This window comes from Artibeus jamaicensis, unplaced genomic scaffold (genome assembly GCF_021234435.1).
Source record: "Artibeus jamaicensis isolate MK-2021 breed Jamaican fruit bat unplaced genomic scaffold, CSHL_Jam_final contig_76, whole genome shotgun sequence".
Lineage (NCBI taxonomy): Eukaryota > Metazoa > Chordata > Mammalia > Chiroptera > Phyllostomidae > Artibeus > Artibeus jamaicensis.
The window spans coordinates 529,314-601,402 of record NW_026521954.1 but is presented as its reverse complement, the minus strand read 5'-3'; positions in this window follow the sequence as shown (position 1 = coordinate 601,402).

Sequence of the window (72,089 nt, the reverse complement as noted above, 5' to 3'; positions counted from 1 at the left end):
GGAAACCACTGCAGAAAGTAGTAATTGTTTTTTAACTATAACATAATTTTCAGAACCATATTACAACAGAAACCAACATAAGAGAGAAATAATAACTTTATACAAATACCATGTAATTTTAAAAATGTGTTGTGTCTTCCTGCAAAGTTCTATTCCAGCATTAATTGAAAATCTAAATTCAGCTAATGGGTTTTCAATAGAAACCGTAGGGAGCTTCAGTTGAGAATATTATTAAACTTTATTTATTTATTCATTTATTTGCAAATGAATATATAAAGATGAGGATGGCTTTGCTGTTCATAACCTAAGCCATCTTCGAGAAATATTTAAAGTGGAGAATGAAGTAAAAAGATGATGGATTTAACTCAGATTTTCCTCCATTCCAAACAGAGTGATCTTCAATAAACAGAACACTGAAGCCCTAAAACAGCACCATTATCCACTTGAAATATAGACGCAGGAACCATCAGCAAACGAATATATATATCCCAGCCCCTAATTTGGGCACTATGTCACTTTTGTAATGCACCACAAACTAGAGCAAATTAATATTCTGTTGCCACTGAGGCCAATGTGTACAAAGAACAACTAGTGAAAAGATGAAAGCCTATACAACACACTGCAAGATAAATGTTTTCTGAGCTTCCAAAATGCTTAGATAGGTTTAGTGACTTTCCTATCTTCTGATACTGGATTTTCTATTCATGAAACCATCCAAACAATAGGATCTCTGGACAGGTTTAGTCGCATACTTGGCTAGAGATAATGAAGAGGAATGGGGACAGAGAGGTTCTGTTATTTATGGCCCCGGGGACAAACAGGTAACCTGAGTAATGGGAATCTTTAAACTCCTGAGGCTAATTTGAAACAATATGTTTCCCATCCATGTCCATCTTGTTTAAAGTCCGTGTATTTTATAAGTGATTCCAAATTAAACGATCAGCTTCCACAAAATTGCCCTGACTGAGCTCACCTTCTCGTGAAACTTAGTGAACAGTGAAATGGTACTAGTAAGAGTGGCAGAGTGAATAAAGAAGCTGATTGGGACAGAAGACCATATGCTGTTTGTTCTATTTGCCCTTTAAACCACACATCATTGACTCTGTCATATAAATACTAAGGCACAGAATGCATCTGGTTCTGTGTGTTTTTCATACAGCTTTCAACAATGTGTAAGACTTAGTAAGATTGCCTTGGCATATAATAATAACCCTTATACACCCCTGAAAATGAGACACGTTGTGCTATATGCTTTGCATGCATTGTCTTAGTCAATATTTAATTGTGGAACTGTGCAAGTAGGAAGGATAGAGTGAAATGTGACGATTATCAACTAATCCTAGAGACAGACACATAGGTTAAACTTCCAGGTCTTCCATATATTGGCCATTGGTTTTGAGTAGGTTAAATTGTCTTCTCAGTTTCTTCATTTTAAAAACAGGTAAAAATACTTCCTACATTGAGCAATTGTAGGATTAAATGAATTTTTACATAAAGAATGATGAAATGTAATAATATGTGATTATTATTACATAATATATAATAACCACATATTATTATGTAATTATAATGATATGTGATAATCATATTATTATTACATATGTAATAATATGTAATAATCTATCAGTAAATTATATATAGATGCCAAATTACTCAATTATAATTCTCATGTTTGTACAGGTAATTGGTGGTAGAAATATACCTAAAACCCACTTTCGATACAACGATGAAAGTTCACGTTGAATCAATGCCAGCCACTGTCATCCCCCTTCATGTAGTAGAGGACATATAATGATGCTTGACAGATATATGTGTTGAATGAATTTATAGAATAGTGTTTCAGAAGAAGTGAATGATTCAGCCACACCAATCAATAAATGTTATTTAAGCAAGGTGACCCCTAAAATTTTCTACATTTTCAATAATTCCAAGCCACCTGTTAACTCATAAGTGACAACTGTTTTCTTTTGCAATTTAGGTAGACTGCCGGTCAAGTAACTCATTATTATTATCTCATAAAGGCCAATTAATATCTTCTTGTTCATAGCCTGACAATGCTCCAACCAGGAGGAGAGCACTTAGGAAGAAATCTTGACCCTGTTGTGGGCACCAGGGCTTAGACGTCACTCTTCTACTAATCAAATAGGTGAAAGTGACTTTTCCCCCACTTTTTTATGTCACACAAAAGATTTTAACTATATTTCCCCTAAAATTTGTTGCAGTGTCTTTTATCTGCATTTGACTAGTTTAAGGGGACACAGGAGGGGAGATGATGGCAGAGCAGGTAGCCGTTCCGGCAGACGGCCCAGATCACACGTCTGACCTGACATGAACATCACGTAAGTGCCCATGGGTCATAGCAGGACAGCGAAGATGTGGTAAGTAGATTATCTGATATCTGTCTCAGGTAAGACATTGGTAACATGAGACAAGGCTTGTGTTCATAAAGACATCATATTTACAAATGTTTGCACTTAAAGTGTGTTTTAAATATTATATTTATAAATATTCCATAAAGTGGTGATTACTACCCTTTCTTTACAGAAAAGAAAACCAGAATTCTCAGGAATTTCACGATGTCTTTTCATAAGGGTTATAGGAATACTTGTACTCTTAGAATTGCTGTATAGTAATATATATAGCACTCTATAGTAATGCTATAACCCTATGTGTAAGGTTAGCATGTTTCTTCTCTGTAATGTTTTGTCTTGTTTATTAATTTTTTAAAAGCAGTACGAATCTGGTGTCTGTACATTCCTATTGCGTGAAACAACATGGCAATCCAGAAGTTCAAAATCAATTGGGAAAGAACATCCTGTGTTAGAGTGTAAGAATGGGCTCTGGTTCGGATGGTGTTTTACTCTTTTCTCAGTCAGGCCGTACCACTTACCTCCTCTGTTTCTTAATAACTGCTTCTGTGAAGCTCAGATCATATGCACGCCTCCCCTGCACAGGGCCGCGAGTCCTAACATTTAATGTCTAAAATGTACTCAGCATGTTACTAGCAATCCCTCAGTGAACGCTCGTTGATGTTATTATTGCTGCTATTGTTGTTTAAACACATCAAACCAAACTGTCCATGGTCAACTCGTTTATAGAAATTTCACCCTTGACCACATTATATTTCAAAGTGTTATATCACATAACCAAGCTTTAATACAAAATGGACAACCATATAAACAGCATTTACTCCCCACAAAATACCCTGATGTATCAAAGACAGGAAAACGATGTGGTTAGATATTATTTAATTTTAGAACCTTTTGATAGCAATATGTCATTTTCCTCATCTGTTATGTAAATAATTTAAAATGTTGAAAATCTTCTGACTAAAATAATTTTAAAGCCTTCATTTTTAAGAGACCTACTAAGTAGCATAATGCCTGTAGCTACCAATACTATATTTATACTTAAATTTTGCTAAGAGCATACATGGTGTTTTTACCACAACAACAGTACAATAGAAGGAGCTGAAGGAAACTTTGGGAGTTGATGCCCGTGCGTACAGGCTTCACAGTGGTGATGGTTTCACAGGTGTATGCCTATGCCCCAGCTCATCCAGCTGCATATATTAAATATGCACAGCTGCTTATGTGTAATCAGGCACCAGTGATAGTGTTGAAAATGTATATTACTGTATGAAGATTTCATTGATAATGAACTGGTTGGAAAATATGAACAGATTTTGAAATAGGCCACTGGGTAATTATGTTACCCTATTTCAGAGGTGAAATTATACTTCATGCGGAAACATGTGGTAAAACTTTGCCATGAATTAAAAACAACTGCGACAATTACAAAGACAATAGAAAAGAGCATCAAAGCATGTACAGGAGATTGAAAATTGGCTCATATGAAACCAGAAAAAACTGAGTCTTGTTTTCACATACAATTAGTCTTTCTAGTCTCCATTACCTATTGATTGAAGAAGCACAGACTGAGTTTGCTGCTCATCAAAGCTGGGTGACAGGAACATAGTGCCTGTAAAGGGACCCTGCCAATTGACCCCCCCCCAGTCTTTCTACTAACAGAGTAATGGGTGAGTGCAAAGAAATGCAACTGTCTGCATCTGATAGACCACTGGATACAACAGCATACAAAAAGTGAGTAGGTTGTGAGATGTGACTAGAGTTTCATCTGCCATGTGTGTAATCACACACTTTCTGTCTGAAGGTAAAAACTAAGAGCAAAGAGACATCATTGAGTCCATAAATACACACACACAGACACTCCATCAGGCAGATAGCACTCGGCTCATTGTGATGTTAGAAAAGTGTTTCCTACCACAATTTAAAACTAGAATCCTGTTTGAGTCTTCCCAAATAAAAATTAGATTCAACTCCTTACTTCTCCCAAAAGGTTTATTTTAGTGCCCACCAAGAAAACATTACAAAATGCTTATGTAACGTCCCAGAAATGGTTTCTTTTATGTGACTCATTCATATTTGAAAATGCATATGCCTTGGGGGATTAGAATAAATGAAAGATGTAAATCATTGCCGATTCTCATGAAAATCACTGCCAGCAGATATCCAAGTTTTTTCATACCCAGAGATAATATTAGTAAGTCTTCTCAATAATCATAAGGCGGGAAGAGATCTGTGGCTGTCCAGTCTATGCCGTGTCTTCAGGCATAGTCTCCTCTTGCGCTGACGAAAATGCAAGTGATCATGGCTGAGGCTGGATGTGTCCAGAGAAATTTATTTGGCTATAGGAGAGCGCTAGTTCAATGCTGCACAGAAACAACGGAGAGTTTCATAAATTAAGAAGGTTCTTAATTAACATTTAAGAAAGCAGCTGTTGTCACTTAAGTATGGTATGGCATACGTCTGCAGTGCAACATTACTTACCAGCTCTAACAATGTTAGGTACCAATCCTCTGCCAACCTTTTCAAATATCAATGTATAATGTTAATAAGAACGTAACTATGGCCCCATTAATTCTCTTATATATGGCTTGTATATAGAAGACAAAGATCAGTTTCTAAATACCAGAAAGCATTGCTCAGTGGTGATAAAACAGTAACATAAAACTATCTGTCATTTCTTCATGCCTCCATATTTAATAAAATAACTACAATATTTACAGAATTGCAAGCAATGCTAGCGGCTTAAGTGGCAGGTTATTTATTTCTGCGTTTGGGACTTGCTGGCTCAGGCATGTTTGGTGAAGAGTGACAGGAAGATTGTGATGTCTCCTTCGGGGAGTTATGAGCAAGACGAAGAGCACAGGTGAGTGTTGTTTGGTTTCTAACAGCATTCACCTGGCTTCAGTGAACATAGGCATTCAGAAGTCAGGGGCTTTTTTTACTTAATGAAGCTTTTACAATACAGTGTGCCACTCTGATGTCAACTTTGACTTTTAGTGGAAATAAAAGCCCAAGGGGAAAAAATGAAAAAGGCCTTGTGCATTCTGGTGCATTTGAAATTAGGGTACAGTGTTTCCTCTAAGGAGAGGAATCCTAAAACTAGAGCTGAGGTGTCCATACATATATTGTATTTATATTTGTACTAAATATGTCATTTGGGGGGAAGTCACTCATTTTTGCTCATGTTGAGTATGAATGCGCAGACACTTTACAATATATACCAGCTTATAGGAATACCTTCTGGGTATGAATGTTCGTCAGTCATCAATTAGAAATTTAGGTGTTTGACTTTGCAGAGAAATGCAAAGAACAGAAACAGCTACATACCACCTGGGGAGTGGAACCTCATTAGGAAGAGATGTGTTTACAGAGGGAGACAAGAGCAGGTTGGATCAAGTTCTGGTGCATTTGAAAAGGCAAATCCAAGTGAATGGTTATAGTAGAAGGTCAAATTTTTCTATGTTTAGCCCTTCTGGTCTGTGCTAATAAGAAATGTTCTGTAAATACACATTCTTAATTGCAAGTAAATTAAATATTCATTTGTAACATTTGCTCTAAAAATTGATTTCTTAATGAGTATGAAATGAATACCCTGTATTTTTAGTGCACGCAGAACTTTGTAAAAGGAGCCTGTGGAAACAGATTAAGTAAGTTTTGAACTTTATAAAGATACATGGTGGGCTGATGGTTCACATATGTGAAGGTTTGCAGATGTGGCTAAATATCCTCCTAAAACATACTCTAATAAAAATTAGAAACCCTTTTGTTTATAAATATTAACTAGGGTAAGTGGTTTCACTATGCATGCTAAATTTGATCAAACTTTCTATTTGATTGAAACAGACATAAATCAGTCATGGTGCCTGCGTCATTCACAACTACATTCAGGAAAACGTCCGTGTTCTCATTCTTGTCATTCTGATGAATACGACCACAGCCAACCGTCATATGTTTCCTGAAGAAAAATATTAATGAGCTGATTGCACTTCTTTGTTCAAATGGGTTTCTGCCCCTCCCCCCAAAAGAAAGAACAAAAGAAAGAAAGAAAAAGTAAACATCAAAGTCATTTCCATGCTCTAAAGCTCTGGCTACCTTTCAGGTCTCATTTTTTGTCATTTTCCTCCCGTTCTCTGCTAAACAATACTGCCGTCCTTGGCTGACCCTCAGATTTTCCAAGCATGTGCTTATAACCCAGAATACCTGGGATCCCATTCCCTCAGATAGTTGTATGACTTCCTCCAACTCACCCTGAAAGGCTCTTTCCAAATGTAATTTTATTAGAAAAATCTTCTCTTATTACCTTAACAATAGTGACAATTCTATCACTTTTTATATGTGTCCTACTTAAATTTTTTCCAGAAGACCTGTTACCTCCTGTAATATTGAATATTTATGTATCCATTTGTTTGCTGTGTGTCTCTTCCCTCTTAAATATAACATGAGAACAGGTTTTCCTCTGATGAGCACAGCTGTATCTCAGAGCTCAGAATGATGTCTGATACACTTAGTAGGCATTTAGTAAATAGTATTGGACAATGAATGGAATAAATAGACACAAACTCAACTTTACAAGTATCAGTTATTGGTCCTTTTCTCCCACTAAGTGCCCCCTCTCTAACCATCTTGCTTAGAGTACAAGCTACCTAATTCAGTGGCCACTGGTCCGTAAGACAGAGTCCTATAATGATATGTAATACAAAAAAATCTTCAAATAGTATAATCATATTTCCTCTAGCTCTTAAATGTCAAGACAATAAGACAACTAATTGGAAAGATGCTTTCAGAGGGTTGGAGTACAATGAGGACTGTGGTGTCATAGAGAGCCAGAGTTGTGAAGAAGCAGAAATTGTAAGCAGACCTGAGTATCAGCTAAAATGCCATGAGTGCCCCTCACAAATGAAAGGCAGGTGTATAAGCACCTAGTTTTTAGAATGCTTCCATTACTGATGTGTTTTCCATTCCATGCTCAATCCAATCAAACAAAAATTTTGGTATCCATAAACAATGCAATAAAAAATATATACTTTGTTCCAATTAACTCAATGACATGTTCCCACTCTGACTGAAAAAAAGCCTATAAATCAAGTTTTGTCAAAATTATTAGTACTACTGTATATAAATGCCAAATGAAACCTTGCTAGAGAGTTCATATGGAACACTCCACTGCTTATCCAAATGTGCTTCTTCAGAACATAGACCCAGCACTTTGGGATGCGAGGACTACAATATGGTTCAATTTCCTGCAGTGGGAAAAGAGAAGCAAGAACTGTTTCTGCGTTTTTAATGCCTTCATTCCTAACTCCGTCACAGACAGGAAATAAAAGAGAAATCTTATCTATGATTAACAGAATTATTGGAAACCAGTCTAAAAATAACTTAGTTGACCTTGTCCTCTCATAGCTAAAGTTGTTATCCATTTATCCAGGACTCTAACAACAACAAAAAAATGTAAAACCTTATCTAAAGGTTTATCTAAACCCTATCTAAACTGAAATTTAAAGAAATTTACAGTGTCTCAAAATAATTACAAAATAAATGTATTTATTAATTCTAAGTAGTTCGATATACAGTTTAATGGTTTGGGGATAGGAGTGAGGTGTAGAGCTTAAAACGTTTCACCTGTGAGAACAAACAGGTGAAAACGCTAAAAGGAATAAACTGCCAGTCTAATGCTGAAAATTCCCATTACCAAAAATGTTGTCCTTTCTTGGTTCAACTAATTGTTTTTCCTTTTCAAAGTTCAATTCTAGAGTAATCTTCAAAAAGCTTTCTCTAACCATTGCAATATGGTATGGATTTTTAACATCTTTGCATGCTTATACATGGTAGTTGCTGGCATATTTTCTCTGATAAAATTATCCACCATGTTACTAAATTCAGGTTAATTTTAATGTGGTGCTTTTCAAAATTCCCAGGGATAAAATAACCTTATTTCTACAAAATACAGTTATTTCTTATATTCCATTATTTATTACTCCTGATTTTATTTTCTGAGTTATTATCATTGATCAGACAAAAAATTCCAAACTGTACGACAGAAGCTGCTCTATTTCATGCAGTTATGTCCCAGTAAACCCATGTAAATTGACAACGCATTTAATACTACATTGTATGGTACGGGATGTTTGCCCTTGTGATTGAGTGGCTGGCTGGGAGCTGTGGTTCCCTGTAGCTGCCTTGTCTCACACAGAGTATTATATCATTTATATTTAGCCTAGGAAAAGATCAAAATTCAAAAAAACCAAATATGATTTCTACTGAATGAATATCACTTTTACATCAGTATAAAATAAAATAATTATAAGTTGAACCATTGTAGGTTGGTGAGAACTAAATAATAATGGAGAAGCAGAAATCATTTTTCTTGTACATAAAGAGAAATGTTTTTAAAAATTGATTTAAATACATTATCAAAAAGAATCAGGGGAGGCTGGGATGGGAGAAATAGACAAAAAACTGTACTTGAAAAATAACTAAATAAAATTAATTTAAAACAAAAGAATCATTCTACATTTTTATTAAATTTAATTAAAAAACTTGACATGAGTAATTTAAATTATCAGTATGGGCATATCCCAAATTTATACTATAATTTTTATATTTTAATAACTAAAATATTTCATTATGCCAACTTTGTGTGGCTAATGTTGAATCATGCTTAATTGTAGTTATTAGTACATTTTTATATTTTTGAACAAATTTTCATTAGTTATTATATGCTACTTTTTATAATTTTGTTATATCAATTTGTTATTTGAATTTTTAATAAAACAATATCAATTATGATTACAGTATTTATTATCAACTTTTACATCCTTTTTCTTTTAATTTGTATGGCCTTTTTCTCTCATTTTTGCCCCCAGAAACAGTTCTCAGATTTACCAATACTTGAATTATATGATGTTTTGTAAAACAGATAAAATTTGTAATAATTGATATGGGTAGAGAATGCTCACAAGTTTATTTAAGTTGACCATTCTTCCCATCAAAATTAAATCATTCCGCACTTTCAGTTGTCAACTTATGTTGAGGGACAATATAGCATGTTAGTGAACTGTGTAAATTCCAGGGTCAAAAATTTTGGCATGAAGCTCAGCTCTACCACTAACAAATGGTAGCAAATTAGTATACTCTGTGTGCTTCAACGATCTCATCCAAAAAATTGGATTTATACTAGGATTTCCGTCCTGGGCTGGTACTGAGTGTTAAATGCAGTGATTCACGTACGGCATATAGAAGACTATCTGGCACACAGTGAGTTCTTGATAAATACAAGTAACTGTGTTAATTTTTGTTCTACCTGATGGCATAATGATAGTACAAGTAAATATGATGTGTAAGGGGCATATGAATCTGACACTCTTGCTCCTTGTTGCATCTGCAAGTAAAAAAAAAGATCAGGGATCAAGTCTGAAAGAAATAAACTCTTCTAGATATTTGTTTTAATAGCTGGGTGTATGACCCATCATCATCTCTCTGAGCAACAGATAAGTGTGGTGTCTCGTCAGCATTTTTCTGCATACATGCACCAATATCCTGACAACAAAATGAAAATACCTGAAGTCAGAGAGTATATGTATAAATATCCATTCAAATAAATGAAATAACATAACACCTTATACACTGTCATCATAGGCTACAAGGGGAGCACTATAAACAACCATTTGTTGAAAATAAAGCACAGCTTTACGTGATTATAATGGAGCCCGATGCCTTTAGAATCAGCCACAAGTTATGAAGTTTATTGGATGTAACTATGTGCTTATTTCTTCTTTAACCCTACAGTAAGTACTTCTAAAACTAAGCAGATTTAATCTAGATGTTGAGTAGGATTCATTTTTTTTTTATGATCTGCAATGGTAGTTACTTCGTGCTGAAAGTGCTCTCAGGTTTTGATGATAATAGGTCAGCGACTTCACAGAGCCAGGGAAACCTTTTCAGAAAGGGCCAGATGGTAACGAGAAGTTGATGCTCCTGGGATGCAGTTCTGAGGCTTATCCAGGACAATGGTGACAAATGATTTCTCAGGTTCACCCATTAATTTCTCTTATTCTTCGCTTATTTCACTTGCAAGTATTTCCTGTCCCATTTACTTTCCAAATATTATTTGTACTTAAAGATGTTTAAAACTTCATTTGACATATAACTAATTATTTTAAGGGTACACTGAGTGGAGTGTGCCCAATAAGCTAGTAGAATTCACTGGGAACACTTGTCAATACCCTGATTTTCCCTGAGAGGTAGAAAAATATATTAAAAATATGTAACCAAGAGTGATATTTCAAAAAGCATATTCATAAAATTATACAACATATAAATTAATAATGTATATATATTGACATTTTATCAACAACTTAGTTTTTAAAGTAATTAACAAAATGACAGAATTTCAGAAGTGTGTGTCTCTTGGACAGTTTTTCATGGAAGGAGAATTTGCTGACTCAAGTTACTGTGTTAGTAATCTTCCAGTCATCAGTGGAACATGAAATTTGTGATGTACAGAAAGTGTCAGATTTAACTACATATATTACTTGCCTTATAAATAAGTGATTACTATTGATTTTTCTATTCTGTGCTATTTTCCCAGTGCTTTAAAAAGTCCTAGCCATTGTTGTTTCTCTTACCCTCTGAAAAATATAAATCCACTCGAAGGAAAATTTTAAGAGTGGATGTGATTTTTTCCAATAATTGGCTTTATTTTAGATGGGAGATGTCCTGCAGCTACCCAGCCTTCCCTCCACCACTTCTTTCCCTCTCCCGATTCATGTGTAAGTGGGAGAGTTATTGAACAATGGCTCAGCTTCTTGGTGATATACACATGACTTCAATGTCCATGTTAGCATAGGTAAATGCTGAAGTGAAAGTTTGCTGATCACTTTAAAAATAGCTGATACAGTACACAAAGACAGACAATATAATAACTTTTTATATCAAATACTGAGCTGATAAAGAGAAACCAAAATTTCAAAGTAGGTATCTGCAAACACTTCCTCTCTCAGTAATACATCTTGTTTCCATCAGAAGGGAAAGGCGACCTTGCCAATGAACTACCTGCAAATTCAGGGTTGTATGCACTGCACAGTGTGACATTCTAAAGAGGACCAGAGCATAGTTCCTGTCTTCAAGGAAGTTTTAGTTCATTGGAACAGTAAATAAATCTATTAAAATGCTTACAATGATTTGAAATCTATGTGGATACCAAATATCTTTATCTACAACCCATCTTGAAAGTCTCTAGATGATCCAGACATTGGCAATGCTCTTATCTCCAAAAATGTATATTTCTTTGATATAACTTGAGAATTTACTTCAAAAGTACTTTCTTTTAACTTCCAACTTTTCCAAATTCTTTAAAAAATAAAGTAATAAAAGCTATAGGTCTCATGAATCGAGGACTTACGATGCCCTAGTTACAGGTGCTCTATACAGTTTTCACTTACTGTTCAGGAAAAAAAAAATTCAAAAACATTATACATTTGGAACTGAGTACTAAGGTTCTTGGCCTGGGGACCAAGTAAGTAGCAAAGCTGGGTTCTGACCCAGGTCATTCTAGAACATGTGCTCTAAGCAGGACAAACACTATACTGCCTCAACTAAAGCACAAACTACAAATGATTAAATCACAACATAAATGGCTTTATCTATAAAATTGCTGTTTCTGTTCATGGAGAGAGACTGGGTGAAGTCTATGGTGTTTCTGAATTCTGAGAACTAGAGTTAATATAGCTTCAATCAAATAACAGGTTGTAATTTTTCCTTTCTCCTTTTCAATAATCAAAATTTTCACATCACACTTCCTTAGACTCGATGTATATAATTATTTAAGGTATTAAATATAATATCCATTAGTTAAGTAAAAATCTGAGTGTGTTTTTTTATATCCTGATGGTTCAAACTGAAGAAAATGTCAGGGTGTGTTTAGAAGAAAGTCAACTCCAGCTAATTAAGTGAATAAATAATATTCACTTTAACACAAGTCATATAATAGGTGTTACAATCCATTAGCTGTTAATGTCTATTATTTTTACTGCAAATTTTTGAAATTCATATTAAAGCAAAACTCAGTCTTAATGACATGAAAATGGCAGGAAGCATCATTTTTTCTTTTTTTTAATTTATTTATTTTTATTGATTATGCCATTACAGTTGTTCTATTCCCCCCTTCATTCCCCTCCACCCTACCCCCCCACCCCATTACCCCCCTTTAGTTTATGACCATGTGTCTCAAGTTCTTTAGATTCTATATTTCCCATACTATTCTTGCCCCCACATCTATTTTCTATCTACTGTCTATGCTACTTACTTTCTGTACCTTCTCCCCCCTTCTGCTTCTCCCACTCCCCTGTTGCTAACCCTCCTTGAGATCTTCATTTCTATGTTTCCACTCCTGATCTAGCTGTCCTTTTAGTTAGCTTTTGTTTTAGGTGTGGTTGTTAATAACTGTGAGTGCTGGCCTTTCACTGTTCATCTTTTTTATCTTCTTTTTCTTAGATAAGTTCCTTTAACATTTCATATAATAAGGGCTTGGTGATGATGAACTCCTTGAATTTGATCTTATCTGAGAAGCACTTTATCTGTCCTTCCATTCTAAATGAAAGTTTTGCTGGATAGAGCAATCCTGGTTGTAGGTCTTTGGATTTCATGATTTGGAATACTTCTTTCCAGCCCCTTCTTTCCTGTAAGGTCTCTTTTGAGGAGAGTCTTAGGAACCTCCAGGACATCTTTAAACACTCCAACATCCGAATTATAGGGGTACCAGAAGGGGGAAAGGAACAGCCACCAGTGGAACACTTATTTGAACAAATAATAAAGGAGAATTTCCCCAATCTGGCAAAGGAAATAGACTTCCAGGAAATCCAGGAAGCTCAAAGAGTCCCAAAGAAGTTGGACCCAAGAAGAAACACACCAAGGCACATCATAATTACATTAGCCAAGATTAAAATGAAGGAGAGAATCCTAGAAGCAGCAAGAGATAAGGGGACAATCACCTACAAAGGAATTCCCACCAGACTGTCAGCAGATTTCTCAAAACAAGCATCATTTTTAAACAGTTTTAGGAAAATGCTTGTACTGTGTCTTAGTACACATTTCTGAATATTACAAAGTTCTAGAGACAAAACTACTTATTCCCTAAACCCAACACAGGGACTACTTTAACACACAAATGGGTAAAGAAAATTACTTTAAAAAGTTATCAGGAAAATTAGGCAATCTGCAATTGTAATTTAACAATTATACTGCTGAAGGAACAATGTGCATGAATCATATGTAATATAATTGACAAATAGGATATACATGTATATTCATAGGAAAATCACATGATAAAATAGCTTTACAAGCCTGAGGGATGAGAACTTACGAAAGAGCCACAAAAATTTTTAAACATTGCCTTTTCAAAAGCATCTTCTATTGTGTGAAAATGAACATCAGGCTTGCACCAAGGAAATAATACATATTTAACTGCTGGAAGGGTTCTATAAGAATAGGCTTTTTTGGTTTTATTCATAAATCCATTAACTATTCAAGTGTTGGAGCCCAAGAGGCCTGTGAGGGGTCGAGGATAGGGTCTAGCACTGCAGGTGTGGTGACTGGGCCTGGTTTCCGGCCTCGGGGCTATCTTGGGTTGTAACAACAGTTCTCTGACCCCTTGAGAAACTAGCCGCCTCTCCCAGCAACTCATATCTTTGGCCTGTGCATCATGTACCCAGAAAGTATGTTAGCTTGGGAATGTCCGGACTCTAAGGGAAGAGATAGACTTTGTAGGTCAAGGAAGTGAGCTACATGCCAGAAGGCTTCTCCTTTGTTCTCCTTTGTATCCAAGATTGTATATAAGCCAGAAGACTGCTCAATAAACTTGCCGTATGCCAGCAGAGCATTTGGTCCTCTCCTTTATTTCAGTCCCTCGCTCAGCCTCACGACCACCCTTGCCGCAGCGGGCTGCGGCATTCAAGTTGCTAATTGTAGAAGAGATTTAGTCCTCAACCACACAATCTATTTCTCCTCTATTTCATCTTATCCAGGTGCACGTTAGCCCTTTAATCCAGATATTAGAGTGGAAAACTGTGGAACCACCCTGGATGCCTGACTTTTCATCTCCCCCCAGCCGTGCTAAGCTGCTCCCTCGCATTTCAGACACACCTGTTAAACAGTACGCTGGCACTCCCATGGACAGCTCTGATTTTTAAAACTGTAAAGTAGAAAAACACTGGCTGCACATTATGTACAATGCATGATTTTACTTGCTTGTGAAACAATGTCTTTCCTGCAAATCCATCTCACACACACACCCATACACGAATTTGAGGACTGCTGGTCTCATTTGTTAGCAAGTATCATCATTTCTACCTACTTACCATTTATTTCACTTACCCCCTCCTCTTAATCCTCATTACTGCTTTAGCCTGGGTATTCTTCATCTCTCTCTAGACCATAACAATTACTGCTACAGCGGCTTCTTTGCCTACAGTCTTTCCTCCCTCCAGTCCCTCCTCCTTCCCACCTATCTTCCTAAGACTCAACTCCCATTAAGTCACTCCCAAGTTTAAAACATTTATTGACTCACTGGTGATTTCTTTTCCACTAAATGGCTTACGCCTTCACAGCAGTGATTTACATGTATAAAATATAAAATGAAATTTATATCATATAACTATCCATTGTACTGCTTCAGTTTTCCTGTGAAAAATAATGCATTTTTTTATCAGTCAATATCTAAACTGACCAAGAAATCCATTGAGCTGTGCACAATGTGTGTTATTAATAAGTTGTCATTTACAGATATTATAAAAGAAGTATCCTCAGGGACATAATGTGATACCCTAAAGTGATGAAAACATTATAAGTCATAGTAGAAAATTGTTACTCATCAAAGGCTCTAGCAATAGAACGTGGAAAAACAAGAGTCAAAAGTAGGGATAAGTGTACTGACAGAAGGGCTTACAGCCAATATTTTGTGCTTGTGTACATTTTAAATTACCATAATCATATTTATTGCTTCAGTAATGCTCCAATTGACTGAAACTTCCTTGAACACAAGAACCATGTCCTATTGCTTTTAGAAGGTAATGCTGCATAATAGAAAAAGCATAGTATTTGCAACCAGGTAAATTTGATTTCAAATACAAAGTCAGCTATTCATTAGATGCAAGAACTCTGCAAATCACTTAACTACCTGAGCCAGTTTTCTCCTTCTTAGAGTGGAGATATTAATAACTCAAGATCGGTTTGAAGATCAAATTGAATAAAGAATGTCAAGTTCGTAGCACAAGGACTGCCTGAAATGGATGGATAGGTAATCAGTAAATGGTGGTGTTTTATATTGTTAGCAGTATGTAGTCAATTATTATCTGGTTGGATTTTTCTGAATAACATTTTGTGGAAAATATTTACCAGTTTGCATGTTTTCAAAAGATCTAGGAGAGGAAGGAAATATTCTATGTGATTTTGAAAAGGCACAAAGAAGATAAAAGTTAAATAATTAAGTATAATAGCTTGTGTACAAAAATGGAAAAGTTCTAGGCAAAGCCTGTGAAGATAGTCCTAAATAAACACATTTTTCCTCATGTGTTTTCAGTCCTAGGATTTGATCTTATTTGAGTCTTTCCCTCAGTCTAACCTGTCTTAACTTATAATAATTTGTTTTATCTTAACCTCTTGCCTCTGAAAATTCATAATAATATTTGCACAATGTTATGTAATCAAATTTATAGGAATTGTACTTAAAACCTTTCTTTCAAAAGCAGAAAGCTAAATTGAACAGGAAGACATATGGGAATTTCTTGGATGACTTTTGCATGCATGGGAATAGTAAAAGATTCTGGTCATTGTACATGTGCCATCCAGGACTTCAAAAATCACTTTGTCGTATCAATTATAAATACATGGTACTTTCAATCTCACATCCCTAGAGATACATGGCTGTAAATTGAATTTGGTACGCTCTGGTATAATTCTATGCTTCATTCTTCAGAGTAATGCTTTTATGCAGGTAACATCATGGTGTCAGCTTTGACCTAAATTGAATCAGAATTCAGTGAGTGTGGTGACCTTATGTCAAATAGTTAATGTTTTGCCTTTGAGAAAAGAATGTGATCATTTTCAGAGCATGTAATAGGAGACAGTAAATTATGGGAGTGTGTGGCAATACTGTGACCTTTTCAATATTCAGTAGTTGGAATAGCTGGTCTTTCTACTCACTTGATTAAAGCGCCACTAATCATCAAGAAAGTTAATACAAGATAAAACATTTCTTTTTAAATGGCACAGCATTAATTCTTTCATATGGCAGAGGTTGGAATGGGAACTGTGAGATATTTGTAAGAAGTTTCAATGTCTCTGCTGTAGTTGCAAATCTTTAGACAGCAGCCATTGACTTTGGATGATGAAATCCTGACCGGGTGAAACTTTGACACAGCACTTTTTAGAGTTATGGCATATTACTAATGTGCCTGTCACGCGGAGAGTGGACATCACCTTGGACATGGACATCTCCCTCTTCCATAGAACGTTGCAAATTAACTATCTCCTGAGAATCCTGTTTATAATGATATTCAATAATACCAATTTTACAATACCTTTCAGTAACCCACTGTGAAACAGACAGATCAATGAGAATTCTTACTGACGCTCAGTGAAGCAACTTACAACTGATGTAAATCGGTATTTTATGGATACGCAGTTTTTGCTGGTTATTCAATAAATATTTATTAGTTGAGCAGCAGCTAATGAAGAACAAAACTCTAATGTTTTAAATATACCAGGTTTTTACATGTAGGTGTTTTTTTAGGATCATAGAAATTATTTCGTTGGCCAGTTTAGTGTAAAATATTCAGTTACAGTAAGTTAATTTGTATTTTAACACATTGGAGAACACAGTCAATTGTAAATAAATATTCCCTCCTTCTTTCAGAATATACTAAGTATTTTAGTTAATTATCAATATGTAAGATTTGGGATTTTATTGCAAGATGGGGTTATATAGTCACCGTCTGCAGCACACTTTGCAATGACTGCCACAGAACAGGCACTCAGTGCATGTGGACAATAAGTGACTGAAAGATGGATGAGAACACAGAATAATTGTCTTGATGGTCCTACCAAGTTGGAATGAAATTGCTTTTGGCTGTGTTATAGATTTAGAAATTGGAAGGACTGGTATTTACTGTTAGGAGATTATGTTGTTATTTATAAGTAGAAACAACTACTAATGGGATAATGGCTATATCCATATAAACAGTTACTCATAAGAGAATTAGTTCATCAGTTAGTTAGTTAATGGGGAGATTGATAATTATCTGTGGTTTCTCTGAATGATTAGTTTAAAATGAAATGAATTGGAACTGGAGAGCATTATGCTAAGTGAAATAAGCCAGGCAGTGAGGGACAAATACTGCATGATCTCACCTTTACTGGAACATAATCAACAAAGGAAAAAGGCAAACAAATTATAACCAGAGACATTGAAATTAAGAACAATCTAACAACAACCAGAGGGAAGCGGGGAGGGGACAATGGGGGGAGGGGCTTTCAGGAACCACTGTGAGAGACACATGGACAAACCAAGGGGGAGGGTGGAAGCAAGGGAGGGACGTGGGCTTGGTGGGGGCAGCCCAGGTGGGAAGTGGTAGGGGGAAGATGCAGACAACTGTCATTGAATGGCAATTAAAACATTTTTTTTAAAAGAATAAAAAATAAAACTACAGCATAGAAGTTTAAAAAATAAAAAAATAAAAAGCTGAAAAAAACCCCAAAGTGAACCAGACTTCTTAGTTGAAACAGTTTTGTTTTCCTTATTTTAAAGTAGTCCTACCTTCTTAGTCCTTTCTTAATTGTTGGAAGTCAAAACGTTCTTATTTTGTGTGTGTGTGTAGGGGGTTGGGAGTTAGCGTTTAAAGTAGCAATGCTTTTATTATTCTCTCTTAAAGCACTCTGTAGTTAAATATGTGTATATATTTTATCTTGTTTACATTTTCTCAATTGAGTTGATTACTTGGAATAACAGGTTTGTGGGGAGTTTTTGTTTATTTATTTTGTTTTTTTGCCTGATCCCTATTGATTCTTAAATCAGAAATCAGAACACTAAGTATTGATAAAATAATTGTTGGTTTGGAGGGACGCTAAACCCATGTGTATCTCATTGTTTTCTGCATGTGTTTTACAAGATAACCAAATTCATGTTTTATAAGGCCGCTTTGCATCCAGTAGGTGCAAGTAAGTGTTTGAGCATGAATGCTTTATGTATCCATAATACAGTTACTTCATTATCCACTGTTTCAGTGAAAACTATTTATGAGGTGTCTAGTATGTGTCAAAGTGGCAGAAAGTGCTAGAGACATTTTGTTAAACAGAGAAGAAAAGTGACTTGTTAGTTTCTATGTCAGTTGACAAAAGTAGAATATCAAAAAACACAGAACTAACAAACGAGAAGATTTTAGCTGATAAAAATTTATGAAGGCAACAGATGTGGGTAATATACAAGAAAATAATCAGGTCTTCTACTCTATTTCTGTATTTCCATAACAAATTAAAAATAACTTTACTGCCCTGCCTGGTGTGGCTCTGTGGTTGAGTGAAAACCTACAAATCAAAGGGTCCCTGGTTAGATTTCCAGGCTATGGCACATGCCAGGGTTGCCTGCCAGGCCCCTGGTAGGGGGTGTGTAAGAGGCAACCACACATTGATGTTTTTCTCCCTCCATTTCTCCCTCTCTTCCCCTATTAAAAGATAAATAAAAAATCTAAATAAAAACAAAAACAAAAAGTGTTTTCTCCACCCCCTGAATTTATTTTAAAAAATAGTTTTACTCTCTTTATTCCATAGATCAGAAAAAATGCTCTGACAAGGTAAATTAGTAAGAGTTCGTCAAAATTGTTTACAATTGAATTTGCTAGCCTGTCCACAATGGTTCATATTATAAAATGGAATTTGGTGGTGCATCTTTATAAACATTACTTTATAGTAACACATAGTAATGCACTTTCTATTATAAATATTAAAAAACAAAATAATGACTTCTTTGTACAAAGGAGTTTAATAATTTTATATGGATAAATCAGCAATATTAGTTCAATCACCAAGTTTCTCTTAAATTTTATATGCTTTTCTCTTCTATTAATGTACCAATAGAAGTGACTCACCCGTTTTAAATCATTTAAGTATAGGTGAAAACACTAGCAACCTGGCCTACTCTACATATTTGTAATATAGAATCGGTTAATAATCGCTCAAGATTATGCTGTCTGAAAAATATAACTGAAAATCTTAAATTCTAAGTAAAAATAAATAAAAATAAAGAGTTTCACAAATGCGATAGTTATATGTGGGTTCATCCATTTAAACAGAAGACAATGGTTATATGTTAAGCAAAATTCAAACCCCTCAGTAGGGTTTTTCTCTGAGTATCAGATACGGTTCGTGTAAGGGAAGTCGCTAGAGCCCCAGGCATCCCTTTGTCCAGGGTTATGCAAGAGCTCCAATCAGTCAAAACAGGGCTCAGGAAAAACTGTGCTCTGTTGCTAAAGGATTTGTGCAGATTTAGGAAATTTTATAGATTAGGAAAAAATTGTTCCTATTTTACTAATGCCAAATCACACTCATTATGAGCATCAGCTCCCACGAGATAAACTATAAATCAGAGACAGGGCTCTGTCCATAATGTGAATACAAAAATAACTGAATCTGTGTCTTGGGATAATCTTCCTTTTTCAAAGGATTTTATTTATTTATTTTTAGAGAAAAGAGAGAGTGGGAGAAAGACAGGGAGAGAAACATCAATGTGTGGTTGCCTCTTGTGTGCCCCTTACCGGAGACCTGGCCCACAACTCAGGCATGTGTCCTGACTGGGAATCAAACCACAAAACGCCTGGCTGGTAGGCTGACATTCAGTCCACTGAGCCATATTAATCAGGATGAACAGAAAGGATTTTCTTTTAAAAAAAGATTTTATTGATTCATTTTTAGAGCGAGTACAAGGGAGGGAGAAAGAGGGCGAGAGAAACCAACCTGTGGTTGCCTCTTACGTTCCCCATACTGGGGACCTGGCCTGCAACCCAGGCACGTGCCCTGACTGGGAATTGAACCAGCAACCCTTTGCTTTGCAGGCCAGCACTTAATCCACTAAGCCACACCAGCCAGGGTGGGATCCTGTTATTTCTTACTGAATTGAAGATTATCTTGGATTTTTTCTTGGTCTCAATTTATAGATGCTGAAAATATTTAGAAGAAACTGTTTCATTACTAGTGGCATTAGAAATGGCAAGAGAGAGGAAGAGAGAGGTAGATTCAGAGGTGGGGGTGGTGAGAGAGAGAAAGAGGAAGGGGGAACAAAGCTCTCTTATTCTTAAGGTCATTTTAGAAATTTAATTAATGCTTTCTTACCTTACTTCCCTATGTCTCTGATCATGATAGCCTCTGGCAATATAGGGATTTACATAGCTGGGAACTAGGCCTAAAAGGCTGTTGTTATTTTCAGATATTAAGACTGTAATTTAAGCAGAAAGAAATTTTTTGTTTACTAAGTAAATTTATCTTTGTGCCATTTCCCCTTGACAGTAAAAGATAAATCATCAGGAGAACCTTGTGAGTTAGGCAAGACTTTAATGCAGGGAAGCAACTGAAAGGAAGAATTTATAGATCAAATATTTAAGTGTTATATTTAGTAAGGTAGATTTAAGATTTACTGTTTATTGTAGCAGACTTCTATTCCTGCATAGGCTTCCGTTAGATTAATGGCTTTTTTTTTCCTAAAGAAAAATTTAGACTATCTTATGGCTTACTTGTGCAAAGTTGAACAAGACTGTGCAAACAGTCTTGTTCAGACAGTTGCTCCTGAGGATCTGGAAACAGACCCTTATAACAATAGGATCTCTGAGCCTGATATGCTTGTAGCCTTTTGTCATAGGTGGTCTGAGGAAGACAACCTGCACTAGAGATACAGAGCACTGCTTAGCTCAGAATGATGATGCTCTAGGCTCGGAGGACACTGTTGCTATTGTTTCTCACTGAATCACCTGGATAATGGGAAAATGGACAATGTTGAAATAGTGCTCTGCTAACTTTTGCAAAACCGTACCTGTGTTGCTATCTATGCACAGCTGCGTGATCCGTGCACTGCAACAACCTGCCTGTTGGGCACAGAGAGAAGTTGAAATCCAGGCTGGCACAGGTCGGGTTCCCTAGAAAGGAAGGAATATCCTGGTCTTGGTTGCTTGTTTAGTTTTATTTGTAGACAGAAGAATCTACTCACTGAACTGTGAACCCTGTAAATTTGATCCTCTGAGGGGCACCATTTTCTATTTGTCTGAAAAAGATATCTTTTTCAAATTCAAACTTGGGCTCTGAATTTACCTACAGAAGCCTTGATTGAAGCGCTGTAGATGGGAATCTCTAAAAAGACTAGATTAATTCGCTGCAAATTATCTGGAAAATTATCCAGGAAATTAAGAGTCAGGCTGTCACACTTCAGCTAAAGTGAGAGAATTTAATTTCTAAATACTAGAGTTAGTTCCTTTTCTTTTCTTTTGTTCTAGATGCTGGAACACGGCCATGTATGCATGGTCATACATGCCTCCCAATGCTCCATGGGTGTGTTATAGGAGCAAGGCAGGGCAGTGATACATTAGGGATCTCTAAAAGCACTAGTTCTGCAGTAGCTATAAGCTGTATTAACTTCCCTCCAGAATTCCAGGCCTTTGAAAAACTCTTGTCACCTGGGATGACTAGAATTGACTGTGAAGAATTAAGGACATTGCATATCCCTTGCAAGATGTATAGTTGAAGGAAGAGAGCAGTTTTCTCTTTGCCTACCAACGGCGAAGACACCTTTACTTATCAGAAGGGAACGGTTTGTAGAGGGAGTGGGCAGAGAGGTCTGACGGGGCGAGAAGGTGAAAATAAAATAAAAATAGATTCTTTTACATAAAATGCATTTTTCTTAAATACTATAAACCTATTTGGGCCAGGTGATTTATCTAGAAGTTATTACTTTAGAAAATAATGTGGAAAAGTGTTCACAATAGCTTTGGAAAATAACTTTTTCTAAAATTGATTAATGTTTACCAGCTGAATTAGGTTTTACATATTTTCTATCAAGATACTAAATTCCTCCTTTTTGAATTCTAGTGAATATGAAAAGTATACAAATCTTTTTGTTTTCTTTTGAAATATAGCTTGGAAAGGATCACCAAGAAAGTATATGATAATCTCATCGGAGGCATCAAAAGTTTTAGATGCAAATCATTGAATTGGACAAATAATCAATTAGAAAGCATTTGGATAATGGTTTTTATATAAACTTTATATATGTAAAAACTCATATGTAAAAAGTTGTAATAATTAGCCCTGGCTGGTGTAGCTCAGTGGACTGAGTGCTGGCCTGTGAACCAAAGGATCACAGTTCGATTTCCAGCCAGGGCACATGCCTGGGTTGCAGGCCAGTTCCCAGCAGGGGGCGCAAGAGAGGCAACCATACATTGATATTTCTCTTCCTCTCCCCTTCCCCTCTAAGGATAAATATATAAAATCTTTTTTAAAAAGTTGTAGTAATTACTTTAGGTAGTTCTGGATTTGTTGGCTATTTATATAAATTTTTCTTCTCCTGGTTTTATTAATAAACTTCATTCTGGTCAATGTAAGAGATATAGTCAATAATGTTATATTAACTATGTCTTATACTAAGTGGGTACTTGACATATTGGGTGGATCACATTGTAAAGTTAACCACTGTACTGTACCCCTGAAGCTAATACAAAATAATATTGAATATCAACTGTAATTGAAAAAATTAAAAAAATACCTTGTTCTCCTGAGCACAAAAATGAGTTTATGACTCTGCCAAGTCAATCACAGCCAACCTGTGTCCCCCCGTGACTGGTTCAGAGAACCATATACACTCAGAGGGGACTCCTCAGAGACCTGGTGTGATGTTAAGGCATATGTGGTCCTAGGGGAAAATGCTGGCTCTCCTTTCCTGGGATTACTAACCTGGAATCTTTTAGAAAGTGGTGTGGATGAGTCTTATCTCTAGCCACATTAAGGAAGCTAATCTCCTGTCAGAGAAACTAAGACCAACAAACTGAGAGAAGCAAAGGGATGGCTGGAAAGATAGGATGCTTGCACAACCCTGTATGAAGTCCAGGCTTAGGAAAAAGTGGAGTCCATGCTTCTCTTCCTCTTGTGTGGTGAGCACACACATTTGCTTGAGTTGAATCTCTAACACTTAGACTTTTCATTAAAGGAAAAGGCTGCAGAAACTGCTAGTTTGGTGAATGGGTATATTTAAGGTCTATTCTGTAGACTTAGTTTGTTCTAGATCATAGCGTATTTGAGGTATTGATTGAGGCATTTATTCATTCTGAACCTATTTCCTATGCTATTAAAGATATATGATAGAATGAGCTTGTAATTTCTCTTCTCTTTTAATGGCATATTTTATCTGGCCTCCGGTCTTACATAACCGTAAAACTCAGACTTGGAGAGAAGATATTAGGGAACCCATTTCCTGCCCCTGCATCTCTGTTTCCCAGGCAGAGAAGTCAGTGAAGTAGGGTTGCCTTGTATGAATGTTAAAAAATTGCTCAGGACGGTGAGTATATAATGCTGCAAAACCACTCATTCACTCAGTTACTATTTTTATTGAGATATAATTGACAAAGAACATCACGTAATTTTAAGGTATACACTATGTTGATTTGAGACATTGATATATAGCAATATAGTTATCAACATAGTATAAGCTAATACTCTACCCCACCACATAGTTATTTATTTTCTGTGGAGAAACATTTAACATTTAGTCTCTTAAGAATTTCAGCTATATTAAATGATATTGTTAACTCTAATCACAAGGACATGCATGAGCTCTCCTGAACTTATTAATCTTCTAACGGCAGGTTTATATCCTTTTTTTGTAGGTGGAAATCAGGCTCTTCCCAGGATCCCAGGGTAAACACTCCAAGGACCCATGCATGGGAGATTGGGGTGTGGAACAATGGTTTATGCAAGTGCAGATCTGCCCCCCAGGTTTCCAATGTTCCTTCTCCCTTCATCCCACCATGGAAAACATTCAACTGTGTTATCAGCAAGGCCAAAGCAGAAACCACTGCCCAGAGTTTCTGCTTCATATCAAAGCTTAGTCTTTTGGGGCCCAAGCAGTCTGCTGCTAGACCCACATGGCTGTGTCCTCCTGGGCAAGAGAGAAATGGTGAAAGCACAGGGCGAGTATGGGTCATGAGCAAGAGGGAGAGCTTCTTTGTTCCCCTGAGATCGTATCAGCTTGGGTTTGGGATGAGCCAGGTGTTTTTTCAAATGAACTGATCAACTTCCCAGACTTTAGTGGGCTTTGTGATGGGTTCACCTCCCTAGTTAGAAGAACAGGTCTCTCTGGTAAAGCACCTCCTTCTGTGCACCCAACAATCTGGTACAGCAGGGGGAAAGGAGGAGTGTTAATCCCTTTGGTGGAGCAATGCCATGATCCACTGGGGTGTGAAGCTGTAGCTTCCTGGTGAAGCAAACCATTTCATCCTCCCGTTTATGAACCTCAAAAATGTCTAATTTCCTTTTATCTCTTTCATTTATTAATAATTAGCTCATTACCTTGATAATTTCCAATGCCTCCAGAATTTCCCTACCCTCTACTCTCTGCTAACCACCAGTCTCTTCTCTGTTTCTCGAGTTTGGCTTTTTTAGATTCAACAGATAAGTGATACCACTCAGTATTTGTCTTCTGTGTCTGACTTATTCAAATTAGCATAATACCTTCAATACATAGCTTTAAAGTAATTACTGTGAAACAGTTCCCTTCTAGTGATGGCAATCTAGCAATGAACAGTAGAGAGACACCTCCTGTGAGACTTATTTCCAGTGGATTTTACAGTGACCAGAGCGGGGAAGGGAGTAAGTGTCAGGGGAAAAGGGGAATGGTTTATAGTAACAAGTAGAGAGGACACATGGACAACAACTAGGGGTGCAGTGGTAATGGGAGGGAGACAGGAAGGGCTGGGTGTGGGCTGGGATGGGTGTAAAGACAGAAAACTGTACTTGAACAACAATTAATAAAATAAAGTAAAGTAAAATATAATAAAGTAAAAAAAGTAAAAACATTAACAAATATGTAGAGTTTTAAATTAATGCAAAATGAGAATGTTAACAAAATAATGGATTTTGACTGGGAAGATATGTAATGAAGGTGCCCATTTAGCTAGATTGCTCAGGAAAATTTCTTCTAAACAAGGAACATTTGCAATGAGACCTGAATGATATAAGACATCAATCATGTGATGATTTTCAAAAGAGGAGTGAAGAAGAAAGATTCCAAGATTTCAAATAAAAAGTTATTTTACTTATGGGCTGATTTCATAGTAGTCATTATGCTGATTATTGGTTCTCTATTTTTGAGTATTGTAATTGTATAAATCTGAGAAATTTCCAATGTCCTGATTTTTTTGGTGGATCTGCAAAAATAATGCAGAGGGGACATTCAAAGGTGAGCCTGCTTTCTTATACAGCTAAGATTAATTGGGTAATTAGGGGGAAAACATGGAAGGATGACCCAGCGGTACCTCCATATTACCTCTGTTAAATAGAAATAATTAGAATCAATCATAGATTGAGCTGACTCCTGAATTTATTCCAAAATAAATACTGCAGCCCTATAATTTTTCACATGTACCTGAGCACATAAAATATTTAGAAAATCCTATCTCAGCAAATTTGGAAAACCTAGTCAATTTTGTCTGCCTTCTTATGTACAAAGATTTAGAGTGCTTTTGAGAGAGAGAGAGATAAAAAAAGGAGCTATAACTATCATTCAGATCAAGCCAAGACCATTAATGTGCCTGTTGCCTTTATGGTAAAAGCAGTGAGGAATGCAGGCTTCTTTTGCAGTCGAGATGCTAATGGTAAGCAAATGGACAGTATATTTAAATACATGATATTTCAAAAGTCAAAAACTTTTGTAGAAAATATGTAGATACCTATTTCCACTAATGGAGCCAAGCACACTTATCTTAAATCTTGTCTCATGAATTTGAATGCTAACTGATAAAACAAACACACAATATAAACTTTATCAATGTCTTCTTGTAAAAGTATGTTAATTGGTTTATTTATTAAGGTCGATATGTATAATAGTTTTATTTCATATTCCTCCCTATTTACAACTAAGCCCCATATACAAGCACGATTAAAAGCTACAAAATCCCCTCGGTACCTGATGGATCTGATACATTTCGATAAGCCAGGCAGTTACGTGCTGAAACACAGGAGAGGCAAGGGCTGGGTGGTGGATGGAAAAAAAATCACACATGAAACTGAAAGTTATTAATTCTACTTTTGACATTTTCAATAACTAATTATTAGGAAGTCTCAAGTGGGATATGTATTTTGTGCCTGGTGAGTTGGATGATATCAAAAGACCAGGGGCCGATCTGCTCAGAGGTGTCTACTGTGGCTGAAGGCAAGAATATAAACTGCACCCACTTTTGTATGAAGAAGATGCCCTTAGTAAATTCAAAAGCCATAATCTATGAACCATTCGTTTAGGTCCTTTGTCCTAAGAACTCCATCTCAGGCCCTCTCTATAAAAATGTTACACTTTGAAGAGGCCACTCTACAAATAAACTTCAACCTTGAAAGGCAATTGATGTAGAGAAAAACATAAAGTTCTGAAAGAAAATGACCTGGGTTAGCATCCTGGGCAGAATCGCCTTCAAGAGAATGTTGTCTTCCCACTGGGACACATGCTCACAAGGAGGCCCCAGTGCTGGGAATTAATGTTCTGCAGTAGCTGTCTTGAAATTCTTAATAATTTTATCTTTGAATTTGTGTTTGGTAAATGAAACTGGATTGAACAATGGAGCACGTATGCATAGGTTACATATAGCCTCAGTTCACACATACGCTACCTCACACTCCACCCCCATTTTTGCCTTGCCTGGGTGGGTTTTCTGCCACCTGCCCCCACCCAACAACTGCCATTGGAAGAGTGGAGAGTGAAGCCACACACTCCCCCAGTCCCATTAGCAGCGTGGGTGGGATTCCAAGCACCTTGAAGGGCCTGCTCCACTCTCCCCATCATTTTCCCCAGATCCATTGCCAAAAGGACCGTGACAACTAGGGAGACAGACTGTGGAACAAAGGAAATACTCTTTTTCCAAGGTTTGAACAAAGGTTATTACATTTTTGTTGCCCACTGAGTCCCTCAAATTATGTAGCTGGCCCTGATCCCATGACCTATCGATTATTTGCTGCATGGTCTTTGGTGGATCCTTTATCACTGGAAGTTTTGTTTCTTTGCCTGTAAACTGTGGGTAATGTTTGCTGTTACCCAGTGGTGCCAGCTGAAAACGCCTTTATCTTGAGGGGAAACAGAGTAGCAGGAGGAAATTTCGTGAGTTGCTTTTTAGTTGATTCATTTACAGTTGTTCGTACTTCTAAATCATTTTAAATATACAAATCTATAGATTAAGTGAATCTATAGATCATTCACTGAAGCTACCAATTCTAGATGTCCCAGTGGCAAGTCAGTGGGGAAGCTATGTTTTTCAATGATCAGGTTAGCACTTCCCATAGAATTAATTTTATAGATTTTATCCAAGTTCAGAATCAATAGTCTTCTTTAGTCCCTCGATTAAACTACATAGCAGATAAAAGAAGATATACACTTGTCTTTAAAAAATTGTCACCTTTAACATTATGACAGTATGATATTTTCATAGTAAAATGAATTTTGCATTTCAAAACATACAAAAATAAATTTTGATAATCAAACCTATTTTTATGCTGGAGGCAGACTGACAGTTAATGCATTTTGAGGAGATTTCAACAGGACTGTTAGGAATCTACAGATTAAATAGTATTTTCTTTCCCCCTCTAGCTCTCCCCTGCTCCATATTTTAATTAAAAATCCACTCCGTAGAAGGAGAATTATATCTAAGGAACCTGGAAGTAATATCTCCTCTCTTGTCCTTTCAACCATTCGTTCCTGCATTTCTCCACCTTCTCCACACCTTTACCAGTTAAATTTTAAATGCACCAATCCCCATGTCAATTTCTAACTTATTGATGAAAGGAGGGCTGAACATTCATGTGAAAATATTGTAGAACAGTTGACACTCCTCTACCCTTTCATGTCCCCAAGAAATATGGTGCTTTAAATACTTAATACTCAGGAAATATTTATCCCAGATACAGAAAAATTATTCTCTTATGTAGTGTCAAAAGGAAGTGCGTACTGAAATCCTGTTTCTAAAGCCTAATTTCACCGTGAAGTCAGAGTTATTAGAGGCACTTTCTTTCCTGCAAGTGAAGTTTAAAATTTATAAGCGTACCAGATAGTTTGGACGTTATGGCTCAGCAGCAACAAATACATAATTTAGTACTTGGGCTTATTCTCGTTGCCCCCCGCACACCCATTATCCTCACTCCCAGCCTGTGTGTTAGCTTCCCAGGCTTAAGTGAGAGTCTGTGGACCCTCTTCTACTTTCCCACCACATGGAATGCGACAGATATGTCAAGTACATTGGGAAAAATTTTTTAAACTCTAACTGGGTAAGGATATTATAAATAATCTTTTTTACCATTGACTAAAGACTTTGCGATTTTGAAAGGAAAAGGGAAAATTTGCAGTTCTCATGTGCTAATATTACTTCAAGCTAAAATGATCAGATTATATATAGCTAAAACTTTTTTTTCAAAACTTTAAAGAAAACAAATGAGGAATAGATGGTTAACAAGAAGGAGACTTGAAACTACTTACTTATACTAAGAGGTTCTAAGGGTCTTTGAGGCTTCTGCACAGAGTATGGAGTGAGATGTGCCTATTTGATGTGCCTATTTGACTGGGCTAAAAATAGACTGCCTTTCTTGAGTGGGATGTCAAGCTTAAATCTACATGGCGCTGATTTAAACTGTTCAGTCTTCCTATGATATGTTCTCTAGTCGCATATTTTCATGTTCAAAACTTGCTGTCTTATCTTACATGGAGAATGACACAATCATATCATTCATTATCCTGATCACTAAGGCTCCTCTCCAAACCCTGGAACCTTAATCACGACACAATCTGCTAGAGATTTGTTGAATTTCCCCTGGTTCTACTTCTATTTTCTTCCTCCAAAGATGTTTTTCACCTAGTTATTTTTTTTTTCTATTTAACTTTTGTTTTCATCCATTAAAAATATTTAATGGGCCCTGGCTGGCGTAGCTCAGTGGATTGAGCACGGGCCTGCGAACCATGCGAGCGCGGTTTGATTCCCAGTCAGGGCACATGCCTGGGTTGCAGGCCAGTTCCCAGTAGGGGACACATGAGAGGCAACCATACATTGATGTTTCTCTCCTTCTCTTTCTCCTTCCCTTCCTCTCTCTCTGAAAATAAATAAAATATTTAAAAAAAATATTTAATGGCCCTGGCTGGTGTGGCTCACTGTGAACCAAAGGGTCTCTGGTTCAATTCCCAGTCAGGGCACCTGCCTGGGTAGTGGGTCAGGTCCCCCATTGGGGGCACATGGAGCCAACCACACATTAATGTTTCTCTTTAGTTGCTTATTCTCCCTCCCTTCTCCTCTCTCTAAAATAAATAAGTAAATAAAATCTTTAAAAATATTTAATGCTTTCTGCCATGTCCTCTTCCAACCATGTTGTCTGACAAGGTCCTGGCATGGAGGATTTGAGTCAAGAAATTAGTCTCCCCGGAGGAGAATGTGGCATTCAAAATGGGTTAACAATTGGTTGTTTTATTTTAATTATTTTACTCTTGCTACTGAATACAGACATTGTACTGTACTTACTTATTCCTGTGAAAGTCACCCAAGAGGAAGGGACAGTTCAGGGGAAAACATTAGTATTCCCCATGGAACTGCCTGAAAGGATGGAAAAATCTCCACAGATTCCCCTCTCCCTTATACAGGGGGATACAACAACCAGGGTAATATAATTGTTAACCATAAGGGAAAACATGTCAAGTTGTATAAACTACCCTGGTTTGAGCAACTTAAAGTGATCAGGACCGCCATGGTGTACCAGAAATAAGAAAAACAAGTTACATGTTTGTTTTGATAATCAAAAGGTGGTGGAATTGTTAGACGCTTATATTTCAGGTTCATTGATTCGCACAATTCCAATGAAGTTGTACAAAATAATTTCTTGACCAGAGAACAAAGTTCCCTCTAATGAAATAGTCCCTGAATGTTTAGAAGTTGTTGGAGTAACAGCCCCTCCTTTACCTTGAATAAGAATATATATCAGTTGGACAGGCAAAGAAATTAAAAAAGGGCTGGTTAACTATTACAAACTAAGTACATAGAAACAGTTAGTAGAGTCAGAGTTTATAGTACACAGAGAAACATTTTAGACAGAAAAGGATAGATAGCTGAGTTAGACATCACAAAGGCCTTATAATAAATTTCCTATTACCTCTACTCAGTCTAGCGTATCCTTTTGCCCCATGACAAATTCTGAGAAATTTTAATATACAATAAGATATTCAAATTCTGTACATACAGCTACTTCTAATTGTCTGATTAATGGCTCTCCTGGTCAAAATAAGCTTTGCTTATTATAACTGAATCTATGGGAACTTTCGTACTTTTCCTGGTTACCTTTGTATTGATTTTTTCTGCTTAACTGATCATGCTATACTGAAAATGTTAATCGCTACCTAAAATGAAAATATAAAAACCTGCTTGTACTTGCAATAAACGGAACAGAGCTTCACTGTCCTTTGAGGCGTGGTGTCCTCTGTTACCCATCCCCCACGCCTCACCCACCTTCGGGATCTCTGGACCCTGCTGCGGCTGGACCTCAGCAGCATTCTTTAACTGTATTTGTGTTGAACTTATTAAAATGAGCTCATAGAAAACCATGTCCTTGAGGTATAAATGTTTGTATGGAATAACATAATAAAATCAGGTTTTGGATATCTGCATTCACAGGTATGCATGCACACAAATGCTCCTATTCTATTTAAAACCTTGTAAAATTAATAAAATTCTATATTGCAATAAGTCCTAAATCTTTTTCTATTGTTATCAATACATTTTAATTAGATTGAAAGTAATATATAATGATTTCTATCAATTCAAAATGAATGTTCTGAGACTCAGGTGACCTTCTTAAGTGGTGTTATAATGTTACTTAAGGTTTGAGCGTTTCAAAATAAATTAATCTTAAATAACATATTAAGTGAATTTGCAGGTCTATTGATTTATTCTCAATTTGGTTTAAATAATGTAATCACTGGCACTAACCTGTTATGGAATAATTCAGTTCCATATTAAATGTCCATGAATTCTGTGCACACTGAGCTCACACACTGAAAACTAAGCATGTGGATCCCGTCTTCTGTCCTTTTACAAACCAAATTATGTATCTAATATGCTATATACATTATATTAGAAAATAAATCATACAAGTCATGCAAGTGCTGATACAAGAAAATATCATGAAAAAAATCAAGTTAAAAATAAAATGAATAAAAATAAATATCTTAAAATAACCTCTACAAGTAAGTACTGTACATTATACACTGTACATGCATGTATAATGCACACCCATATTTTGTGGGCTTTGTACATGGGATTATTCCTGTTATTATACCCATGTTATATAATCATTATACCTATGTATAAAACACATCTTTATTTTTCCCTTAAAATTTTGGGCAAAAAAGTGTGCATTACACATGCCAAAATATGGTAATTTCGGTATTTACCAATGGTATTACCAATGTTGTTTTGTGAAAAAGTTTTACTTAAGATAGTGGTATTAGGGTATAGTTGAGGAAAGAATTATTATAGTAATTCTAAATGTGATTTAGGAAAAGAAAATGGGAATTTTTCCATACTCATACTGCTCCTATCATAGGAGGAAAATACAGAACCTAGCATTTAGCAGTTTTCAAAAAATAATAAATATTTTATAGCACTTTATCCTCTAAGTCATTATTTTAATTGATACAAATCTCTATATATTCACACTCATGTCTTTATCTATCTATCAATTTGTCTATTTATCTGACTGGTCTTTAAGTCTCACAGATAAACTAGAAAGATGCTCAGATTGTTGTCATTGAATAGTTGAGGATAATGAGGTGCAGAAAAGTGTAACACATTCTCTCTTTAAATGGAAAGCTGGATTTGTGATTGCAAGTCAGAATCTGAATTTTCAGCAATTGTTATTAAGAAGATTATCCAGCCCCTCAAAACACAAGCAGTTTGTTTGCATGCCTGCTAATTTGTTTAAAAATGGATATGGTGTTTAGTGATTTCCTACCTTCCTTGTGAAATTTGTGTTCTACCCATAGATTCATGATCCCTTATATGAAATAGCTGACAATTTAGTTGGGCTATCGCTCAAATTAGTTCACAAGAAAATCTCTACTCCCTGTTTCTCCTTAGCCATGACCATCATTTTCCTGTATGAAATGTCATATAATTAGATGTTTGAAATTTCTGTAGCATGAAAATCAAGCATATATTAGGCAGGAAAGTGTTGACTGCAAGCAACAGACTGAACTCAACTTAGTTTAGGGAATAAAAAAATATTGCTTTATAGAGACTATGGGAGTGATAAACAAATAAATTGTAAGAATGGTGGAAAAACAGGTGAGCTTTTGAAAATTATGAAAACCAGGGACCAACCAGAACATGGATAGGAGAGCCTCTCACCCACAAACACATTTTCTCCTTCTTCTCTCTCTTTCTGTCTCTCTCTTCCTCTTCCTCCTCTCTCCCTCCTGCCCTCCCTCCCTTTTTCTCTTTAAAGTACATCAGTTTTGTTCTCCACAATTTCTCCACATAGTGGGAAACATGGCCACAGACACTTTGAGAACCTCGTGTACCATTGCTTCTGCCACCAGAAGACTGAGTTCCTCTAACTCCCAGTTCTACAATTCCAGGGAAGAACCATGGTTGGTCCTTGATAACCACTCACCTTGACTCCAGCCCACAGTGGCCAGAGAGTAGACTATATATTTAACTGTTTTCTGTAGAAGCTAGAAAAGAAATAGGACCATCCCTCAAATGAAGAGAGTGGGAGGAGAAAAAGAGAAAAGAAATAATACTGGCCAGTAAGAAATTAAATATATGCAACAAAATTAATTAATGCACCACAAAACAATAAATTAAAGAGAGCTACACTAGATGAATATTTTTGCTTGTTTGTTTACAAAGAACAGGACAGTGAAGTTTTACACCAATCAAGATAATATATCGCTACTTTCATGGACTATTAACAATAATTTAGTGATATCCTTTTAAAATTCTAGTTCCTAGATTCTCTGGATCATCTAATTGTTAATGACTTTATTCTACATTTGCATCATTTACTGCCATAATATAAGTTGTTTGGATACTTATGAAGATTCATGTTGCATGAAAGAAATCAATGGGGAGAACTAGAGGGGGAGGATACTGATGCCACTGTGTGTCACAGGTACAACCTTCCCCACTGAAGAGCAGGTCGGCGTGGCCATCCTGGGCACCCTCTTCTGTGTGTGCGAGTCATATGTATGTCCAGTAGGTTGTGGATTTCATAGAAAAGGTTCCATCACATTTTTGTCCGAGTTTTCACTTTCTTTACACTTAATTGGTTAAGGACAAAACAAGATGGTAAACTTAAACTGTAATGAAAGTATATTGTGAATCACAATTTTAAGAATCTAGCCTTCTTCCACGAATAGCACAGGTAATTCCTTATATAGCATGTTCTGGAAAATATACTCCTGTATTTGTTGCTCAGATCCAATTATACTTTTAATGAAGAATTTTAATAAGACATTATTTACTTGCTTATTGGTTTTTTGGTATGTGTGTTTGTTTAAAGGCTTCTGATACTGCCCAAATGACTTGAATTTTAGAGAGACCTTGGAGATTTTCAGTGGTGGGAAAATAACAAACCAGCACAGAATGTAGTTTTATTATTTAGCCTGCCTCTGAAAATCCTACAAAGGAAAATATGACCCAGGGTAAGGAACCAAAGAAAATGTTCTAAAACATGTATTTTTTATCTGAAGATCAAGATATTGATAATTTGAAGAAACATGGAAGATAATGTTAACATTACTGTGTGTCTTAGTGACAGATAATTACCTGAAACATTTCAATTGAACATTATTATCTTTAAAACAGAAGAGGAAACTTGAATCTAACCAGTGCAAGGAAAGATAGGACTGAACAAGAGTTTTAAAATTATAGTAAGTAGAAATGAAATAAGACAGAAGAAATATTCCAATATAATATATTTGCTATATATATATATAACATATAACATATGTATATGTTAAATTCACTTATCAAAACTAGGTTCTCAGAACAGAAAAAAACTTTTAAAACTATTCCAGTAATATGTCCTATAAAACATACAAAAATAGCCTTGCTGGTGTAGCTCAGTGGATTGAGCGTGGGCCTGTGAACCAGAGTATCACAGTTCCATTCCCAGTCAGGGCACATGCCTAGGTTGCAGGCCAGTTCCCAGCAGGGGGCACACAAGAGGCAACCATACATTGATATTTCTCTCCCTCTCTCCTTCCCTTCCCCTCTAAAGATAAATAAATAAAATCTTAAAAAAACATACAAAAATAGTAAAGAAAGAATGAAAAGAAAGGAATAGAAAAATATTCACAGACTATTATGCACCATAAGAAACAGCAAGTAAAACTTTCACAAGATGTCTTGTGAAAATTAAGAGAAAGTATCATTAGGTATAAGAGAATTATATGCTAGTAAAAGAATAGCAAAATTAATCAAATGTAGTGATCAAGTTCATATATGCATAATAATAGAGCTTCAAAAAATTTATGCAGCAACTTAACAAAACCATAGGAAAAAAATAAATAAATGCACATTTGTGTTTAGATTTTAAGCACATTTCTCTCAGAAAATGAAAGATTATAAAGAAAATATTAAATAAAATTATACTACTCTTAAAATCATAACTAATAAAATCACATACAATTATATGTTTTACATATGAATGTATGTATAAAAACTTTACATTTCATTAACAGAGCTCCAAGTATATGCATCACATAAACCAAAATAAAAAAGGTGATAATCTAGTCCAAAAATAAAAGTCCATGAATTCTAAAATTTTAACAAAACAGACTTTGTATTCCAAGCCTATGTGATTAAACTTGAAATAAAAAATAATAGTTAAAAATAACTATATATTTTGCAAACTAATCAATAAGTAAACATATTGAGCAGGAAATATATAAATTACAAAACACTCAGAAATCTGTTAGAAGGGAAATACTCAAACTAAATGTATAGAATGTAGCTGAAGTAATCCATAAATGCATGTTTTTAAGTTTAAGCTCATTTATCAGAATAAATGAAATAACTAAAGACAAACTAATGATCAATTCAAGAAGTCAAGGAGAGAGCAACAAAGACAGCCAAGAGAGAACAAAGAAAGGAAATTATAAATACAAACAGAAATTAATTACACATACAGATAGAAGAGTATTAAAAAGCCTAATCTCTGGAGAAATCAACAACATAGAAAATCTTCTAGGACAGAATAAAACATAAGAGAAAAATAAAAGTAATGCTAACAGTGAAAACAAAAAATTATACAATTAGTATTAAAATAATAAAAAATAACACATCAATATTATATATCTGTGAATTTCAAAACATAGACCAGAGAAATTAACTACTAAAAGTATGATAATGTGCCAAATTTGAAAAAGTGGAAATCTTGAACAGAACAATGTTCTTAAACAAATTCAAATAATAGAAAAACAGAAAGCACACACTGGTGAATAAAATGATATATTTTATAAAGTCACATACATATTTAAGAAAATATTTCTTATCTAAAATATTAATAACATCAATATTAATATTAATAGTATATTATCATGGCTGCTATAGGAGAGAGAAAAATCAGAGTAAAGACCAGGAAAACAGAAAAAGTAATGCAAGACAGCAATATAATGCAGCACAATTAGAAGAGAAACACAATAAAGACTCTTTGGATAAACTGATGACATAGTCCTAATTACTGAGGAAGAACAGAAAGTGGGAGTGCAATATCTTGTACAGAAGAAAATATATTTGAATAGCGTCGTGTAACCAAGGGAGGAAGTTGACACCCACAACTCCACCAGCCCTGCGAACAATCTGCCAGCGCTGGCAGTTCATTCACTCCTACATCAATGGCAGTGTTTGTCGCAATATAAAGTTTCATACCTGAATACCCCAGTAAATACCAAAACCATGACACTATGGGTTAGTGTCACACAGTGAATTTCATGTCTGCATCACACTGCAAATGTTTTACTTTCACCAGTGTGATTATGCCACCATTAAAAATAACATAATTACTTTTTGGTTTTCTTTCTTTTGAGGAATAGTTCAGAAAGAAATGTCTGTATTTATTTGGCTGCTTGCAGTATAAACAAGGAACACAAGTGACCGAGGAGTACAAGCGACAAGTTTTCTGCATGCACATTTTGAAACTGAAATGAAATGTGGACACCGACTTCCTCTTCTTCCACCCCTGTTATGAGCACACGTTCCATTCTGCCCTATGACTGGTGTCTATATTTTTGTGCATTTATCTCTGAACATGAGGAATATATAAAGATTGCTAATAATAATACTCACTGTTTTAAGCATGCAGAGAAAAATGTAAATATTCTTCTATTATTTTCTACTTCTCTTAGTATTGGAAAAAGCCTTAGAATTATTTTAATAATTTAGTTTTTATTGAAATTAAACAAACTATTTATTTTGAATGCAAGACTCTACCCCAGTGAAAATTACTGCTGAATATTCTTTTCGTCTTAGCCAATTGTTCACCCTGATGTATTTGCCAAGTCAGAAATTACCATTTTAAATGATGAGGTGTTATAAAGACTTTATTGTTATAAGTACTTGAGCCCACAGTACCTTCAAAATTATTGTTATAAGAGTAAACATTATTTCAAATTACTCATATATATTCCTAAGATTTTCATACATCAGGTTACATTATATAGAATATTACAACTCCTAGGTATATCAAATTAAATCAGCAAATCCTAGTCAAGGTTTCTCACTACTGTCTTATTTAAAGCTTTTGCTAGGAGTTATTTTGTAACCTCTCTCATGTGCTTATTTTTGTAATTCACATTTGTTTGGAAAAGGGAAATTGCTTTGACATGTTCCCAGTATTTTTATAACTTGGTACATGAATCAAAGTAATGCCCCATGATAGCAGAATTTTATTTTTCTGTAGAGTCAGCATGCTCTATTCCCAGATGAAAACCATCTGTAAACCTCCACCGACACCACCCTTAAAACACAGCAGACTCATAAACACACACAGCACAGCGTATAGACGCGCACACTCGACCACATACTGCCCTTCCTGCCACAGTGTCTGCTTTTGTCACGCCCTTTCTGTTTTCTTGGTATAGTCCTCTCCTTGCTCTGCTTGTAATGATTTAATGACTTTACTAATAAACAAAGAAATATGCAGGTAAGTGACAGGATGAAATTAAATGATATGTGCTTACATAAAATGTATCCTTCTTCTCCCTAGGCTTAATTAGATTTTCACCTTTTTATGTACCTGTGATGGGTAGACTAATGTCTCTTCCCTGCACCAAAAATCCCCTAGGCACTGAAATCTGTAAATACATCATCTTAAATGGCAAAAAAGGGCCTCTGGACATCTGATTAAGTTAGGAATTTTCAGATAAAGAGGTTATCCTGGTTTATTTTGGGATCCAATGTCATCGCAAGGGTTTTTAAAATAGGAGGAAGGAGGTCAGAGTCAGAAAGAGAGATTGATGGCGCTATGCTGCAGCTCGGAAGACGATGAGACCACAACTAACAAATGCAGGTGGCTTCTCGAAGCTGAAAAGGAGAAGGACTCGGATTCCCCTCTGAAGCCTGCAGGAAGGCAGCTTTGCTGAAGCCTTGATTTTAGGGCCCAGGACCCACGTCCAGAGCTTTCAGATAAGACATGGTGTTGTTTTTAGCCAGTATGTTTGTGGTAATTGGTTATAGCAACAATAGGAAACTAACATAGTGCCCATGAACTGCTTTCATATTCTTCAAGAGTATATTTGCTTCTCCTTTTTCATCGTGCCATTTTCTTGAGCACCACAACGCCTTTAGCCGGAAATGAGAGCATGGAACCCGGTTCCCTCAAAACAAGGATTTACAATGTCAGCCGGATGTTTTGCCTGCCTGTTTGTTACCTGTTTTGAATTTTATGTTATGTCTGCAGATATAGTATATGAATATGTCTGTGGTTTTTAAGAATGTTTATTTATTTAGAAACAGGGGAAGGGAGGGAGAAAGTGAGGGAGGGGAACATCCATGGGAGAGAGAAATGTCAATGGGTTGCCTCTCACGTGGGCCCTCACTAGGCACAAAACCTGCGAGGCAGACAGTGATTCCCTGACTGGGAATCAAACCAGTGACCTTTTAATTTGCAAAATGATGCCCAAGCAACTGAGCCACTCTGATTACAGTTTTATCTGTGTTTTTAATATAGGTTGTCCAGCAAAATTTTGGAAGAAGCAAATGCATTATTAAAATGCAAGCATTACTTGACTAGAAAACAAGACAATATAGTCTAATCTCAATGAAGTCAGTTAAAAAGAAACATAAGATTCCAAGTATCTTGATGAACAAAGAAAATCAACACTGTTGATTTATTAAAGAGACAATCTAAGGACACCGAATAGGTAACTTTTCATCTAAAAAAATCACAGAAACTATTCATCAACACTTATGTGCACCATCCCCCAATGTTCCCACTTATGACAACTGCTCAATTTTCCCTTGCTTTTCTAATCACTCAAGTTATTTTTCACTTCATGCTGCTTTCGGTGCTGCTGCTCTCCTCTTGCATCAAAGTTCCAGCCTATTCCCAGCCCCGAAGAGACTTCAAGGCTGCCTGGCTGAATGCAGCCCCTAGACAGCAGCATGCAGCTATTGGCAGCACCAGCCACTGCCAGATAGCGGCAGGACCAGACGTCTCCATGCTCCCTCTCCTCCCTTTATTTTTTACGTTTTTCAAGGTTTTATGTACTTATATTTTAAAGAGGAGAAGAGAGGGAGAAAGAGAGGGAGAGAAACATCCACATGTCATTGCCTCTAGTGCACCCCCTACTGGGGACCTGGCCCACAACCCAGGCATGTGCCCTGACTGGGAATCCAACCATTGACCCTTTGATTCATCGGCCAAGGCTCAATCTACTGAGCCACAATAGCCAAGGCCCTTTCCTCCCTTTTACTGATGATATTTAAAAATATGTATTATAAAATATTAATAGAGAATAATATTCTCAATTTTATTATATCAATATAAAGCTAAAACATAGCTAATTATAATGAGTACACATGTATTTATCTTTATCTGTTCCCAAAGTTTCACTAAAATAACAGTATATGAATTTTTAAAAACATAAATGCCCTAGGACAAAAAGGTCAAGAACTTATAACAATAATGTTTATAATCTAGAAACAAACAAACAAAAACACTAGTTGATATAAATAAGAATGTTGAATACTAAGCCTGTTTGGGAGAAATAAGGGAAAAAGGAAAAGTAACCAGTTCAGGATTCCTGAAACCACGTGCTTTGGGAAGTGGAGATAAAAGCAGATATATAGGTTTGATTGATTTTTGCTTAATAGTTAAATTAATATATAGCTGAGGTCTGAATAAGAGATGGAAAAATGTGGGGGACAGTTTGACCCACAGGTCTCATCCCCTTCTACAAGTCAGGGTGAGATCTCTGGAGATTGTGCTGCTGAAGACAAAGCATTTGAGTCTCATAGAATTTAAGCCGTGACTCCTGCCAACACTACATCCGTCCCCAATTTTCTTCAGATTCTGGGCTCAGAAACTCACCAAACTGATAGCCATGCTTACTCTGCTGTTTAAGTAGGAGATTGTACATGTAATTACTGACTACAGAATCTGACCATCCAAAGTAGCATTAAACAAGCAACCAAAGAGAACCAATGATCCTGATAGAGGGTTATCTATTAAGGTAACCTTAAAAAGTGAAGCCCGTAGTCAATAAACCTCATCTCATACACAATGTTTATAATTAGTTTTTTCATTTTTCTCTAACTTTTTCTTATTTGCAGAAAGCCAAGAATCATAATACTTAAAAGACAAGCTATTATGCTTAACATAGAGAACTGAAAGAAATACAACAAAATAGATGCAACAAAGATTCTGTAGGTGGATAAAAGCATTATGAAAGTTTTCTCATGCAAAATAAGTTCCAATAATTTTTTGTAGATGCATACCAGGAAGGAGATAATGTTATGGACTAAATGTTTCCTCCATTTGGGGTTGCCAAACTCCAAATCATATGCCAAGCCATAAAGAGTATGGTCTTTAAAGAGTATGGTCTTTAACTATTTTAAAAATATCAGTAAACAAAAAAATGCAAATATAAATGTTAGAGATAAAAACATTTTAGGGAAAAATTATATTATATTGGTAAATTCTCACTAGTTCAATGTAGAAAAATTACATAAATAACAAAATAATCTGGTCAAAATTATAAGGTAACTTTACTAAAAGAATGCAGATATGAGAGCTGCACCATCAGGAATGAACAGTGGTGGTAAAATAAAGCGATATCTTGTGACTAGAAAGTCTAGAAGTAAAAGGTGTAGGTCCTACATGAGTTGAGTTGAAGGTGATTGTCTCTGGAGAGTAGCAGTAGGATGGGATGGGGGGAATTACTGGTTTGTTTAATAAACTTTATGGAACTAGTTGAAAATTCTTTATTTGCATTTATAATTTACCTACATATAAAATCTAACAAAAATAGGGTCAGAGGAAGACTAAGGTATAATAATATAAGGTATAAATAATAATATTATTACTTATAATATATTTATATTATTAAATATAATTTATAGTAATTATTTATAAATAATATTATTATTACTTTAATATAAGGTATAATAATATAATAATAATAATAAAACAACATGTTTTTCTTTACCAGATTAGCTACAAACTTTTATGAATTCAGTTCCTCAATACTCAGGCATTTGGATGTTTAAAATATTATTCTGCCTTATTTTGAAAAAATGAAAGTAATGAGCAACTGAATTAATATTTATTAATTTGCACTACTAGCGGTCATAAAATTTATTATAAAAGGTATTTTTAAAAATATTTTATTTATTTATTTTTAGATAGGGGGGAGGGAAGGAGAAAGAGTGGGAGAGAAACGTCAATGTGTGGTTGCCTCTCATATGTTCCCTACTGGGGACCTGGCCTGCAACCCAGGCATGTGCCCTGACTGGGAATCGAGCCAGTGACCCTTTGCTTCACAGGCCCGTGCTCAATGCACTGAGCTACACCAGGGGTATAAAAGATATTTTTTTAAAGGTGCCGCTGTTCTTATCTTAAAACCTGTGACATTTCTTTCAACCTATTTTCTATGCTGCCTTTTCTCTCAGAAACTGTATTATTATTTTAAATAATATTTTAATTAATAATTTGACAAAGTCAGAAATAAACATTAATCGAAGCATATAAAATTTCATTTCATAACACTACTATGTAATTTAAATGCTTTTTGATGAAAAAATGTCAAACTTAGGATAGCTTACAAAATCCTACATATTCATTCAGTTCTCATCCAACATATGTCCCAGTGACCACAGAACGCAATTTGTAAATATATTTTAAAAATATGCAGATTTAACCAACATTCAGCATTCATTAAATGCTGTTGAGAATGCAGCTACTACTCTAGGGATTAGCAATACAATGGTGAGCAAATCTTACCAAGTTCCCAACTTCAGAGAGCTTGTACGTCCCACTAGAATCACTTGCTATTATAAGAGAGTCTACACATAGGCTGACCTATTTCTCAGTGCAACACAAAAATAATGAAAATAAAAAATAAAAAGAGAAAAAGGAAATAAAAGAAAAAAGCAGGCACTATCTCTCCATGTCAGTACGACAACTTATCTTATATTGCTTTGACACTGGAGTGGTGGGGGGCACCCCAAACTTGCACTCTTCATTGACCATGTGGGTCAGAATATTTAGGGAGAGATATGCAGGGTCTAGTTTGGGACTGTCAACTGTAAGATCCCACTTAAACCTTCCAGAGTAGATATGGAGTAGGTAGCTGTATATAAGTGTCTAGAGTCCTGGAGAGGGATTTCAGGTGGAGATAAAATGTGGAAGTCATTAGCCTGTATATGGTAAAACATAAATCAAGTGTGATACCTATTACGATGAGATTTTAAAAGTTTAAAACATCAGTGATTTCTTAATCCCCCTTTTCTCCTTTTTTTCTTCCTCTTCCTTTTTTTAAAGTGCCCAAAAAGAAAGAGATAGATTGTAAATATGCCTTTTCTTGTTTCTTTATGTTTTTTTATGGCAGTTTAATAAACAAAGCTTCCTTCCTTCCCATAGTTCTGTTACGGGAAAAACTCAATTCTTCCAATTCATCTTGCCAAGGCAATAAAGAATTACAGATGAGCAAGTCTATTAGTATATAAGCAGGGTTTATTTCTGATCCCAAGAATAGGCCTTGCCAAGATGAGGGTGAAATGGGTAGTAGGTTCAGGGCATGACAAGGTAAGGGTGGCAAGAGACAAGGGTGGCAAGAGCATCTGGTCCTTTGTTCTGAAGGTTTGTATAGTCAGTGGGATGGGGGTGAAGAAGTTCTATATTGATTAGTGGGTAAAGGTGGTCCCAGGTTTTTTGGGGGAATGTTATTACCTAACCCAAGTATGTGTGGGGGTCTGTTAGCCTAAATCCTCATCTTGCTTCAGACTCCACTTGTTCATCTTGTTATAAGACAGATACATACACAGGAGGCAGTTAATTAAAGTTGAGGCAGCTACCCAAAGTTATTCATGCTTTTTTCTGTAAGCATTAGGGACTCCCTCACAAAGCAGATAGTGACCAGAGGCAGGCAATTAACCACAGTTGTTTGATGGGCTTCTTTGGATACTGTGGACTCCCTCTTCTTCCCCCTTCCAGGTCTTAGGATGAAAAAACAGGTTCAAAGGCTTTCTTTTCCAGCCAGGCAGTGGAAATGATACATAGAATTTCAAGGACTCCCCTCCTCCCATTCTAATATAGTGCTTCTTATGATGTTGGAACATCTGGCCACATTATCAGACCAGGCTCAGGACTGCTGAGTTGGCGGGTGAGACATGTTTCCCTCCTCTTCCCTCCCTTGGTTTACTATCAATCCTACCTAACAGTTCTATTTTTAATGCATCTACAATGAGCTTTAGAAATACTGTTGACATGTTCTACTCACCTCACTTGTAGCTCCACTTGAGATTTTGGCTAGTACCAGTGCTATCCTCTGTTTTTGCCTATGTACCAAAACTCAAACAGAGACACACATTTTTGTACTTCTTTTTTAAAAAATATGTTTTATTGATTATGCCATTACAGTTGTCCCATTTCCCCCCTTCATTCCCTTCTACCCTGCACACCCCTCCCCCCAAAATCCCCCTTTAGTTCATGTCCAAGTGTCACAAGTTCTTTAGATTCTATATTTCCCATACTATTCTTGCCCTCCCCCTGTCTATTTTCTACCTACCGTCTATACTACTTATTCTCCGTACCTTCTCCCTCCTTCTCCACATCCCACTCCCCTGTTGCTAACCCTCCATGTGATCTCCATTTAACAATACCTAAAACAAAAGCAAACTAAGCAGACAGCTAGATTAGGAGTAGAACCACTTTTGTACTTCTTCAGAGAATGCTCACTCCAGGGATATGAAATAGGCCAGGCCACAATGGCAGGACCAGGTTTGAGGATCATATGGAGAAATGACTTAGATGAGATTCTTTACCTTCACTTTGTGAAAAGCAATTCAAAGTGCCTCCAGGTGAGGACATAGAGAGAATGCAGGCAGCCCTCCAGTGCCTCTCATTGTTCCTCCAGGGTGCACAGCAGTAATCGTATGGTATTAGTGTGTGTCATGGAAGGAGGAATTGGCCAAGTCAGAAAAGCCCAGAAACTTTATGCTACCTTAATAAACTAGGGTGCTGGAGCATGTCAGCATAGGAGAAAATTCTTGCCTAATCACAGTTGCATATTTCTTCACTCTAGTTTTTACTGGAGCATTACATCTATTTGTAATTTCAGTGCCACAACTTTGGCCATGGTCTACTATGGCACAGAGAGCCATTTACATTTTAATGAAGGTTCTTTAGAGGAAACTATGGAGAAATGTTACCATTCACACACACAGTCTCACTCAGAGTCTGTATTCTGAAGCCCCTGCTGTCATTTATCTCATACCTTCCCCTCCCACCCCACTGGTATTTTTTCTCATTTGCCATGCAGAATAATTTAGGCTGTGCACCACATCCTTCACAACACTCAGAAAAAGCCATTTGCCTCTGGCTATCACCTGGGTGGGAACAGGGGGAGGTGGGGCAGATTGGGGATAGTAACAGGCTTTGCTTAGGGCCATGGGCAGTTGATGCAGTGTTTAGATGATGTTTTGTTGAATTGCACACTTAAAACTGAACCAATGTCACCCCAGTAAATTCACTAGAAAAAGAAAAGAGCCCTGCGGAATATACCATCATGAGAAAGGCTTCTGAGACTATAAAAATAACAGATAATAATTCCTGTCATTCAGTTGTTCAAGCAAAACACTGAGAACTGATAGTGTGGATTTATGGAGAAGTCTCTGGCCTTCAAGAGTACGCCTGTAAGAACCTTGCTTTAAGAGTAATGCTGTAAGAATCTTATATCTTAAACATTTTCAAACATTCTAATTAATGTATTGACACATTTACTGAAAAACCTTCTAGAGATTGGCCAGGCTCATCATCTTACAATGTATGAAAAAGTTAAGCCGTAATTAGAATTTTGCATTTACATTTGTACTTAAAGGAATCATTACTCCTTTACTAATATTATGAACATTTTATGGGTATAATTTATCTCCATTGCCCTTCTCTTGGTCTGTTTCTGTTGATATACGACATGCTCCAAATTGCACAGAAGTTATTAGAGTGAGCAATTTCTAATTATTCCCTCTGATTAAAGTTCAGACATGTCAGGGAACTTGATCCCACATGTTGCTGTTTGATGGGAGAAACTATGCTTATAATTCATCTCTGCCATTTAAAAATATATGAATATCTGCGGACTGTTTTAGTATTTTTTATTTCTTTTTTTTCTGGCTTATTGATGGATCAATTACCATAACCAACATAATTTAGAAAAAATACTACTATGATGGATAGGCATATAATATGCTCAATTTAGTACAAGGGTGAACACAGTTAAGCATCTGTCAGCAAAGTTTATAATCGGATGCAAATCCACATATTGGGCTTTTCACTCATACTTCTGGTCAGGGATTTCTACAAAAAAATATTAGTTCTCGGAGGCTCTGTTTTCCAAGTATGTACTCACACAAGGAAGGATTTGGTGGATAACTTAATTTTTATCACACTAAGAGTTTTAAAATTGTATTTTAAATAATAATGACTCATTATAATCTAACTAGAGGAGAAAGACAACCATGGAGGGAAACAAAGATGCATATAGTTTCTCCTAAACTATTACAAAATGGTAGTTTTTAATTTGAAATCAATTGAACTAAACTTGAAATTTTGATTTGCCTCTCCTCGGGTCAATAACCTTGAGGAAGCTGCTGAGTTTATCAGAGACTGTTTTTCCAGAGATTGTTTGGAGAAAATGTCACCAAACCTGAAGCAGTACTGTCTTTGGGTACTGTCAAGTGAAGTATTGTCTGTGACTATTTGGAGACTGAAAATCACTGTAGAAGTGATAGAAATTATATTTTAACTGTAATAAAAATATGTTAATTTTCTTTGTGTTTGTCAGTTCATTGAAGAAGACCTGGTGGAGTTGAATTGTCTAGAGAGAAACCAAACATCCAAATTCCCTTGAGCACTAACCTATATTGTTATGAAAATTATTCAGGCAATCCAGAGCAAGTATTAAGATGTAAGCCTTATGTAAACAGCTTCCATCATAAATACAATAGAATTGTAATAAATATTTAGTGATGTTTAAGATTCCATCAAATTATGAGCCACCCAAATTAATTCAATTCAAAAATATTAACTGAACAAAATCAAATGCACTGTGTTCAGTACTGAGGACTGCAAACTTGAATGAAACATGCCGTCTTTATTTTGGTATACATGCAGGTACAAGACTCTAAACAATAAAAATGGTGGACACTAAACCATGTTAAAACAACATATTAATTTAAAAACACTGATGATTACAGATTTTCCTTTTGTCTACTTCACTTTACATATATCTGCAATGAAGACAAATATAAGTGAATGTTCAGGCAAAGAGGAAAGAGAGTAATATAGGTGAATCATATGGACAAAATTATTTTGATTAAAGCTATGTCTTTTTTGTGAAACCATTACCCTTATTAAAATTATTTTGCTTTTTACCTTCAGACAGAATCTATAATCTCAGAGTAAAAATAATTTATTTCTTAAAGTTATAATCATTAGTTAGTGTTAAGTATTTGATACACCAAAGGCAACCGAAAGGAGAGTGATGTTCAGAGTGATATGTCTGTGCGGAGTTTAGAAATGAGATTTGTTCAGAGTATGTGAGTAAGGATTAATGATCATTTCTTTCAAGACAGGGTTAAATTGTGTTCTGATGTTGGTATACTCAAGAAGAGACTGGTTTAAGGAGGAGGTAAAATGGAAAATTTAATTGTTTGTTTAATGTATAATGTTTGAGCACCTATTGTTTACCAGTCTTCGATGTAGACATGAATATACAGTGACAAACCAGACAAAGAATCCGTACTTATGGAACTTATATACTGTTGAGGTAGACAGATAATTGTACAATATCACAAATGATAATAATAATAACATAGAAGAAAATTCCTCTGGAAGAGGAATTTCTAAGAGATACAAAGACAAAAAAAGGAGAGTAAGAACAGAGTTTCCTATAATATTTAGATTGGATAATCAGGCATGGTCTCTTCAAGGAGGACAGCAGATGAAAAGGCTGCAAAGCAAACTTAGTGCTCAAGAAACAACCAACCTTTCAGTGGGGCTGGGAGTGGGTAAGCTGGGAGAATTCAGAGGAGATCAGGCCACACAGATAGTCATGGTTCAGGCCATAAGAAGATCTTTCAGGACATGAAGAAGACTCCCAATTATACTGAATGCTATAGACATCATTGGAAGGATTTGAGTTGTATGTGCTCTTATAAACATTTTAAAACTGGACAGAGAATAGATATGAGGATTATAAGCAGGGCGAGGCAGTGAGTGGAAGGAATGAGGTCAAGTGGGAGACATTTTAGTGGTCATTGTAGACATGACAGCCACTTGAAGAGTAGCAGTGATGGAGCAATGAGAAGATCTTAGATTCTGGGTGTATTTCAGAGTATCTTAGCAAAGCAATGGTAAACACTAAGGGGAAAGTGAGTGAGTCTGGAGACACAGATCAGGAATTCATTTTCAGGCATGTTAAAATTTATCTGCCATGATAACTAGGCAATCATATAGAAGATTATTGATTTAAGGCAGAATCTGGATTTGGTGATCATAAGGCTGGAAAAAATCCATGGGACTGAACAAAATGACCCAATGTATAAGTGTGGATGAAGAAGAGAAGAACAACAAGGCATGAACCCTGGAAAATGCTACTGGTTAGATATTAGAAAGAAGAGAAAGAGCTAATAGAAGAGTCTGAGAAGGAGCACCATGTGTGCAGGACAGGAGGAGACACAGATCTGGTAGAGAACACATGCACGAGCTTTGGAAAGTTGGTTCCCACTATCCCATCAAGGGTTGGACACGGGGTATTAATGTTGGAGAAAGATGTGAGTGCATTCCATCTTCTATCTAAAGTTGAAATAAATAGTCACATCAAGGATAAGACACAAAAATATTTACAGAAACATTGACAATGTCAACATTCAACTGAATAACCCACTTATCTTAGAATTTGTTCAAGTCCATGTATGATTTACGGTATGATGAGACTCTGACCAGTGACCATCAGACTCTTGGTAGTTCCATTCAAAACAAAGGGATTGTTTGTCTCTGGTCTATGAAGAAAACTCTAGTTTGGGGTCTTCGGTGTGCCTCTATTTTTTAGGAGTTAATCAGGGTGGGAGAATTCTGATAATATTTCTCTTTCTTGTAATAAATTCTATATAAAAATTATCTTCTGCTTTTTCTCAGTAAACAATTGCAGTCATTGTCAGAAAAGATGAAGACAAACAAAATGTGGCTGCCATGCATAAGGCTGTGTGAGAGAATTCCCACAAAAGCTGTTTGCTAAAGGCAATGTTTTATAGTTTTAATTACAGTGCTATTGGAAAATCATGGGATGTATATACAAATTCATTTAACTCATTTGTTTCTGACCCTTAGGTACAATATTGCACAAAACTGCAGCTGAAATCTGAAACCAAGATTTATTTCCCAGCAGAGTTTGTTTTTTTTTCCTAGTTAAGTGGACTTCCTGCGAGCAATGTGTCATTGTGTATAATGCCCTGGCAAGCCAGAGTTTTAATTTCATTAAATGGCACACATTTTATGGCTCCAAATGCCTTTTGGCCACAGTTTATTATTGAAGAACTTAGTAATAATTGTAAAATATGAACTCCTCATTACTGGGTATTTTGTTTATGTAAGTAATATACTGACTACCACCTCCATAAAAATTATCACTAGAGAACAGAAAACAGGTATACAGAAAACTATCACAGTGTATTCCCTTATCATCAGGTGAAGTCTGCTCATCCCTGAGAAGTAGGTTTCCCTTTGACTGGAGCAAAAGAAAGTAAATAAAGTATTTCATAATGGATAGGGTGAAGTCTAATCCTAAAAAATAGACTGATGAATATAGTTCTCCATCTCTGATTTCCATATCTCTTTGGGAACTATAAACCATCCTTTATATATTGGATTCCTTATTGTTAAGATTTCAAGTGAAGATGAATAGCTTGAAGGATATGAATGCATCAGTGAAAAATTACCTTTGGGATGTAGGGGGTCAAGTGTCACAGAGGGAATGGTGATTCCTTTCACTCACTGAGTGAGACGTGCCATGTTCGTGCTGTTCTACATGCTTTCCATTTTTGCAACTGTAATAAAATCATGGTTTAGCTAAAGCCAAACTCTTCTGGGAGAAGAAAACTGACTGGCTATATCTCAAAAAGGTGTCTATCTCCAAACCAAGCAGCCTACACTTTGTTGGATTCTATAATTCACTTTAAGGAGACAGATGAGAGTGTCTGGTGAGATTATTTGAAAACCCTTTACCAAATTCTTAGGTAGAAAATAGAAAACAATAAAGCTCTTCTCATTTATTTAGAAAGGAATTTTATCAAAGAGAATAAGTACCTACAAAATCCCTGGAAAGGTTAGAGTAATGCAGTTCATTCCAGAACTTCAGGAATGACTCTTAAACCCTGAGAAGTTCCAGCCAAGGCAGTTTCTACCACTCAAGGCACCACTATTGAGATTTAGATCCTATCACCATGGTTGTATTCCAGATTTCAGGAATCCATCAGGTCCACATATGTGATACACAAAACTGGTGCCTGAATCCTGGAACATGGTAACAGCTTCTTTATAACTAGAGAGCTGGAGAAGAGAAACTGCAAGGCTGATGAAAAATAATTTCATATTGCCATGACCTTGGCTATGAGCAGAAAGAAGTCAAAATGTTAAGAAAATGGCCTGATTGTCACTTGGGTTTTTGCCAGTCTCATAGAGGTGGATCTTTTTGGTGGGAATCAATTAGCATCCAGGATCTTAGCTACAAAGAAATACAGAAAATGTAACTTTTAGTTTCTAACATCTGCATTAGACAGACATAATAGGAGACTGATGAAATAGAGGGACAGCAAATCAATCTGCAATACCTGCCACAAATGTAATTAAAAACAAACATTTTCACTTGTAAATAAAGATGGTACAACACTCAACAAAATATTGGTAAATCACACCCAGTAATACATTAAAAAGATCATATACCATGATCAAGTGGGATTAATCCCAGAGATGCAAAAATGATATGATATTCCCAAATCAATAAATGTAATACATCACATAAACAAAAGGAAAGGTAAAAATCATATGATCATATCAACAGATGCAGAAAAAGCATTTGATAAGTACAGCACCCATTTATGATAAAAACACTCACCAAAGTGGGAGTAGAAAGAGAATACCTTAACATAATAAAGATTACATACCAGAAACCTGCAGCCAGCATCATATCCAAGGCACAAAAACTAAAAGCTTTCCCACTAAGATTAGGAACAAGACAAGGGTGTCTGCTTTCACCACTTCCATTCAACATAGTATTGGAAGTCTTAGCTCCAGTGATCAGATAAGATAAAGAAATAAAAAGCATCCAAATTGGAAAGGAGGAAGTAAAGTTTGCAGGTGACATGATAGTGTACATAGAAAAACATATAGGCTCAACCAAAAAAACTGCTTGACCTAATAACTGAATTTGACAAAGTGGCAGGTTACAGTCAATATCCAGAAATCAAAGGCATTTTTGTGCTCCAACAATGAAATATCAGAAACAGAAATTAGAAAATAATTCCATTTAATATAGCAACAAGAAAAATAAACTACATAGGAATAAACCTAACCACGGAGGTAAAAGACCTGTTCTCCAAAATACACAACACTGAAGAAAGAAACTAAGGAAGATACAAAAAATTAGAAGCTTATACTATGTTCATGGATTGGAAGAATTAACATCATCAAAATGCAAATACTACATAAAGCAATCTAGATATTCAACACAATCCCTATTAAAATACCAATGACAAATCTCACAGATATAGAAAAAACATTTCAAAAATTTATATGAAACCATAAACAACCCTGAATAGCCTCAGCTTAAAAATTTTGAGATGGAGGAACAAAATAGGAGCAACAATATCAAAACTGTATTATAAGGCCACAGTAATCAAAACAGTCTGGTATTGGCACAAGAACAGACACACAGGTCAATGAAACAGAATAAAATGCCCAGAAATAAACCCTGTCTCTATGGTCAATTAATATTTGACAAAGGGGGCAGTAGCATCAAATGGAGTAAAAATGGCCTCTTCAACAAATGATGTTGGGAGATCTAGATAGCTACACGCAAAAGAATGAACTTGATCACCAACTTACACAATACATAAAAATAAACTCAACATGGATTAAAGAATTAAGTATAAGTTGTGACACCATAAAAGTCCTAGAGGAGAACATAGAAAGAAAAATCTCAGATATTCCACACAGTAATATTTTCCCTGATAATGTTTCCCAGAGCACAGGGCATAAAGGGAAGAATAAACAAATAGGACTACATCAAATTAAAAAGTCTCTGCATGACTAAAGAAAACATCAGTGAAATGAAAAGGGAACCAACACTATGGACACATACATTTGCCAATAATATCTCAGACAAGGGTTTGATCTCCAAAATATAAACGCACTCATACAAGTCAATGTCAGCAAGACAAACAATACAATTAAAAAATAGGCAAAGGACCTGAACAGACACTTCTCCAGGGAGGACATATAGAAGGCTCAGAGGCATATGAAAGGATGCTCAGCATCACTAGCCATCAGAGACATGCAAATTAAGACCACAATAAAATGCCATTTCACACTGGTCAGAAAGGCCATCATTAAACCAAGTCAACAAACAACCAGTGCTGGCTAGGTTATGGAGCAAAGGGAACCCTAGTACACTGTTGGTGGGAATGCAGACTGGTGCAGCCACTGTGGAAAACAGTAGGGGATTTCATCAGAAAACCAAAAATGGAACTGCCTTTTGATCCACCAAGTCCACTGTTAAGGAATATACCCTAAGAATTCTGAAACATCAATTCAAATAAACCTATGCACCCCAGTGTTCATAGCAGTGCAATTTACAGTAGCCAAGTGCTGGAAACAGCCTAGGTGCCCCTCAGTAAATGAGTGGATCAAAAAACTGTGGTACATTTACATCATGGAATTCTATGCAGCAGAAAGGAAGAAGGAAGAAGGAACTCCTACCCTTATGGACAGCATGGATGGAACTAGAAAGTACTGTGCTAAGTGAAATAAGCCTGGTGGTAAAAGAGAAATACCAAATGATCTCACCTATAAGTGAAACCTAATCAACAAAATGAACAAGTGTAAGAGACATGTCCAGAGACATGGAAATAAAGAACAAACTGACAGGGACCAAAGGTGAGGAGGGAGGAGGATAATGATGGGGGAAGCAGAATGGTCAAGTCAAGGAACTTGTATAAAGGACCACGGAAAAGACAATGTGGATGGGGGGCATTGAATGTGGAAGGTGGGTGGTATGTAGGGGAGGGGAGAGTAATGGGGGGAACTGTAATTTGAGCAACAATTAAAAAAAGGAAAAAAAACCCTGTGAAAACCAAAGTCAATAACGATAATAGTTGGCTATTTTAGCTAACCCAAAAGGGCTGCATATCCCTTTTCTAGGATATATACTTTGGAGCTGACAATAAATTATAAAGTATTTAAAAAATAAATATGAAACAAAAATGCTTTTAATTTTAGATTATGTGAACTCATGTTGAAAACCTTTGCCAACATTTCCATATACCCATTCTTCTCCAAAGTTTATCAGAAATTTGTTCTATAGGACAGTTATAAAGTAAAATAACATGATATAGGGTGTTTCCTCTAATTCCCCAAATTTTGATAAATGCTACGTGTGCTACACTGGTGATTTATTTTCACACAATTCAAAATAAGCATAAATACAAGCCATTCAGACATATGTGTTCAAACTTCAATGGCAGAGACAGCATAAGCTGTGGAAATTGATTTTTATTTTGAATTGGTTAATGGGTTCCTTTTGGGTACTTCCAGTAGCAGCAATTAATCTGACTTTCCTAGGCAATTTTCTTTCATGTCATGCTATTTATTAAACTTATTTTTAGCTTTTTTATGATCTAGCAATATGAAGTAAATTTTCTTTGAAATAATATTATGAACGAACATATAAAATGTTTTTATTAATTCACTTAATTTCCTTAGATAACAGTATCAAGGTTTTGAGTTTTACTAATATTTTTCTGATATTTTTACATGTATGTAAAAAATTTATATTTTCATTAGAATTATCAGCTACCAGAATGTAATTCTGAATATGGGACTGACAAAGATCTCTAGGAACTAACAAGAAGGTAAATATACTATTGTTCCAATTATTTTATAAACTTATCCTTTTTGAGATGCATAGAGCAACAGTATATTTACCATTCTTCTTTATTTATTAGAAATAATGTGTTTGAGTAACAGAACCTAATGCAACTTGTCCCACGTTCTCTTTAAAACTATTATGTTAAGTTTTGACAGAGTCTGAAAGGATTTTCTACAGAGTCAGTGAACTCAGCCTTTGATGAGCACGTACAGTGCATATTTGGGTTTAAAAAAAATTTGTTCTGTTTCATTTTGATTTTTCCTCCCCAATTTTGATCTACTCTCAGTGATGGGGAAAACCTACCCTATGTCTCTACATTTATGAGACCTGGCAGGCAACATCCTCAGCCATGACTGATGACTGATGCTTGGGTGTCCAGCCTCTCCTCATACACCTCTGCAGACTAAGTCATGGAAAAGTGACCTATGCTAGGCCGGCCTCATCTGACCCCTCAGGACTCTGAATTTGTATCTGATGATGCCAAGAAGCATGGGAGAAGAGACTTCAGTGTGGCAGTGGCAGAAGCATGCACAGTGTCCTCTGGTCAGGGCAGTGGGAGGAGGGCCAGGGGTGTTGGGCAGGATATACTGTGGCTGAAGCCCTTCAGTCCCGTGTCCTGTGGCTGTGGCAGTGCTGGGACCCCCAACCTGGATCTGGGGCCTGATTGGGTCTGTTTTGTATGACCTAGACTTTCACCCATTTTCTGCACTTCATCTCCAAGCCTTCATAGGGATTCTGTGAGTGGTTTGCATCCTCAATAAATTGCTGCTGCTTTTTTTTTAATTCGGAATGTTTTGTTTGTTTAGTTGTTTTGCTTTGTTTTGTTTTTTATTGTTCTCGCAACTAAGAATCCTGACTAGTACAGAAATAGGTGATATCACAGTAGTGCACACAAGTCTGACAAGGAGAATTGTAATTTGTGAGTGTATTGATTTCCTAGGGATGCTGTAACAAACTACCACATACTGGGTGGCTTAAAACAATGTGAATTTACTCTCTTATGGTTCTGGAAGCCAGAAAGCTGAAATCAAGGTGTTGGCAGAGTCACCCTGACGATGGGATGAGGTAGCTGCCTTTACGGGACTGAATATCTTAAGAAAAGAGAATGGCAAGCTAAGATCTTCACACTCTCTATACTTTCGGTTCAAGGTACAGACAAAAAACCTTAAGACTATAATTATGGTTAAGAAGTGCCAAACTTTTATTATTGAAGGATGGGTGTATCCAGAAATTAAAAAGCACACCCAGTTTTCTACAATTCTATAGATTGACAAAGTCTGAAATCAAGTGAATTCACAGTTGTCTTGAGAATGTTATGTGAAGACAATGGCGCAGATGGGGAGGAGGAAACCAGAACTGGGATAAGTTTGTACAGAGGAATTCAGAGAGTACATCCCACCTCCTACACATAAACCCGGTCAACTAAAGCAGACCCGTCTCTCATTTCCTGTGTCTCCCTGCAGGCAGAATGGGCTGTGATAAGAATCAGCACTCTTCCGTCTTTAGTCTTTGATGGTGGTACTTATCTCCTTGACTTTGCTAATGATATGGTGCTGCATTTTTAAAATCATCACCTGAGGGTATATTAATTGATTTTAGAAAGAATGGAGAGAGAAAAAACATTGACGTGAGAGAGAAATGTTGATTGCTTGCCTCGCATATGCAGTCTGCATCCCAACAGGGGATTGAACCGCTACCTTTTGATGTTAAGACAATGCTCCAACCAGCTGAGCACTCGGCAAGGGCCAGGACTGCTTTTTATTTACTCTTTTCTTAGTGAGGCTAAAGTATAGTAGCTTTGCTCTGCCTTCTATAATAAATCTTACTCAGAATTCTGCCAATTGCTTAAGTTATCTCCAGAAATCATACACTCTGGAACTAGGGGAGCCAAATGCAGGTGCCCTACTGGGTATACAGTAAGGTCAACATACATCAAAACTCAAATTTTTATTTGACCCTCAACATCTTTGTCTAGTTGCCCAATGAGTACCAATTCAGAGTCGGTGTGCAATAGTAAATTTGACAGAATTTTTAGAAAAGGTCAGGAGGCATAGTTTTAGCATTTATTGTGATTTTTATAGGATCTTTCCTCATAAATACTTGCCATCCTCTTAATTTGCAGATACCGGGTCTGTTAAGGATTTCAGTTCTGGAAATTCAGTAAGAATGTATGACTCCCCACTGAAATGACTCACTCCAGACTTGTGCTCGTCGCATTTGGAGATTTGTCTTACTGTATAAACTGAGTCTGCACCTAATGCACATTCTGTACTCATGGTCGGGGCAAGGAGCTTGCCATAAAGGTCACTGGGGCTACAAGATGTTGGTAATCATGATATGCTGCTCTCTGCAGTGGTCACCATTGAAAATCTCTCCTAGTATTTATACCACTCCTTTGACTTGAAGATGTCCTCTGGCCAAAAGAGGAGTTAAACCAAGAAAAAGGAAACTAGGGGACCTCCAACATAAGGAGGATGCTACTAAGAAGAGACATGAAGGAAACCAACAGGATGGAGTTGTGTGAAGTCACCAGTATGTTGTTGCCCAGTGGACTTAGAGGGCCAGTGTGGAACTGATGGAGGTGAGACTCCGGGAGGGATAGTTAAGAGAAGGATGAAATTAGTAGTAAACTAGATTTTTAAAGATGTACTAAGGGGAGACATAACTGGAAAGTTAACTTTGATGGGCATGTTAAAATAGTTGAATAATTTAAAAACAGACATAATAAAAAATAAATTTTGAACTCCAAAAATAAGAATGAAGAAAAAGACAATAAAATTATCTTGTACAGAATAAATGCTAAAAAAAAAAGAGTTTGATGTTGTAGGTGCTGCTGTTTTTGTTTTGGATGTTTGACATTGCTCAGCTATTAATATTTTCATATTATAATAACAACTGAAAGAATAGTGATATGAACAAAACTAATAATATAACTGCATGGGAGAATGAGGAAGCAAATGCAAGTGTCAGGTTAGGAGTGGGAGAGCTGGACCAATATTCTCCCTCACAGGAACTTAAAATAGAAAGATATAAATAAGAAATAGTACATAAACTAAGGAGGATGTAAATGCCAAAGAAACCCACTAAGCAAGAGTGATGAAGGGCTTGCTTCAAAGGAATAGCTTCTGAAAGCTGGCTACAAGGAAGATGGGAAAGCGACTACTGTTTTCTGTGAAGTACCTTGTACAGATATCTGGGTTTGTGTACATATACTTTTTTTTACAGTTTCCATTTAAAAAATTTTATTTAGTTATTTTTCAAGTACAGTTTTCTGTCTATTTCTCCCATCCCGGCCCACCCCTCCCCCATGCACCCCACCTCCCTCCCATTTCCACCCCCCTTAGCTATCGTCCCTGTGTCCTTTATACTTATTCCTCTAAATCCCTCCCATTTTTCCCCTTAAATTTCCTCCCCTCTCCCCTCTGGTCGTTGTCCCCCTGTTCTCTATTTCAGTGTATTTGCCTTTATCTTGCTTGTTTGTCTGTTTTGTTGTTTAGCTTCCTGTTAAATGTGTACATGTACTTTTAACAAAAATTCACATTAAAATCATTAGTAATGTGGTTAAAAGTATAATCTACGACAATCAGACATACACTTGCCTGCCCCAAACTGGTGTTCTCTGGGTCCCACCGCTCTCATCTGCAGAGGTTCATGGACACACCAGCTGCGTTGGCCTGGGAGACATTCCATGTCCATCTTTGTGACCCAGTGATGTGTCCCCCAAGTGACACAATCTTCCTTTAGTTAGGTGAGTACATTAATCATGTTACAGCAAAGTTTCTTGGTGAGGAAGGTTTTCTGTCTCTAAAGAATAGTATTTTTTACAAGTTTGTGCTCTCACCCCAGTGTGATGATTATCATACTTTCAACTTTTTTATTTCATTTACTTAATTTCAACTTCCTGAGGTATGCCTACTTCTACTCCTACAAAATAGAAACAGTTGCCAACCTCGATGCAAAGATTATATCCTTACTTATCATAATAACGTTTTTCTTGGCAGCCTGTTTTAAACACATTAATTCACCCTTAGAGAACTACCAAAATATACTTTGTTTTTTGTGCCTGAATTATATTCTTTTATATATTTATTGTTTTGTTTTTTATTGTTTGTGCTATTACAGTTGTCCCAATTTTCCCCTTTGCCCACCTCACCCCAGCCCATCCCCCATTCCCACAGCCAATCCCCACGTCGTTGTTCATGTCAGTAGGTCATGCATAGATGTTCTTTGACTAATCCCTTCACCTGCTTTCAACTAGTCCCGCCTCCTCCTCCTCTCTTACAGCTGTCAGTCTGTTCCATGTTTCTGTGCCTCTGATTCTATCTTGCTCGTTAGTTTATTTTGTTCATTAGATTTCACATATAAGTGAGATCATGTATCTTCATACTTTTTGGAGGCATGTGTAGTTCATTTTACTTTAATGTTTTTTTACTCTTCTTAACTACATTTTATGTGAATGCAGGGACTTAGCATCTGTATATTTAGAACACTTAACAATGCAAATTCACATGCTCTGTTCAGAGAAGTTAATAAATTAACAATTAAAATATGTTTATGGTTGTCTGCTGAAGGCTTAATATATTAATTAAGTGGGCGGCAAACAGTATGAAATAACTTCGAGACTTATTTTCCACAAATATCATTCCCCTTCTACTATAAAAAGTGTAAAAATTATTAGCTTAGGAGCTCTGATGAAATGCAACTCTTTAAAAATTAAATCAACTTATAAAATTATGTTGGTAAAAAAATTGACCTTAGAACTCCATTAATTTTTAACCTTATTCCAAGGACAATAAACGCAATCATATGAACATATAGTGAGACGGATTCTGTATTTCTTGTTAGGTCTGTCAGTTCTGAAGGTGCAAACAGGAAAAAGCTTACACAAATCAATGATTTCACCCCTCATGGAATTGGACATATCATATTTCTTTTCAGCACTAATGCTCACACTGTAGAATTCCTTAGCAAATGTTGACAGAATCTATTAGCAGTGGTTCAATCTATGAAGAGTCTTTAAGATCAACATGAGTATAATATTTGTCCCCAAATATAGACATGTGTTTTCACTGAGATATTGAAAAGCTTTAAGCCTACAGAAAGCATATGCTCACTGGATAGCACATATTTCCAGCATAAAAACCTCTTTCCCATGAAAATAGGACATTGCTTATATCCTCTTCATCAATAAATAAAAGTGTGTGTTTAACATTTTTAGTAATTTCAAAAATTAAAAGTATATATAATTTTTTATTGAAAGTATGCTTTGGATTTAGTGATGACCTTACATCTTCCAAAGTAAATTGAGAGAGGTCACAGTTTGCTTCTGATTCTGGATGAAACCAGGGTCAGATGTGTTTCTCTTACTATGCAGGCTTCATATTGGGTAAGTGGGACTCTGCTTCTCCAAATCAATTCTTTTTAAGATTTAAAGGCCCTATCTCCCAAGAAATGTTTAGGACACTTAAATTAAATGCATTTCATCAGAAATTCATAGGTCTGAATGAAATATGAATATCTAAGAAATATTCCAAAGAATTCTGACCTCAATTAGCTGTGGACCACAAGCCTTACTCTAGACTTTTTTTTATTAACAACAACAAAGTCATAATATTGCCTAATCACTCTTGATTCCCTTTAAGCTTAAAGTAAAACTCAACTTGAGCTTCTCTTAAGCTCAGTCCTGTATTTCTGCCATTGATATTTTAATTGTAAATTTAGAATTTATTTTTTTGCCATCAATATTCTTAAGTCCAAGTTGAGGCTGTTGGGTTAAACCATTGAACCTTGATTGTGTCACCTAAAACATTTGCTTTCCTTCTCAGCACTGTGTCACTTACAAATTTCATGAATGTCTTTTCACCGAAGTCACTGGTGAAAATGTGTAAAGTCGAATAGAAAACCTTATGATATGCCACAGGATACTTCCCCCCAAATGACAATAATTTATCAAATGACATGTTTGGGGGTGTATGTGCATTTATTGAACTGCTCTATCACTTAACACACATTGCTCTATCTTATCTACAAACACGTCATAGCCAAGGGAATCTACCACGTGCTTTACTGTAACTCTGATGAACTATGCCAATAGTTTCTCTCTACTCTCACAGAACTAACAGAGAGTTCTAGTGGAGAAAGCAATGAACACTACTGAGCACCTAAGCCTTCAAAATGTATCATCTCATTTATAACCACATTCTGAGATGGCCTTTTATCCCTACTAATAAGGACACAAAGGCTTAGCAAAGTTATATAGGTACATGACATCACAAAACTGGAAGGCACCGGAGTCCGGGTGCATTTTTGTGTCACATCACTGACTAGCCCTGTGGCATTAAGTAAGACTCTTAATATCTCTATAATACACACATTCCAACATATAGACTCAGCTCTGAATAATCTGTTATGCCCTGAATTCTGTCAACTAAGTCACAGTCAGTGTAATAAAAAAACTGGAATAAAAGTGATTGGAAAGGTATCTGTTTTCCACTTGAAAGTTCAAGTTTGTCAGTCCAAAGCCAGTAGGGTTGCTCTGTTCTATACAGTTCTAAGGTCGCAGGGTCTTTCTATGCTGCTCCTCATCATGCACGGATTCCAGTCTCCAGATCAGTTCATTGTTCACTATGTCTGCTCCAGTTCTCATTATTACACCCACATTCCAGGCAGTAGAAAACAGGTGGGCAAAGGTGAATGAATGTACAAAATACATGTGTTTTAGGAAAGGATTCTGGCAGCTGTTCAATGGCACTTCCACTTACATCTCATTGTCCAAAAGTTAGTCACATCTCTCTGCATAGCAAGCTAGATGTGCATAAAAAATTCCGCGTGCCCATGCATCTAATTAAAAATTAGGTATTTTATTGCTATGTAAAAAATGGATTTGCAGAGACAACTGTAAGTCTCTACTTTAAACATTCTATATGTAAATATAAAAGAAACAAGTTCATTTTTATGTACTTGTGTTAGTGAATACCAACTGGTCCCTAAAATGTGAACTTTTTGTGTTGCTTAAAATATGTCCTAGAAATGTCCTAAGATTAAATGCATTAATTTATTTATTCAGTCAATGGACACATTAACAAAATGTCCCAGATAAAAAAAAACTAGACATTGCTCTTTCAAAAATCAATATAAAACACAGTTCCTATCCTTGAAGAACACAAAATACTGAGAAGGAAATAGACTTTTTAATAAATGTAATAAGTTTTATAACAGAATTATGTACACAGGGACCTGGGAGAAAAGTGAGATTAAATAAACTCCTTAGCAACTTGAGAATGCCTTCAAAATGGTAATATTTAAAATTTTAAAGAAAAATGTCTTTTTTATCAGAAAAAAATGGAGTGGAAGAAGTACTCTGTGTTAATAATATATACTAAGGCATTAAGAAACAACAACAAAAAACACAAATCATGCTATTAGAGTAACAGTGCACAATTACTTGTAAGTACAATGAGTAAAGGCACAAGTGGAGTGGAGGGAAATGAGGATGGAGATTTAAATGGGTTGCAATTTGATAAGAGCCATGAGTACCATTAGATATCTATCCTATAGAAATAAAATGTATTAAAGACTTTAAATACAGAGTGACATGATAGCATTTATGTCAATTTCTGTTTGGTGAGTGTTGGCAGAATGAACAGAACATGGGAACTGGTGGGCCAGAGGCTCTGTGATTACTGCTGCATGGATTCACAACTCAGATGAGGGCCCCCGAGACTCAGCGTGGCAAAGAGGAAAGGTGGCTCTTGAGGACATCATTGATCTTATTAGCCCCTCATGTATCACTCGTATCAAATTATCTTTACTTTTTACTTTATTCTTTCCAGTTTTGAAATCATTCTTTTTTATGGGAAAATGTGATTTTCTTTTTTGTGGGAGCATCAACACAATAGCTTAAATGACTGAACATTATCAAATATCATTAATGCGAAGCAGTGTGTCAAGAGCTAAACATCAATTATTTCATTTTTTCTCACTTTATTTATCAATACCTACCAACAAAGCAAGTATTATTATTAAGAAAAACTAAATAACCTCCCCAAAGGCACTGAGTTGTCAAATATGGAGCTTCATTGGACAACTAGGTCTATCACAAGTAAATAACAAGTCTCTCTATCAACATTTGGATATTTTGCTTAATTATTAATGAATAGTATCCAGAAAGCCCACTCTGTTTTTGAGCTTTCTAATCATTCATGTGTTCCTTCATCATCATATGGTGTACACACACACTTGTTGTTTCTGTTGCCCTGTGTTCCTTTTTCCGCTTCTCTTATATGAGAGGGACCCCCCCAAAAAAACCCAGAATTATCTTCTAGAGGGTGGGCCCTTTTTAGCACTGCTTGTCCTGTTAGGTGAGTGTTCTAGGAACTCGTCTGTACAGCGTACCAGCTGGCATTGTTGTAAGAGGTTGCATTTGGCTTCAATGGATTTTTTTGAAGACTCTTTCAAAGGGGTTGCCCATTTCATGATGAGCGATTATGAGGGCACCTGCCCACACAACATTGTCTGTTCAGCAGTTTCTGACTAAAACAGTGTGACTGCTGTGTCCCACTCTCTCTGTTCACTGCATCTTGCCCTCAGCTACTTTGGTTGTTGTTGTTGTTTCCCTGGATGAAAAAAGTCCTGAAAGGCAAAGGTTTTGGTGAAGTGTTAGACGTGAAACAAAAAATAGCAGAAGCTCTAAAAGGTATCGAAATCAGCGAGTTCAAAAACTTTCTTTGAGCAGTGACAAAATTTTTCCGATAGCTGTACTGCATCAAATGAGGACCACTTTAAAGATGACTGAAGTGTAAGCATATAAGAATATACACAATTTTTAATAAATAAATTCCTTTTTGGAGAATGCACTTTTTTGTACATTGAGAAGATCTACCAAGAGGGGAATCTATTTTTTGTCTTAAAGAATGGGAAGTTATAGTCACTCAAACTACGTTTGTTTTTCCTTGAAGTAAGATATTAGCATAACCTGTAAAGAGGACAACTGTCTCTACATAGGTATCCAGCCTCCCTGAACAAGGTCAATTTTAATAAGGGCCACTTTTTGGATTCTTTTAAGATTTATGGAATTGTGCCATTTTTTGTATTTCTCTGCTTCCTTAACTTTCCCCATGCTAGCTTCCACCTTCAGCCCCAATTACATAGCTTAGTACTAACTAATGGTTTTACCATTAGAGGCTTAGTTTCATTTAACTTTCTTAATATGTTAATAGTACATAAGTTGGGTTTTCCAGGACACATAATTATATAACGTAATTTTTAATTCATTCAAAATTATAATTATGTCATTGATATGAATTTATAGAACATACAATGATTGAAAAGAAATTCATCATTTAATACTAAGTATAGTTATTTTCAGAAAACATTAGTTCTCTAACTTTTATGACTGCATCTGTCACATTTTTTGTTCTTCTGACACTCATCTTTCAGTCTTCAGGAGCACTGTGACAATAGTTGTTAGAATCAAAAATGTTCGGGATGAAAAGGTCTGTTTTAAATTAAAAACTTTTCTACTTACCAGTTGCATGACCCTGTGCAAGTCACTTCACCTCTCTGATCCTTAGTTTCCTAATCGGAGTTCTGGAAAACTCCGATAACACCTCATGTATTTTAAAGTGAATATTAAATGAGCTATGATACACAAAATTCCATTTTAACGCCTGAAACAGAGATGGTGGAATTGTGAACCTCAACAGAGATCAAGTGGAACACTATTTGGATATTCACATTAACTCTTGGAGATCATTTAATTGGACTTAATTATTTAACAGAAAGAAGGATACAAAGGGGAAGTGACTTGCCCAAAGTTACAGGTGGACTGAGATAGAGGAGGCCAAATCTTCCATCATCTCATATCGGTTTATCCTTTACCCATAACTTCAAACCATTTCAACCAGAGGCACACTGTTTCCAAGATTCATGCAAAAGCATTTGTGTAAAGTATTTTGTATCATCCAGAAAAATCAAAGAATTATAACATAATGGTGTGATGAAAGAACATTACTATAGAATTTAAATCTCGTACCATCACATTGATAAAAAGAAAAATGGGCTTTTGAAATCTATGCCTTCTAAGAGCATAGCTTTCAGGAAGTAAAGTGAGAAAAAGAACAACATAAAAGATATCGAATTCAAGGAAATCTATTTAACTCTCTCTGCTCCATGGTAACAGAAAAATGTAGACTTTAAAACAGTAAAATGGAGGCATTAGAAATATCATTTTCAAATTATAGATATAGAAGCCAAAGTAGATTTAAGTAATAAATAAATAAATAAATAAAAGCTACTTTGTATACCAGTTCTGATGCTAATAATATTTGCAACCACATATTACCCAAGATTATGTTAAATGCTGTTAATAATTTAGTATAATAATTTACATAAACGATGCATGCATACTTTATGTAAATATTGTCTAGTCTTTCAGGAGGTTCAGTTGTAGGAAAATGAGACAAAAGATTTGAGAAATGTCAAACCCAGATGCAAACATCTGACTCTGAAGCCCATCATCCTTTTCTCCCATGATTCTTGCTGCCGAATAGAAAAGAAATACCGCTTCCCCAGTTCCTAACCTGTGAATGAGTAAGGGCAGCACCATTACAAAGCTGCTTGTTCTTTTCGATCCAGATACTCTGTGTTGCCAGAGCCATTCTTCCCTCCCTCCATTCACTCAGAGACAGCCACCTTCCCACTGTAGAGGCGTTACAACATTAACTGGAAAACGACATGACATTTTCACATTTACATTCAAAAGCTTCAATTTATGTTAAAAGACAGGAAAATGAAAGACTGACTGATTTTACCTGACTCGTCTAGCAACCTCACCCCCGACTACCTATGATTCCTAAGGAGAGGGAAAAGGGCTTTGGAAAGTCAGTCACAGGCAACGTAAATGTAGCTGAGGCCCGTGCACCCTGACTCCCCACTCCAAGTCAAGGTCTAGTCTGGAATCCTCTCCAAAGTATGGATTCTTTTCAGGGAACAGTGGACCTTTGCGTGACTTCCTGTGTTAAGATCAAGGAACTACCAAGTCATACCAAAAAAAGTGTGCACGTAAACTGCCCGAGCTTCTGGGTAGACCCCAGGGAGTCGCCCAGAGTTGGCTGACTGACATTTATGGTTTGGAGAGAGGAGAGAAGTCTATGTGAAACCTGAGGAGGGGAGGGGGTCTGATGGGAGCTGCAAGCCTCCGAGGACCCTGCCCAGTGGCACGAAACAGGTGAAACTTCCTCAGAGTCTGCGGATTCCAGGTTTGACTCAGTTTAAATCCTAAATGATTGACAACACCCAGAAGTGACTGACAATATTTGACATTCATTAGATTATTTTTTCTGTCTGCATGTAGAATGTATTCTTGATGTAGAAATTGCGTTCAGCTTTATAAAAATAAAGAAATTTTCCTTTCTTGGAATATCTTCGTTTGCAACTTTGAAAATCCATATCAATAAACAATGAAAATAGAGGACTAATATTTCAAATAAGGTAACCAGAGTTCCTGACCACAAGGCTGTTTTAATTAACCATTCTTTTCTGTTTTTAATCAGCTGAGTTATCTGCATACAGAAGCTCATTTGTATTGTAGAAAGTATAATAGTTAAATTATAGGGAAATTAGTACTTCAAGAAAACCGAGGTTATTTGTCCTACATGTGAAATAATAAACATGTTTTGTTCTCAGTCTTTGCAATTATAATGTTATTATATGATCATTAAACTGAAGTTCTCATTCCACTGCTAAAACAACTGATCAATATCCATTTCCATCCTCTGATGGTTGGAGCCAAGATGATATTATTGTAAATGAGACACAGGTAATGATCATTTTGCATTGACATATTTATTTAAGGAAATTCCCTGAAGCTTCTAATTTCCTTAAGTGGTGGTACAAATTATTGACAAAGTTCTCCATGTAAAAGAGAAAATGTACTTTCACATCCCCTGTTCAATGTAACATTATATTAACATTTGAGAATTTTGAGAGTACAAAACTACTTTCTGTCATTCTCTCCGGAACTAATCCCATTGAGGAAGTTATATTTCATGTGTAAGCTGAGCAAGCTCATATTCTAAAAAGCCGGGCATCATATGAGCCCTGTCCAGCTGATTTACTGATGGATTCTGTGTTTGGGGCTCTCTCTGAAATAATAGATTTTATTATTATGAATGGCATAGGAATTACTGAAATTATATGCATGAGAGTTTACATCCAATGTTTGAGAAGTGGGTAGAAGTCGACTTACAATAGGAAGACTGAAACAAAGCATTGGAGAAAAAAAGGACAATTTTTATAGTACTTTTACAAAATTATTGCATAATTTTGTTTAAGACCTTATGTAATATCTCATAATTAAAGCAGATGACAAAGTATATTTACATGTTACAAATGCAATGACAAACGTGTTTTCAGAAAAAAGTCAGATATATTAATTTATTATAAATGTTTTATTAAGTACCAACTACATGCCAGATACTTTAGTACAGCAAGGAGAAAATCAATGTTATAGGCAATGGTACTGTTTACCCCTTTCCTGGCCCCTGTCATTTCATGGGACCCTGCTATGGGCTGAATCACATATCTTCAAAATGTATAAGTTAATATATTAATCTTCAACACCTCAGAATATGACTGCATATGGAGATAGGGCCTTACAGAGGGAATTCAGTTCAAGCGAGGTCATTAGGTGGACACTAACCCTTAAAACAAGAGGGGACTAAGACACAGGCACATGCCGAGGGAAGCCCGTGTGGAGACCAGGGAGAAGACAGCCGTCTATAAGCCAAGGAGAGAGGTCTCACAAGAAAGCAACCCAGCTGACCCCTTGATCTTGAACATCCACCCTGAAGAACTGACAGAAGATAAATTTCTGTTGTGTAGGCCCGTCAGTTTGTGGCTCTTTGTGATGGCAGCCCTAGCAACCTCAGTCAGGCCCTGTGAACTGTGAGCGTCACTTTGTCATCTGCCCATGTTGCTTTGCCCTTGCCACTGTGGCAGTATTCCAGGAAGCGCCTGCTTTCCTTGGCCTTGGTCCTCATGGGAGGTGTATGGTGCAGAGTGTAGTTCAATGACATGCAATGACACGAGCAGAAAATAAAGTATTTTTTTATTAAGCCACAGGAATTTTGAGGATATCTGTTTGCTAGCACACACAACCTGGTCCATTGTGGCTGCACACATCTATGCTCAGAGATTATTTAAGTCAGCAAATATCCTTAAAAATTACATAAATACATTGATGTAAGACTATGCAACAAAAGTACAACCTTATGTTTTCATAGTAAAATGACGTATAAATTTTTCATTTGATCCACATTCCAACTGTTTTAGACCAAAATGGTAAAAATTATTTTTTAGGCCGATGAGAAATTAATTTTCAAGAAGGTAACTGACATAGTCAGGCCACATCATTAAAGTATGATAAAACAAGGTTCAGAATCCGTATTTTCAATTCACTTTAAAAAATGCTTTTTACTATATCCTTATGCCTCTTTAAGAAGTTGAGTTTACCACGGGGGAGTCATTCAAAGTAAACAACAAAAATGCATCATTCATCATTCTGGATACAGCCCTGTCCTCAAAACTATAAAATAAAACATTGATTTTCTTATGATAAATAATGTAACATAGCAGTTATAAATTTCAACATCTGAAGAGACGTTAAGTACGCCGGTCATTATTTAATTGTAGACATCATTTATCTAAATAAAAAGTAAGTGTCTCTATGTCCAGTTCATCTTTGATCTACTCTTGGACTCAAAGTGACTTCTAGTAGCATTGGATTGCCACATAAACTGAAGTTTAATTCAATTGGGTAAGAATTTACTAAGTCTCTAGTTGTTTTATGCTCCGTGCTAGACTGTGGGACCTACAAAAGATGAACACTGGGCCTACAAAGAGCAAACTTAAGTTATGAAACTGTTTGCAGTTCCAGGCATGAAGCAGATATTTAATGACTGAGAATATGAGCATTTTTTATAATATGAGTTGAATCACAGGAAAAAGATTTCACAGGGTGTTCAAAACAATGGAAAGAATTACATGTTTACACTTAGAGTAACCAGCTTAGTTAAATGTATAGTTTAAATCAGATTGAGTTACAGTAGAGATTTCAATAGTGAACTTCACCCAGTCTTGGAAAACTGTCAATTGCATTATCTGGGCCATACCCTGGGGGACCAGCAGGATTATTCTTTGTCTTTGACAGTCTTTGATTCTGTGCAGTTCGACTCCATATACTCCTGTAAGATGGTTGCCACAACGTCTTCTGCAGAAGGCAGTTTTGACACAATTGACCTTAGTGTCAGAAAAGTCTTTGAAGATATTCTGAATAATGTCTTTATTCTCCTAATCATATCGCTAAGAAAATTCCCAATTTACAGCCATGCAGTAAATTATAAAAGACCATGCTCTTTTGTTAATATGCTAGTTAAACATTATTAACAGATACACTCATCATAAGCACCATTCTCTAAATCTGTCATCAGGGGGATAAAAAGACTTGACTCCTATAAATTACCTTAATTTCATTTAATTAAGATGTGTCTTTTTAATGGAACAAGTGACTCACTAGCAGTGTTTGGATTATCCTCAATTTGGAGCTAACTTTGTAATTTCAACTAAGTTATTTAGACCAAGGTTTGAAAATGACAGTCCATGGATTATGTCTATTCTCACACAGGTGTTTCATATAGCTTCCCAGTGTTTTTGCAACTTTGAAAATTGGGAGACTTGGCATAAAATTTGGCTTATGGACTTCTACTAAAAAATGGAAACCAAAAAAAAAAAGCAAATGATGAATAGGAGAGAGTAAGGGGAGTGGAATGGAATGAAAGAAAAGAGAAAAAGAGAGCAAAGGAGGAAAGGAGAAAAGAAGAAAGAGAGAATGGGGAGAGGAGAGGGGAGCAGAGGCCAAGAGAGGGGAGAAGAAGACAAGGAACTTAAGTACTTCTGAGCCAACATGGCCCCTAGGCAGCAATGGTTCCTTCCAAGTTGCAGTTGTTCCCTTCAGAAGGTATCCCTACTCTTTACATTTGCTATAATCCTCGATTTTTTCCATTCTTTGACATCTAGCCCAGTTTATTTTTATTAATCTACTTTAGCCCTGGGGGGTCACTTAGTTGGTAGCACTTAATTTAGACTTCAAGCACTTTAAGTCAAACCCAGTGTCTAGCACAGTGTCAAATCCATAGTAAGAGTTATATGGGCTGAAATGAATTATGTATAAAGTTGAAGTCTCACCAAACAACCCATACTGATTTCCCTATCAATTTCCATTAGCTGCCATACTCAGGGTCTTTTTACTTATTCATCTTTTATTTCCCACTCTCAGTATCAGGTAGCACCTTAACTTTGTATCTGGGCTCCCAACTGTGTCCCTACCCAGCAATTCGTGTCGTCACCTCCTTTCCAGGAATCTACTTCCTCTGAGGTCTCCTGCTGAGGCCAGGAGCTCTCAGTCTCTCAAACCAGAATAGGACCCATCTTAAATGAGAGAGAAAAGAAATAATGCCATCCTAAAGTGACTCCAGCTGTCACCCTGCTATTCATTATCTGGGGCAGAAGAACTTTACCCCCTTAATTTTACACTATTAAATCAACAAGTAAGACTTTTTAGTTTCATGGAAATCAATCAGTTTTATGTAATTTGGGGCCTTCAGACATTAATGGAGCTCTTTTCTATGATGTAATCCTCATTAGATTTAATATAAAAATAAAATCTCAGGGCTTCTCCATCCAAAGAATATTTAAATCCAATTATGGTGTGATTTTTTAGTCTATTAATGATACAGTGTTTTGGGGTTTTGGGGGGGGGGTTGGAATGGGTAAATTGAAGCCCCATTACTTCTTTTTCTACATTTTATTTTTTATTTGCAGTTGATATTCAGGGGCACAGCATAGTGGTAAAACAATCATATACATTACAAAGTGTTCTCCCTGATATTTCAAGTACTCACCTGACACCATACATAGTTACTACAACATTACTGACTATATTCCCTATGCTGTATTCTACATCTCTGTGACTGTTCTTATTTTTTAAATTTAATTATTGTTCAAGTAATGAGATGATGTTTAATAAATTTGGATTTTGGGGGAGTTTTTTTTAAGCATCTGGGGCTAAATAATCAGAGTTCTGTTGGTCCCCAGAATTTGGGAGGTTTTTCCCATTACCGTGTATTTATTTCACAGTCTTCTGGAGGTTTTTGTTTTTTCGTACTGGCATAATTCCTCTTGCTTACTTCAGTTAATAACTCATAACTATAAAATATTTCAAGACATCCAATTTTTAAAACACGTGTTGATCCTTTCACTGCTAAACTTTTATTTGAACAAACTTCAGGATTTATGTTCATTTTCACTTAAAACATCTTCCTATTTTTCATATATCTTTATCTTTGTAACATGGTTACTTTTTACCAAAATCTCATCTTATATGTCTTTTAAAGGTAGTAGAAAAAAGAATTAAATAGGGCTTTTGAGATATTTTAGTGCCAATATTGTTTCAATGTCCCATTTATTTTCTCACTAGTATCCTTCTTTGCATAATATCATTGAAAAGACCTACTTATTCTGTATGATTCCCATGGCTACAGTGACTGCTTTTAGTTTTATTGTTAAAACCATTTATCTTTTTTCCTTGAAAGCTTTAACTCATAAAATATGATGTAGTCAGTCAGTCTCTACCATTAGTTATTTTTCTAAGCCCTGGCTTGGTTGGTTTGGAAGCCCACCTTTAGCCCTGCATATATATATATATATTTTTTTTCTTTTACCTTGCCTTTCCAAAACATACTTACTCTGGTTTACTTCAATTAGCCTCAGTTTAAGAGTGTTGAATGTTGCCATTAATTTATTATTCAATTTAGCAAGCTGTAGTTCTTCTTTCTGGTTGAAGGAGTAAATGCACTATATCATTATAATTGCTGAAATGTTTTTAATAAAGGTTGCAACAAATGCTTACTGAAAATGGTCTCAATCACTAACCCCATTCGATTAACACTGGTAACATTCATCCCACACACTCATTTTCTATTTTGTCAAACAGCGAAGCAACTTAGAATGACTCAGGGCCATCCTGATATTTAATATATAAAGTAAGTTAACATAAAGGGAGAGAAGAGGGACTATATTTTTTCAAAAACTGAAATATGTGATTTACTTCTTCAAAAGAGTTATCACATCAACATTTGTTTTCTAAGGTCTGAGCAATCAATCTGCCTTCTGTATAATTGTAACAAGCCATTACTGTGAACTTTATTTACAATAGATAAAGTGTTGAGAGCTTTGAAAGTAAGATTTGGAACAAGTCTAACATTCTGACAAACAAAAGTATTTTTACAGATGACACATTCATTACAATCAGGGTTGTGTCTTAAATTCCAGAACAGAAGGGCTCCTGCCTCAGAGCAGGCTCACTAAGTAGAAAGCAAGTGTCTCGGGCAGGGCCCCCTGGCTTGGCCCTCCCTTTCCTGCCTTTGTAAGCAGGTCCCACTCTCTGTGCTATTTGAATTCTTCAATGGACAATAGGGAACGAATGTCACGCTGTTTGTTTGTTTCTCCTAAAAATGGGAACTTCAAGCCCTTTCTTTTTCAAGCATGGCTATATAGAGAATATATAACATACCTCACATAATACCATATTTGTGTACTCACAGTTTGCTCTGCTAACTTCAATGATAGGGATTATAGAAACCCCATTTCTAACCCTTCTAATGAGTCATTTGTGTAAGCTCATTTCATTAACTATTAAAAATATCTTATTATAAACAAAATTTCAACTGTAAAACATCTGTAAACTGTTCACTATGGTAGAATAGGGCTTTTATGATAAAATAAATATTTTAGGTTTTCAGATGCCTCATCACACTTTGAGGAGATTCTTTTAGAGAATAATACATAAATATCCTCGTGCTCACTATATGGGATAGGTAGATGTTAACATTTTCTTGTGTACATGTTTTATATATTTAATAAGATAAATATTTTTGGTAAAGCTGAGGTTGACTTATATTTTATTCCTGGTCTCTCTCACCCCCATCCCCAGAGATAATCACAATCATAAATTGATATACATTATTTAACCCACATTCTAGTTAGAAGGAGAAAGAGGAACAGAAGAGAGAGAATGAAAAAAGTATTAAACGCTGTTTGGAGGGCATTCACTATAAAGGAGGGACTTCGGGTGCTTTTCACATATTAACTCTTTTAGCCACTAGAATAGCAGATATTTTGGATGAGGAAACCAAGGCACAATAAATTTAAGTGAATTGCACAAGGCCACATATCATAAATTCTGGAATCAGAATATAAACCCAGCTATTCCATTACATCTACAGGTATATGTACCCTTTAATTATGCTTTTATATTATTTTCTATGTTTTAATATTTTTTCATTCAACACTTTATTTTTGAGGTATGTCTTTGTTTCTGTTTTGTCAAACAATCATATCTTTGTAAGTATTTATAAAAATTCATTTTATATATATCTAAAAAGAACATATCTGCATCTAATGAATATCTAGATGATATTCATTAT